Source organism: Malurus melanocephalus, unplaced genomic scaffold (genome assembly GCF_030028575.1).
Source record: "Malurus melanocephalus ecotype Western Australia unplaced genomic scaffold, MMel_1.1 scaffold_144, whole genome shotgun sequence".
Classification (NCBI taxonomy): Eukaryota; Metazoa; Chordata; class Aves; order Passeriformes; family Maluridae; genus Malurus; species Malurus melanocephalus.
Window position 1 is genome coordinate 625,008 of NW_026623376.1, and position 72,089 is coordinate 697,096.

Consider the following 72,089-nt stretch of genomic DNA (forward strand, 5'->3'; position numbering starts at 1 on the left):
CATCTACCTCCCATTGCTACCAGTGCAGTGTTATGATTCTTGTCAGATACTTCTTGACCCTTTCATCTCTTTCAGGACTTAATGTAGCTTTTAGTGAAGCACTGCCATCAAATCCTACACTGATCCTATCCCAATCCTATTTTTTACCATTAAGGCAAAAAATAAAACCATTTCAATTGGGAATTCAGTTCATCTGAGTGTTCCTTTYCCCTTCACATCTGTTCAGGTATATATAAAAATGACAAATCACTTTTTTTTTTTTTTTTAATTTACACATAATGACAATTATTTAGCACTCCTCCACATTACCCCAAAGTCAAGGCATGCAACGTAATAAACTGCTCATGACACCTCTGCAGTAGCAATGCGGTCTACATATAAAGTTTGCCAGGTGACAAAACTTTGCTGACCCAACACTCTTCCAGAAGTGCCCATAAGAGGCATTTCCAGTAGCACAGTTCCAGRTAAGTCTTAATCAAAGTCTAAAACTGCTGTTTAAATACAATTTAAACTCCACCTGCTGGCTGAGCTCCTTAATGGCATCATGTCTGCACATACAGATGGTAAAGGGGCTTAAGGATGCTCCCCTTCCCAGTGTAAGGGGCTTAAGAAAGATCTGTGATACATCCCATTAGGAAAATACCAGGAAAGACTTTCTAAAGTGATTAAGGATCTCTATAGCTCTGTTTAATAGAAACACGTCTAAAAGATCTGATTTGCAAAGTACTAATCACATTTGAACATGTTGGCAACACCAGCCCTAAAATACTGTGAAACAAAAATGGGTCCAAGCAGAAGCAATAAATATCCTCTTCGTTAAACAGGAGGGAATGTATTTCATGAAGAAGGCTTGAAATAGGGGTTTAAGTGACCAGATGTTGTTTTGTTTCCCATATCCAGTTTCCAGAGATACATTTCAGGTAACTGTAGAACAGTGGACGTCACTAATTGTGCATCCACACGCAGAACACRATGCACACTCGTGACAATGAGGGATTGATGCAGAGTTTACATTTACTTCCCTTGTGACTCAGACGTGCCCACATTTTACAACACCATACAGTGAAAGAAAATTAGGATTTTGTTTTCTTTTTCTGTTTTAGTACCTAAAAAGCAACTTCAGTGGAAAAACAATCTGTAGAGCAGTTTGAGAATATGAGGTGCATTCAAGAAAAATGTTGGACATTAGTAAATTTTTCCATGTGTGACAAGGGTAATTTAGCACAAAACTACCTATCTTCTATTTTCTTAAAACTAGCCAGACTGTAGAAAAATGTTATGATACCAATGAGACTGAAATCTCTGAGGATTCAGTGCATAGCATATATGGAAATAAAAAATTAAGACGCATATCCCCAAGATATGAGGGTTTTTGACAATAATCAGTACAATCAGAAACTCACCAAACACTGGCTATTTTCAGAATAATGCATAAAAAGATATTAATTTTGCTTCATATTCATATTTCACATTCATTTATCATCCAATAACAGTTTATGTGACTGTATTTATATTGCATGAATTGTTTGGAAAGTATTCACCACAACTATCACCCAGAGAATGCTTTACTTTCCGTAGCCCAGTTTGTGGGGCAGGTCAACTGACACTTGAGACTAATTCTRCTTGCCTGGTTAATCCCACAAGCTTCACTAAGTTCTCTAAGCACTTTCAAACAAATACCCTGGCCCATTTCTCACTGATATTCACCCCAGTGCTTTCCAYAAGCCATTTTTATGGACAAAAATGTCATCAGATGAACTAGCAAGAAACAAGTAGAAAATAATAACATATCCTGACATGAATTGTAGGGACACACACAAAGGAATATACATGCTACAGGCATCTGCTTATTCTTATTGTGCCTAGTGACAGAATCTGAACATGACAGAAGGATGGACCTGTTCAGTAGTGATACCCTGTTAGCTTCATGTTGCTTGCCCCTTCAAAAGCAGCACATGTGAGGACAATCATACTGCAAAGCCTATTAAGGGGGGAAAAAAGCAAAGCAAAACCCAGCAATAATCATGGGGTTTCTCATTAACATGTGTAAACTCTTTAAAAGMACAGATTCTGAGTAGCTGTCAAGAAACCAAGACTTTAGTTAGGAATAATTAGTTATGGTTCATACCCTCAGCATCTGCTCCCCATCAGCCCACCCAGCCTGTCTGGAATTACCAGGAGCAGCAGATGCTTGGCTGGACAGGTAAGGCAGCGCTGCTGGAGATTTCAGCTGCCCAGAGCCTGGGGCTGCAGTACAGGTGATTCCCGTAGAGGGAGATGTTGCTTTGTTTCTTCCTTATTTTAAAGTTTTTCTGTCCTTGCCATGGGAAAAACTTCATGCTCTCAATGACATGGCTCAAGTGTCACAGCACAGACACTTCCCAACACACAGACTTTTAAGCTGAGCAAAGCAATCACCAAAACTTGTCCTCCATGTCTCTTACTGAATTAGATTTTCCCATTGTCCTGCCATACGGCTTTTCTGAGCCACATTTCTGAATTTACAATTCCTGATTGTTTTCTTAACCWGCCCAAAGGAGCCCATGAGGATGCTCAGAGGGCTGGAACACCTCTACTAGGGAGAGAGGCTGAGAGAGCCGGGAGTGTTCAAAATGGAGAAGAGAAGGCTSCAGGGAGACCACATTGYGGACTCTCAGCACTTAAAGGGAGCATATAAAAAAAAATGATAGAAACTTATTACAGATATCCTACCCCTAGTGATACATCAAGGGAGAATKATTTTGAACTAATAGAGGGGAGAYTTAGATTGWATTTTAGAAGGAAATTCTTTCCTGTAAGGGTGGCAAGGCCCTGGCACATGTTGCTCAGAGAAGCTGGAATTGCCCCAACCATGGAAGAGTTCATCCAGCCTGGACAGGATTTTGGGCATCCTGGTCTAGTGGAAGGTGTCCCTGCTCATGGCAGAGAGTTGCAATCAGATGAGTCTTAAGATTTCCTCCCAACCCAAACCATTCTGTGATTTGGGGATTCCTAAAGAGGGATGGAGATGGAAATTGTTCTTACAAAGCAATCGAGCAGCTCCTCCATTCCCAGCACTCTTTAGATCCTTCATCAAAAGCCAGGCTGAGCACGTCACTCAGCACTTTTGACATGAACATACTTCTGTGCCAATCACAAATATCTGGCACCATCACTTCCTCATTCTGTACATCCACACAGAGAACACACTTCAAAATACACAGAAGGAATGATGGGCTGTCTCTGATATAATGAATTTATGAAGCTCAGGTTAAACTGAGGACATCACCCTCTGGCAAGCTTTTGTTTGCTCTAACAGCCAATGATCTTCACATCTGCAAGAGAAGKTTTTTTTTAAATTTAAGGAGTAGGTTTTGACTCACGAGATGGATGTGAAAATGCCTGATTTCATTGCTGCCTGGTATTACGGTGGATTCTAATTCTCTTGCCTTCTTCATGAACCATATTCTTTATGTCTGCTGTCCAGCACAGGAACTTTTTTAATTGATATTCCCCCGAGAGGTGATCTGATTTTGCTTTTGCAGGCAAAGAAATGGGTCTGCTTTAAAAATAACCTCCTATATGAAATGATGCATCATAGCAATCCCATGCAGAACAGCAGCTAGGAGAGTATTCCATAGCAACGGCCACATCTTAATAGAAGATCATCTCCTGGACATCTCCCTCTGCATTTCTGCAATTACCARCTATGTCTCCTACCATCTGCAATCATATAAAATCCCTCTGGCAACTACAGCTATTGCTTACATGGAAAATTAATGTASTGGAGCAACGGGATTTAATAACTAAATATAAGAAATGTGAGTTATTACTACATGACTACCTGCCAAGCTTTACACCAGCTACCAGGAATCATTGAGCTGATCATCACGGGAAGTAATTTTGAATTCTTTGACTTAATAATATAAATCATAGCTCTTGGATTTAATATTTCCTTTGCACAATAATCCAGACCTTTCCCCTGCCACTTGACATTAAAAATGCAGCAATGCAAGAGGCTGTTTTGAATGCCAGAAGGAATGAACTCATTTGCTTAAGGACAATCTGGGAGCCAGGTTATGTTGGGAGCAGCTGTGACCACAGAAGAGACAGACAAGTGCACTGTTCTCTGGGTGCTCCAGGGTGCTTCAGGCTTGTTTTGAAGCACACTTCTTCCAAATTGCGAGGAGAGAGGCATTTATGTTTCCTGATATCACAGTGTCACACTGCTGTTGGGCTATTGGTTTTATAAATCAAAAAAACATTTAGATTTTATTTAGAAGAAGCAGGTTTTGAGACGCATTACACTGCAGGTTAATATTATTCCAAATCTACAGATTAATACTGATTTTACAAACTTTGGCYTTTTTTTTTTTTTKTCCCAACAAYCATTTACCRTATGAATGACTTCACAACCWGGGTTAAAAAGATGYAKTTATCATAGTKGTTMTCATTTTCCAGTTAAGAATTAAAAAAGTTTGCCTTGTTTTTTTAAAAAAGTGACATTTTATTAAAAATATTTTCAAAGCAATTAAATTATTTTTGACAGGGGGTAWAAACATTTATAAAAATTTCCATAATTGACATTCTTCCAGAAGAAAGCAATGACAAATGGCATATATGTTTGAAAAAGTTGCACAAATATCATTTTGGAAAACCAATAAGAGGCCACCTGCCTAGARAGATTTGGATCAAAGTAAATTATCGGTACTAACTTATCTCTGTCTACAAGGAAAGAAATCCCGAACATCCATTTCAAGTGTTCTGGAAGTATTAATCTCACCGTAACATATTAGCACCAGTCAGCATTTCTGCTACAGAACAACATGCCTGGCAATTAATASAGAGTCACCAGTGCCTTGAGAATGTCAAGGCAGGAAGAGAATTTTGAAGAGGGAGGATATCCCAGTTGTCATGACTTRGATGTCAAAGCAAAGATTGACTGTTTGAAAATGGAATTAATCCTGTTCACCTGTGGCAGATAAAGAGCGAGTGAGTGTAAAACAGCAGCTCAGTTCAACAGTCAGCTGTCAGGTTTTGAACTGTGCTGAAACCAAACTGCAATTCTCTGGTGGTCTAGATAATGGAGATAAAAAGGGATCATTAAGATCAATGGCTCTGACCCTGCACAAAAGAGAYATCAAACATGCTGTGCTTCCAGCACCAGTTTGTGGGCAATCTCAGCTGCAGACCTTCCTGATCTTGATGGGCTGATTTTGAATAACAGGGAAGCYGTGCATCTTTAGAGTGGCTGGAAACCAGAGCAAAGTGAAAGCAAAGGCCTGGCCCACACACATTCAAGTCCTGTAGTGCGTCACTCCTCAGGATGGTAAGGACTCCAGTGGGTTACAGCAATCTGCTGGAAGGCCAGGGTCAGCCCTCTGGAAATCACAGCTAATACACTCCTAGGCAGTAGGTCCGTGGGTCACATTAGGTGCATGATGAGCACTGAGTAGATTGGGTACCGTGGTATGGTCACCGTGCCCATCTCATGGTGAATGCAATGCCACTAGCATGACACACAGTTCAGATAYATTATCTGTGTGACTGTAACCTGAAGTTAAGAAGCATGGATTAGTCATACTGTCTGCAAAGAGAGAGGAGGCTGAGCAGCTGAAGGAGGTTCAGGCAGCCCCTTCAGAGAAGTAGGCTGTGTCTGAGGAATCTGTACTTTATTTTGACCCTGTGAAAGTGGAAGGAAAACAGCAGTGATCTGCTGGCTGGGCACATGACATCCTGAAGGGATATTGCAGCAACCTGCAGTAACCTAGGACATGCATTCTCAAGAGCCAGTAAACACACAACAACAAATACCAGTGACAAATGAGGTGATGCGCTGAGAATGAGGATAGCTATTCCAAAGTGAAAATGCTTACCTAAGTATAAGAGGATTAACCCCAGCCACAGCCCACACTGCTCTGCCCTCTCACAGGTAATATTTCCTTCTCCACCACCTCTGCTGCATAAACAAATTAAGTGTTTATATTCTCAATCACTCAGAACCTTCTTCTGCAAATAGTCCCTTGAGGTTGCTAAAATTGATTATAGAATCCGAGTGTCAAAATGAAATGAGAGGAAAAAATGTAAGAATATGAACTGTTTACTTTAGAAATAAAGACAGTGGAACCCTGGAAAGGTGCTTTTTATCATTCTATATATAAATAAATACATCACAACTGGCAAAGAGAACAAAATCTAAGACAAAGTTTGTTTTAGTGAGGTAGTTCATGCAGTGTCGTTTCACAGGCTTTTGTAGCAACTTCTAGACAGTCATGACACATTGTGTGCTTTCAAAATGGGCACTCTTTGTAGACCCAGCAGATGTTCAATATGATAAATCTGTGCTCTGGTGGGAGGTGAGCCAATCAATGCTAACATTAAACATTATCAACAGCAGTCTTCATGGTAACATCCTATTCCATGGAAAAATTGTTCAGGCCCACTGCAACTCAGTTCCTACTTCAGAAATTCTCACCAATTGTGTTTTAAAGGCTTTCTTCGAAAGCACAAAATCCATAGACTCCCCTTCAAACCAGACAAAATGAACAATGATACTAGAAGAACATAGAAAGCAACCTACACTTGTTACCCAGATGGCTCCTTCTACTTGCCTTTGTAGAATYATAGAATAGTCTGGGTTGGAAGGGACCTTAAAGATCACCTAKTTCYAACCCATAGCTCCCTACCCCTTGCAACCTTCCATCAACCCCATTAGGCAATGTTGTGGGTTCTTTGAATTTCACATGGACTTTGCAGCTCAAATCAACAGAGATATTTGGGGGGTTGGTTTTTGTGGTTTGGGTTTGGGTTTTGTTTTGTTGGGTTTTCTCTATTTAAATAAAACTTRTGTGGGCAACAGGAAAACAAGAGTGGGAAGAGCCAAGCATTGGAGGACCAGCTCTGTTGGGAGCTCTGCATGGCATATGGAAAAGGTTACTGCGTGGGCAGCACTACCAGCAAGGAAAAAGGGAGTGGGGCAATGCGGAGGAGGAAGAGGAGGAGGAAGGGGAGGTGGGAAGGAGATGATGTGTATGGATAGGAACACAGAGAAAGCAGAGTGTGTCCTCAGCTGAGTAAGAAGAGCTATGGCAGATGGCTCTGTAAGGACTGTATCCATATCCTTGGGTTAAGGGCAATCAGGGACTACAGGGTACTTACCCAGCAGGGAGCCTTTGTCAGGCAAAACCGCCCCACTGCATGACATGAAGGGTGCAATTAGCACTCAGGGAGTGCATTTGACCATGTGGAGCACTGAGGAGTAATGAAAGATGCCTTGGGAGGCACTGAGTTTAGCTGTGTTAAAAACCAGACCAGGCCYGGCCATTTAGACTGATGAGAGCACCACAATCATAATGCCGGAAACACTTTTTGAAAGGATATTTCTCAGACCAGCTCCTCATATTTTACATAGGCTGTCCCCACTTCCCTGTTCGTTTTTTTTTTCCCCCTTTAAATCCCCATCTTCCTTTCTGCTTTGTATTTTGCACGACAAAGTCACTGTGATGTTATGCTRATACTCAGCAAAGTAAGGAGAGATAGAGCTCAGTGGTTGATGAGAAGAGCAGGAGAGAAACTCCTTCCCCTCTAGTAGTAATGGTATTATGCCACTTGTCACCTGTTGCAGTTCTACCCATGGAAGAACAGAAAAGGACACTGAGGAGGAGGCTACGGGCTGGTATTCTGCTTTGGGTACTGAAGAAAGAGAATGCTCCATTCAAATGGCAGTGGCACAAGARCCTGGGAGCATGAGCAAGCCAGGAATCTTCCAGGACATTCAAAACTCCAGCTGCCTCTAGTCCCATCATTGCATAGGCAGTGGCAGTCTGTTGTAACTTGCCTGTGCTGCAGCCAAGATCCTGTGGCAGCTCATGTTTTCCACTGGCAGCCGGTGGGTGAGGCAACTGGAGAAGGGAGGAGAGGAGACATGGCAGAGGGACTGAACCCTCGGTCAGTCCACAGGGTGTGTGGGCAGAGGGCAGTGGCAACCCAGYGCTCCCAAGCCGGCAAGGTGAGCTCAAGGACATCTTTGTGGCCCATGCACAAACACCTCCAAAGGCTCCATCTGGGGCCTGGGTAAAATGGCACCGAGCCATTTTTGTACAGCATAAGATTGCGTGTGCCTCACAGAACAATCCAGCTGCTCATTCTCCTTCCCTCCATGAACTAGAAACTTCATTTTTGGRAGGAACACAGCGCAAAGCCCCCGCTTTGACCTCCATGTCCTGATTATTTAGGAGCGAACACGTTTGTACACAATGGCTCGGGCGGGAGCAGCTGCGGAGGCCGCGGTGCCAAAGCCCAGCCCCACGCAGAGACCGGGCTTTTCAACAGCCGGGCCGGGCCAGCTGCCGCCTGCAGCCCGTACGGGCGGGAGGAGAGGCAGCTGGAGCCCATGAAACCTCCGGGATCGCGGCACCGGTGGCCCAGCCGTGACGAATCGTGAGGGGATCCGTGAGTGGATCGTGCTGGCTGTGAGTGGATCGTGGGGCGGCCGGGAGCACACCGCTGCGGACCGTGATGGATCGAGCGGGACCGTGATGGATCGAGCGGGACCGTGATGGATCGAGCGGCACCGTGATGGATCGAGCGGGACCGTGATGGATCGAGCGGCACGGTGAGGCGGCCCCGCCGCCAGGGGCGGGCGGTGGATGTGACGCGCGGGCGCGGGGCATTGTGGGAGCTCCGCCAGCCCGTCCAGCCGATCGCGGTGGCCCCGCGGGCGGAGCGGAGCAGCGGCAGCGGCAGCGGGAACGGCAGCGGGGACGGGGACGGGGACGGGAGCGGGGCCGCCGCCGCCTGAGCGGAGACATCTTGCCCGCGCCGTAAGTCACCGCCGGGGTCCGCCCGCCGTGCGGGAAGGAGCGGGCGCGGGGGGGCTCTGTGGCGGCGCGGTGACACCCGGCGGCGGTGGGGGGCCCGAACCGGCCGGGCGCGCCGTGGGAAGGAGGGGTGCCGGTCCCCTGCCCCGAGGGAAACCGGGGCTCGCTTCAGCTGCTGCTGGCTGTGCCTCGGGTGAAGCCGGGAGATCCACCCGCGCCCTGCGAAATGGTGGCAGCGGGGCTGTATTTCCATGGAATCCGCTATGGAATGACGGTGTGGGGCTGGAAGGAGCGCGGCGGGGGTGCAGGAGCGGCCGGGAGTGTGGAGCCGCCGTCCCCCGYTCCACGCACGGACGGGTTCCATCCTCGCCGTTCCCACCGAGGGTCACCGGGCAGGGGAAGATAATCAAGGGAGACTGCGAAAAGCACAAGGCAAAAGCCAGCAGGACATGTTTTCCGTGTGTTTCACTTAGGGATGAAGAACCCGTGCCATAAAAGTTACCTGCCTCGTGTGAACGACTTAATTAAAAAAAAGCCAAATGACGTATTTTAAACCTTAAGCAAAGGCTTTCCGAGAGTGGTAAAAATAAATGTTTGTCTAGAAACGGGGCTCCTTRTTCTTCCAGGACTGTCACTTCTAGTAGAGGCTGCAATATGTCTGCCTGCAGGATTTGAGCAACCCACAGGGACTGTGTGGGTGTGGGTGTTCCTCCAAGGGGACTGCGAGTACTGCAGGGCGCAGGTGAATGCAGGTTCCTGAGGCTCCGCACCGGCTCCAGCACGGCAGCGCTGCCATTGAGACTCCAGGCTGACGTGTTTGTGCCTGGAGGAGACAGTGAGGGCAGCAGACTCCTTCTGTGACCTCCATCTCCCTGTAATCCTTTTGTTTCTTCTGTAATCTTTAAAAGTGAGTTGTAGAGGGCCCGTGAAATTGTGTCTGAAGCCAGCAGTTAGAACCAGCTCCTGTGCAAGCAGGATGTGAATCTGWAGTTCCTTCATTTGTAGAGATGGAAAGAGACTTGTTGTTGAAATACRCTTGGATGAGACTTGTTATTTATCCCTTGACCATGAAAGTGAACAACCATTTTTTTTTTCCCCAGGACTGTGTGTGGCTGTCACTTAGCAACAGGTCTGTAGGGAACTTTGCAAATCCACTGCCTCCCCCATTCTGAAGAGTAAAAGAAATAAATGAGYGAAGGAGCAAGAGTGCAATTAATAAAAACAGTACCTGGGTTCTTAGATACAACCCAGAGCTGAAAGACTTACGGGGGAACAAGACAATTACAGTTGCTCTGAAAATTATATTTTATTGYAGTTGGGTATGAAAAACTTCATATCAAGTAGTCCCTAAAAAACTAGTTAGTGTGTTTGGGGCTTTTTTATTTTCTAAGTGTTGTGAAAGAAAGGAATTACATTGTTTACTTAGTAATGGTTGCAGGTTATTTTGCTGCATTATGTTTCATAACCTTTTACACTGAAATCTCCTAGGCCTTCTGGGTTTCTAAAGAGTAACTTTGCTTTGCTGTGTGTACTGTATACCCTTCTGATTGCCAGTAARGCCAAATATTGACAGTGTAGATTGAGCCATAACTGGTCTAAAAACTAGTGGTAAGACTAGAATTTGGCTTAATGACAGTAATGTAGGAAAAGTGCTTAAGCACTGCTTGTTTTCTAGATTAGCAGGAGCAAAAAGAGAAGTCCACCACTACAATCTTAGTCTTAAAAGAAACTGGTGTGTTTAATTTTTTTCTCAGGAGATGGCTGGTTCTGCTAATACATAGCAATGAGCTTTGATAAAAGATACTCTCTTGATAAGAGAGGTGATATAACCACACTTTGGAAGAATAGTTACGAACCTTTGCTCTCAGAGATACACAGAARTACTTTTGTGCAACTGTCGGCTAGGATCAAGGCCTGCTGTCTGTTCCACAGAAAAGGTAGTCCTRCCCCAGCAAGGTTACAAAGTAGGATTTCAGTAGTGGAACTGATGCCACAAGAGGAAAAAAGAGCCTCCAGGTAGATCCTCCGTAGAKCCTCCCTGTGGGCAGTGCGTGAGCATTAGGTTTTGCCATCTGARGAGGTAAAATTGGAAAAGAAAAATGCAATGCTTGTGGAAAGAGTGCAGGGCTGGCTTGTTTGCTCAATAAAGAAAGATGCTGTGAGCACATAAAGAAGCTATAGTTCCTTACCCAGATCCATTCTAAAGACAACATGGGCAGTATTCAGCTCGTGGTCCTTGTTCCACGAGTGATGCAAGAATCACACCATCATCTCCTCAATGGGTCAAGTTCTTGCAATCCCTTCCCTCAGCAGTATAACTATTTTAAATTTTGTTCTGTGTCTGAATTTTGCCTTGGAAGCATCCACATGAATTCTTTATTATGTGTTTRTTTTCCTCCAAAAATGTCAAGGGGCACAGTTGTTTAGAAAATGTATTTAAAACAGTTTCCCTGAACATTGAATTCACAAACAGTCCAGTGACTTAAGGCCCTGTGTCAATTTTTATGCTTTCTGTCTAGTGTGCAAAAACCTRTAATGTATAAATGGGCTTATTTTGGGCCAGTTCTCCCAGCAGTGGTCAATGAAGACAATTATATTTACATTTTCCTGACTATTGGTGGCGGGATGCCCAGCAGAAACTCTTGTCACACTCCCAGCACTGTTCTTAGTGGAGRTTTGCACATTAAGGGGTATTTGTTTTGGTGTTTCAGACCCACTGTGAGAAGGAGGGACTTCTGCCAGTTGAAGACAATTGTTCAACGGTATTTTGTTTAGCACACAGATTTTGTGAAAACATTATTCCTCTTTTTCCCATCCTTTMTGTTATTGCTATGGGAATTTTAGTTGTCCTAATCTTCAACAGAAAGTACACCTACTGTGCAGTCCTAGATGAGGAGTATTTTCTTGGTTTTCAAATGAAAATAAATGTATGTATGGTGCTCCTTTTTTTAGAGAAGTTAATGGAGTTTTGGAATAGCTGTTTTACAACTGGTCTCACTCCTCTGTCTGTTTCAGCTTTGATAAAGAACTGGAGSTAAAATATGAATTTATCATTTGATCAGATCAAATGATAAGTGAGTGATWAGCTCTTTTTAATACTGTTGTACCTAGAAACGACAGTCCCAGGCTGAGACACTGTTGAGCTAGGCAAGGATTATAAGAGACYATTCTATATCATTTTATAAATATGCCAGAGTAGCTTCTGATTAGGCGAGAGCAGAGCAAGTTCATTGTCACAGCAATTCAAATGCACCTCTTCAGCAAGAGTTCAACAAGCAGCTATTATTGTAGCACATAAATAGATTTAAGAGAGAATGGCAGCACTTACATTGTTAATCTTTTGAAACAATGGGAAAAAAATAGCATTGCAGTTAATCTCTTGTGATACAAAAATGAACTTTCCAGTTTAGTCTTTGTACTGAAAGAAGAGAAAAATAATTACTACATCTTAGTATTTTTCCTATTGTAGTAATGTTCTCCTGGATTCCACTACACTTACTGATATGATGATGTAGATCTAAATTGAATCATCTCTTTGCTGAGTGCAGTTAATACCCCAGTGTAAGCCCACGATCAGAACAGTCTCTGTCTGACAGCAGTAATAGTCATAGTAATTTGTTTAGTCATTAAGAACCAGTACCTGAAAACTATTAATAACAGAGTGGGTTTATTRCTGCTGTTTGATCCATGTGTCAGATCGACTGAGCTAATGAAGTACTGGTATTTGGAATTTGGGTACCACTTTACCAGAATGTTGAGGCTGTACTTTTAACAATTATGTGATGTTAAATCTTTCAGARAAAACAGATGCTTATGTGCATTTGAGGAAGATTGTATTTGAGAGCATGGTTTAGCAGACTGTCTTCTCACTGAAAAATATGGCCAACCAGAGTTACTCCAGCCAATTTCAAGGAGGAAGATGTTAATTATGCCGATTTCATCACTACACCTTAAGGTTGTTTCTTAGGAAATGTATTTCTGGCTTGCAAAGATGTGAGAGCAGAGGAGCCTTGTAGCTTGAATCTTTGCTGTGACCCAATTAATACACCATCAAATCTTGTTTGTRTATTTGGAGATCTCAGAAACCACTGTGAATATTGCCACAATCTTTAAGGGGTTTCAAAAGCCTGTGAATGTRGTGCTGAATTTGTACCTAGGGCAGTCTGTGTCCAAGCACAAGTGTTAAATTTGATTTGAAGTCAAAGGTGAACTTAGATACTTGACTCCTCAGTGATAGTCCTGATTAATAATCCCCTGATTATTACAGTGATCATTTTGTGAACTGTCACACTGAAGCAAAATCATTTAATTGTCAAATCTTTGGAGACTTTGCCACATATTTGGTAAAGTTCTCAATAATTCCATTGCAAAAGCAGTAGAGAAGAARGAAAGGAAAGTACCAGTCCACTGATCGTCGTTGACTGTGATTTATTATAAAATATATTTACTTACTTGTATTATACYACTCATATCTTGTCTGGACTATGGTGCATGTGATAAGGTTCCTTCCCTTTGGTTGCCTCTCTGATCTGCGGGCTCCCAGTGACTCAGCAAACAGCTCTGGTTCATTAGTGTTGGCAGCATTCCAGACTTACTGGTGTTACAAAGATAAACCGTTTCGGAACATGTAAGGCACACAGCTTTCTTTGGTTTTTGWTCTGTTGCCATGCTCTTTACATTTCACCTCAATGCATTTTCTTTTGGCTTCTGCAAGTGAAATCTTTTTCCCTTCATTTTTTCTGTGGAAGACTAGAAGTAGAGAAGAGACATTTGGGAGCTTGTTGGGCCATCATGCAGCTCAAAGGCAGGACAAACAGGTTCTGCAAAGGAATGATCCTGAATACACATTAAACTCTGAAAAAGGTTTTCCATGCAGGTTCTCACTTTCACCTTCCAAAYTACATGGTTGGTAACTGTAAAAATGGTACTTGAAACCTAACTGAAGTTTTCCTCCCTCCACCCCCAACATCTAAACAATGTGAACAAAGAGTGATTGACTACACATAGGAATGGGATCACAGAGATGGGAAGGTCTGGAAACTCATCTGTGTCACATTTCACCTTTAATACTAAAAGGTCCAGAAGTTCTTGGTTTTTTAATTATGCAACCCCATTTACCAGCGCCTTTCAGATTCAGGCAAAGTTTTCCTCACAAATAAACTTWCAGCTAAAAAGGTCTTTAATGTTCCATTTGAGGGTGTCAGGTTAACTGTCAAGATAGGTCCAGGGTATCCTAAATATTAATGTGTGTAATGTGACCAAGTACATAAAATAAAGAGAGAAATTGTCTGTAGAATTTGCAGAAGTAATAAAATAAGCTTATGAAAGCAAAGACACAAGTTTATATATGGGTTGGTGTTATTCTGTGTTACTACCTACTTTATTAATGCTTTGGTCCAAATGTTACAGCAGCTGATAGCTGACAATCTCCCAAAGAAAAAAAAAATTAGGAAGTAAGGATTTCCATATTCTCTTTCAGCTAGTCTAACTATCCCATAAACTTACTAAATAATTAATAATATTTTACTGCTTAATGCTTGCAGGCTCTCTCTAGAAAAATTGCRGTTTTCATCATTGACCTGTCAGTTACAAACCAAACAGGAGCAGAACAGWTATTTCTTATGCCCCTTTCCCTGGTGTATGATTCAATGAACTTCTAAGCATCTGTGAGATTAAACATCCCCTAGTACTGTTGATGAAAATGGATTATGAAATATGAAAATTATTTCTGGCAGAAGGTCCATAGCCAAGTCAAAGGCCCCACCCAGCCTTCCAGCTAACAAAGAGCTAACTAGATGAGAAAATGCAATTAAGTGGTTGTTTTCARAATCATTGGTGAGCTGCAGTTAGGCCATTTCTCAAGGCAAGAAAATTGGCTTTTGTCCTCTTCACAGAATAATGGTTGTTACGGAGCTGAGTCCACAGCAGATGAAAGGAGTCCTTTTGATGGCTTCCCCTTTCTGAAGATTCCTATCTTTCTTTTAACGGACATTTCCTAAATTTAGTGTGCATCTGAGCTTCGAGGATGGGATTATTTTGTTTGGCTTTAATAAACAATAAACCCATTGCATTTAATTTACTTAATGAATACGCTGTGCAGGTATAGGTTCTGATGAATGAAATGTGGAAGTGGAAAGGAAAAGAAACCTTTGATACTTGTGTTTCTTTTAGTTATCCTGAGTGGTCTTTGTTTGGCAGTTATGTAGCCTGAGTCTTGGTGACTCATTTAGATTTGAAGAACTGCAGGATGTGTCAGCACAGAACAGAAATTGCAAAATCTAGAAGTGGGGTTGAGGAACCTGTTTTCCTTGATTCTGAGCTCGCTCTGTTGTGGGTTCAGGCATGTGGCAAATACAGTTAGGTTCMTAAGGGCAAGGAGAGAATTCAGAATGAACAAGTGAAAAATAGAAAGGGAAGCAGAGAAATTTCGTGATSGGAAAGCAGGCTTAAAGGGGGTTTTATTGGGGAGTATATAAACACATCAGGGAATTTGCATGTGTAYTAGGTAGGATTTATGCAGCAAGGGAAGAAGTGGGATGCACAGAGGTGTGTATCACTGATGTATTCCATCGGTTTCCCTGGAGTTCAGACATAAGGGAGGGGAGAGATGGGGAGATGGGCACTGTCTCCTTTCCTCTGGGGTAATTTCAAAACCCAGTGAGTTGCATAAACCTTCAAAGACACCTTTGAGAGTCTGTGAACCCTCCACCCCTTTGGATTTGTCAGCTTCTRTTTACAGCCTGAGCAGAAATCAAAGAGAGAATAGAATATGTTTGACAGCTGTATCAGCAGTAGGTTCCCTCAGTGAGATAAACTGAGATACAGTTGTCAGATACGTGCTGGGTGTTCAGATCACTGTGCTGTTAGGGAAGGGTGGCAGATAGAAATCATCAGATTCCYGGAGAGAATGTTGAAACAACATGGTCTTCAATGTGGAGATGGCTGAGTTGATAGATTCAAATCCCAAGGGTCTAATTTCAGATCTTTCTAAAAATAGAACATTTACTGTACAGGAGGTGTATTTTGCCATCCATAGGCCTTTGTTCTGTCAATTCACACATCTTGAAAATTGAGTTTTTCGAAGAAGGTGAATACGCTTTATGAAAGCTTTAGTGGATACAGTTTCTCCTAGTTTGGAATGTAATTATTCAGAAACATAACTGCCCTACCACAGTTGTTCAAATGCCCTATCAAAAGGTTTTCATGGAGATCAGTGGGTTGTGTCAGTCTCCTTGCAGAAAGCATCCTRTGCTTCAATGCAGAAGCTGTATTTTAAATTCCGTGGTTACTACTCTTTGCTCCATTAGTGGTATTTGGTTTAATCTATTAGGAATTTCAGAGAAGTAGAGTTATAGGAAATAACTTGTCCTATATATTTTCTGTATAAAATTATGCCAAGTTACAATGGCAAGTAAACATTCTGTGAGAAATTATTTTACGTTCTTGCTCTAAAAAGGCAACTTGTTTATATGTTTCAGGCACTCTAATGTATTGCCGACCCCAAAATTCTGATTTGCCTTGGAATTCAAGGTCTTATMGCGTCAGTCCTTATTAATAACCCTTTATCTTTTGTTCCTTATTTTTTTTCTTCCTAATATATAGAGTGCTGTTTCAGACCTGATACAGACAAGATGTCCAGCAGGGGTGGAAAGAAGAAGTCAACCAAGACTTCCCGCTCYGCAAAGGCTGGGGTCATATTCCCTGTTGGAAGAATGCTCCGSTACATTAAGAAAGGCCACCCGAAGTACAGAATTGGTGTTGGTGCTCCTGTGTACATGGCTGCTGTACTGGAATATCTAACTGGTAGGTTTGGTTGAATGATGGAAAATAGTAGCAGTGAAAGTTAAAACACAAACTGAATTTGCACAGAAAAAAACAAACTAAAAAGATCCTCTGATTTGTAAGTGACTGAGAAAGTTACAGCYGAAGTGCATGTAATGCTGATCACACATCTAAGCCAAAATTGAAGTACCCTTACCACTGCTTTACAGCCTCGATGACTTTTGTTCAGTCCAGTATTGGATTTGCTCTCACCAGTTGGAAACACTCTCCTTCCACMTWGGCAGTCAGGGTTCCTACTGCCATCAGTGTGTGTGGACAGCGCCCACATTGTTGCAGTCCCTCTTCCTTTGATTTTGTGCCTGATGACTTTGGGTTATAATTGTCTGTTAAGCATATACATTAATTTTAGAGAGCTTGTCAGTGTTTACACAGGGCTAAGATTGCTTACAGCCTTATTTAAACATTTTTGTTCAATTTACAGATTTCTTTTCAGACTACACATGCTGTTTGCAATTTGTTTGATTGAGTCTGTGTATAAATGCACACTGTTCATCTGCCCTGGATCTGTGTAGCTTATTTGCTTMATTTGTAGTTCTCACTCTGTTCCTCTCATCACATTAGAATGAGAATACCTTAAATTATTATCTCATCCTCACAGTACCTTCTCGGAGGACAAAAGTATTGCTTTTCCTCCATTTAGAAAGAAGCTTCAAAGGAAGAAAATGCTTTGCCCAGTGACATAAACAACTAGACATACAAGTAAAGATCTTTATATAGCTGTTTTCTTCTCAAACACTTAAGACATTGCAAGTTTATMCCCCAAACACCATTACAAAAGCAGTCTTTTGACAGAAAACCCCAACTGTAACAGCATCAACATAGGGACTTTTGCAATCATGATTTGGCTAAAATAAAAAAAAAATAGACAAGAGGGTTCAGTCACCTTCATGTGGCCTAGCTGACTTCTAAGTATATACCTRTGGTGTAGGGATCTAGCAAAATGCCCAAGTGCCAGATGGATGAGTGTTTGGAGCCAGATTCTATTAGCCTGACAAGGAAAAGCTTGAATTGCATCTTATTTCTCAAAGCAGTGTTTYTTTTCCAGTGCATCTGCTTGTATCAGTATCGTGCTTGCTGCAGGTTCAAATGTTTCAAGGGACAGGAGACTTTAAGATGTAATGGTGTGCTGAGCCTCTAAGAGATACAGATTTTTCTTTGATTCAAGCACAAAGTTATAAAGCATTGAGTTTGACTTTGCTGGGAGTAATTAAAACTAAAGCAATCTGACCTTACCATGATTTTAGATACATTTTATAATGGCTATTGACATTGAAGAGCAGAAGATTACTTCCCATAAAGTTTCTTCTTCCTTCAATGATGAAGACTGGTAATACTACCAAATAATTAATACAGTGCTTGTCAGGGTATTCATATCATCAAATATATATATATTTTTCCCTTCACTTGTTGACATTCAGTTTTCTTTATTTGAGCCTTTTCTTTGAAAGAAGGCTTTTAAACTACATAGATGGCCTTAAAAAAAATTAACATTTCCTWTAGCTGGGTTCCTGCTTATAGCTATAACTATTCAAATAAAAGGCTCCTTAGGGTGAARTGTGCTTTGAATGCTGCTCTTTTAAAGAAACAGAGCAATACAGGTGAGCTTCAGGCTCTGCTAATGAGCAGCACATGTTACTGGTTAACTGTTTGATTTCAAGTATTTACTGAGGCAGTGATAGTTTAGGTGGTTAAGAGTAGGCTGGGGAAATAAAAGTGTTTCTTAACTGCTGTGCATCTTGGGAGACTGACTGAGAACATTRCCAACAACAAGAAAAWAACAAAGGTAAAGTAACACACATCRCTTTAGAAAAAATAAAAAAAGGAGGAAGAAAAGCTATCTAAAGGGAAAGGACCTTCCTTCTTTGTTCCTTTAAATATTTTTTAGCAGTTTTATTGTGGTTTTTCTGTCTCTTCTGGAGGCTAAGCAGATAATCCTTGTATCCTGTATCTTGGGCTTTTCTTTCACTCTTTTATTTTCTTTCCAGAGTTAATAGTAGTTTTATCATAGAATGGTTTGGTTGGAAGGGACCTTGAAGTTCATCTTGTTTCAACCCCSCTCCATGGACAGGRACACYTCCCACTAGACCAGGTTGCTCCAAGCCATGGCCAGTTTGGTGGCCCTGAGCACTTCCAGAGATGTGSCAGCCACRRCTTCTCTGGGCAACCTGTGCCAGTGCCCCACCACATTCACAGGGAAGAATTTCTTCCTGATATCTAATTTAAATCTGTCGTGTTTCAGTTTGAAGCCATTCCCCCTTGTAGTYCCATGACTMCAAGTCCTTCCCTCTCYAGCTTTCTTGTAGCCCCCTGACTGTTTCAGTCTGGTGTTTTTTTTTTTACTTCTGTAAGTTTTTCATGCACTGTATAGTGTAAGTTTTTAGCCTTTGGTGTTCAGTATGTTTTCTGAACTTGAGGTCATTCATCTTTTTCAGTGTAATTCAGAAACAGCCCCTTGAAATGAGATGCTTGGAAATTTTTGGTTTGTGTTCTTTTTACCTCTTGGCAGTTATTACTTCACAAAACCAGAGAAATCCTGACTTCTCTCCAGGAGAGTTTTTAAAGATCCTCATGTCAGCACATGTTCTGAGACCAAATCAAAGCATTTCAACCATTTCAAAGCAAAAGCAGGAACGTGACATAATAGGAAGGAGACCATGTGAAGTGGTATGCTAATAAATTGGCTAAATCAAAAAAGCAGTCCTGTGCATCCAGGAAGAAGTATAAAATATCAAAAGCAGTTGYAGGAAAGAGAAACTTCAGAAACAAAAATGGGAGGGGAAATGACAGAGRCACGACCTAACAGAAAGGTCTACACCTACTAAGGTTTAAAAACTGGATCATCGGTTTGCAGAATATAGAACCAACTTTAATCCTTTGGAAYGCGAGGTGCTAAATTTTGCTCCTTTTGCTGAGGTTTAACTTTGATGTAGATCTGGAATTAGCCCATAATGTGCTCAGATCTGAGATTTTTTTTTTCAATTTGAGATTTGAACTTCTGAAATGCTTCCAGCTGTTTGGACTTGGAGTTCTGTTCTGGATTCCTCTGGAGACATGATTTTATCCACTTATTACTTTGAAAGTAGCTTTTTTATCATGTATGTACAACTATTCAACAGAAAGTAAGAGTACATATTCTATGATTTCTCATGTCCTTGGTTTTCAATATACTTCATGTTTAAACAAGTCACATGGTGAGTATCCTCCTTKTCTTACTAAAGGATCTTGTTACTTAGAAGTAATATCACAAAATAATTCATCAGCGTAACAGTGTACCCTTTGAGTGTTACTGGTTTTGAAGCAGGTGTATGTACTTCCTTTCTTTACCCTGGAAGAATAGTGTGGGTGCCAAAGAACTGTAAATGCACAATTTTTGTTTCTTATCCTTCTCTGCAGCAGCAATTCATGGAGTGCTTTCTGTCTCGCAGGGAAGCCAGAATAGTTGATAAGTCCTGCAGCATAAGCAGAAATTAATTTTAATCATTATCAGCATTATCAACAGTTTTCAATTGGCACATACACCATTTCTAATTCCTTCTGTCGTATTTCCTTGTTGCACTTATTTTCCAATGGTTCCTTGCCTATTTATCTTCTCTAAGACTATCAGAAGACTGCAATCCCCTCCTTAATTTCTCTGCAAAGTAGTGCATCAGTATCAGTTTATGTCAAAAAAGAGCACTAGGTCAGTCAAAGAGAATGGCCGCAGACTTCATTTGGGGCATTGCAGCTACTCACATGAGCTCAGATGGTTTGTGTTTGTCAGAACTGGTCCAGCCATACATCTAATCAGCTATGRTCTTTTCAGATGTAGGGCTTGCACAAGTTACAGTGTAGTCCAACCTTTCTTACTAACTGAAAAACATACGCYTTTGCCCTTGAAAAACAGAAATCTCTTGAGCATATTTAAAGGCAGCAAGAGCCAGGCCTGCAAGTGATTTCTGTTCCCCCCTCCCCCATCATCTGTTCTACACTGTAAATAATTTTCAATTGCCAAAATGTCATAGCAAATGAGGAGAAGTAGAAGTTTATAAAACAGCGGGAGCACAGGAACACGGAAGAAATGAGACTCTGATTTATATTTATGTGCATGTGAAGGTAGGAGAAAATGTTAAATATCTGTTTTCTCCATTAGATTTTTTTCTCAGCTTTGTTTTTGGGTTGGTCTTTTTTTTTTTTTTTTTTTTTTTTTTTTTTTTTTTTTTTTTTTTTTTTTTTTTTTTTGCACAGGGGTACTGCTGATCATATATTTTGTTGAAATGTAAAATAAGCGCTTTTTGAACCCTGCTGTTAGAATTGCATCTCAGACATTCCTGTGTTTACCTGAGTTTCTGTTTTCAGGGTTTCTGGTCTCACCAGAATCAARTAATGGGGGTTCATGTGCTGGAGCTCAGTTCACTGTGTTTTCACCTTTATTAACTTTCAATGTGGGAAATTTTATTGAGCCAACTGCTGATTGGTTGCAAAAGGAAAGTCCTTCCTGAGAGCAGCAGGTTTAACTGCTCACTTCAGATGCTCACTTTGCAATATGCAAGCTGAGCAATGTGAATTGCTGTTCACCCATTGTGTTCTGCTCAGTGTCCAAAATCTTCACGAGGTAGCAGAGGAAAACAATGATTTGCCTTCTCTGTCAAAGCAAATGTTCCACTGAACTCCTGCTTGGAAGCACAGGGGAACTCAGGGGTCCMTGGTAAAAAAGCATTAGGTTAAAAGCAGATTCAAGTTCCGGACATTCTGTGACTCCTTTAAATAACCGTCCTTGGGGAGTAATGGAATTTAAGAAGATAATTAATTGCCAATATCTTTTTGATACCGWTGAAATGTGCATTCACTACCAGAACACATTTCTTTAATTTAAACAGGCAACTTTAGAAACTACTTCCTTTTACGGTGTTGTACCACAAAGTCTGTCCCAAAGAGGTTTAAAATAAATTAGGGGCTTGTAGGACCTGTGCCTTCCCTGAGCAGGCATGAAGCTACTTCTTCATATGTAGTGTGCTTTTAATAAGGATTAACACTGGACCTAAAATACAGCAGGGTTGTTTATAGCAATAACCTCACAAGCAGAGACCTTTTGACTATATCAGCATAGGAAAGCTCCTTTGGGACATTCCATGGACATAAGACTTGTGTCATGCTCTCAAGTGAAGTGTCATTATCAYGATTTAAAATTGCTCTACTTGTAAGAAGTGCCTCTTTAGATATAAAACTTTGCTGTGTTACCAACTGAATGACCAATGTTCTGCATTATAAATGCATGAACCAGTGTATTTCAAGTGTATATAAATGAAGAGTTCTCTTTCACTGATAAACCCTTCCTTGACCCCAGCCCTGTAAGCACTTATGGACGTGTCTAGTCTCATAAACTTCCATGTATCTCCTAGTTACAAAAGCTCACTCAATACAAAATTACTGACCTGATTACAGTCCTAATGTATTCTCTAAGCTGCGCAGGTCAGGTTTGATGAAAAACTGTCAGAGCCAGCAAGAGTGATTTCTTGTAATGAAAGCTTTAACACTATATGTACTGGTATGTCAGCATAGTTCATGGGTAAATATGGATCAAACTTCATATTGTGACGTGTCATATAGCAGTAATATATAAAATGCTGGATGGGGCTGCTTTAGTTTGTATGTTATGGTCAGTGAATATTTCCTCCTTTAAATATGTTGAATTTTTTGCTATACTTCAGTCATATTTTAATATCCTTAGATCTAGAATGAAATAGTAAGTAATTTCATCCATTTGGCTAAGTTGCAATAGGGTAATGACTTCTACTAAATATTGCTGCTCAGTTTAATACTGGTATCAGCCTTTGTTTTGAGGAATGCAGTGCAAGAGAACCATAAAACAAAAATGTGGCTGATTTGGCTACACAGTTTTTTTCCTACCCTTATCTTTGTCTTTACTTGAATTCCTTGTTGAGAAGAATAAAAGCACCTATAAAGCTCAAGTCTTTTCTTCTTTGACCCTTTACTCTTGTGAGTTGTGCTACGTCATTCTAGAAAGCAGGAGGACATCCTAACTCCACAGTGTATTTAGCAAGCAGTTTCTTTACTCAGACTTTCTCCGATTTTAAAAGGTCTCACATCAAGTATTGTAAGCATGAATTTTTTCCTCCTTTTTCCACGAGGATTGTTTAGAATGCCTGAGTTCAGATAATGTTCTGTCTGTGGTATTCASTCTCTTTTCCAAAGTATATTTTTCCCTGCATTACTTTTAGAAATGAAATTCCATGTGGATTCTTTGGTGCCGTCAGATGAAATGCTCTATCCTCAATATAAACTTCACTGGGGAAAAATAAATTTAGAGGATATGTAGTGAAATACAATATTTCTAAACCAAACATGAGGTACTTTTCTCCAAAATTGCAAAAATGTCTGTGGTGTAGCAAGCCTTGTTAGTGCAAGATGTTATGAATACTAAAAATGGTGCTAAACCTTTCTGAATGGATTCAGAAAATATTTAGACACATCCATAAATATAAAATTCATTGGGGAGCTAAAGAAAAATATGGTGTTTCTAACTTGAGCAGCCACTCCTCTGCACATGGCTGAAATCAGAGGGAATATTCTGGAATAACAGCATTTTAAATTTACATGTTCCTTTAATCCTCCAACCCACCTGCCCTTGGGCAATAGCTGAGGACAGGAGATCAAGCTGGATGTGGGCTTTGTTCCAAGGAAGTTACAGCAAGTCCTCTGGACTTCTTTAATGTTTGGAAATGCAGCATTAAAGACTAAGCTAGGACCAAGTCTCAGGATGTGAGTAGTCTCCTGTAGTCTTTAACAGCCAGACCAAAGCATACATGGAATCATTTAGGTTGGAAAAGTCCTGCAAGATCATCAAGTCCAACTGTTAACCTGGCKCTGCCAAGTCCACCACAATACTGTGTCCCCAAGTGCCACATGCTGCACTTGATCAAGTAACATCTGGCAGCAGTTACATTAATCACATTTGAGTGCATTTCTAAAACATATGTAAGCTGTTATGAGGAACRGCAAAGTGTACTGCCAGGTAGACAAAGCTCCACTGCAAAAGAATAAAGGCTGATGGGAGTTAGATCAGGATTCTCGTGGAGATGAACTAGACTATCTCTTTAAATTAGTACTCAGGGTGTGGCTGTTGTAATAATAACATCTGAGTTGAAATTCAGGTTTCCCTGAAAATTGAACTCTTGTATCTTTTACAGGTCAATAGTGAACAAGAAATTAAAAATTAGAAAAAAAAAAGGAAGTTAAGTAACACTGGATCTCTTACCAAGAAAAGAAAAAAAAAAGATGTTATTAAAGTGTAGAAAGAAGCTGAAAAGATGTGGAAGTCAGATCAGAAGGTTCTAAGTGGAAGTGGCTTTTGTGGCCTGAATTCGTGTTYTATGTAAACAGCAACCTGTCATCTGCCTCACAGAAATGCAAAATGTACAATAACTTGGCAWAGTTAACAGTTTTTCCTTTAAGAGGCCTAGTTTTGATACAGCTCAGATACTCGAGACTGAAAGGTTTGGGGTTTTTATCACATCCTAAGAGAGCAATTGCCCTRCTGAGAGTTAAGGTTTCATCAAGGCTTGTTCAAAGCAGTAAAATTTCTTGAATTGATTTTCACTGCATCAGATTTCCATGACTTTGAACCAAGGCTGAGAACTGTTTTATTGGAATGCATAAGAGGGAAAGAGTTGTTAAATGATTCTACCTTCACTCTTGCAACTGCAGATTCCAGGGGGATTGGGTGGAATACACAGAGAAAAGAATGCAGGAAACTCTTAACAGTGTTGGTTGATTGGGGTTGATTGGGTTAAAACCTCCGGAATAATGTAAAATGAATCTCAAGTCAATAAAATGCTGATGGGAAATATGATTAATTTAAAGTACAATAAGCAGACTCCTTGTCATGTATTTGGCATTGTAGCAAATACATATTTTTCTCAGTGGAATTGTATCAACATTCATTTTTCTTTGATTTGGATATTGTTTTCAATTTTCTTTTGAGGAGTGGCTTCACAGTTTTTTTAGAAATCCCTGACTTGTTCCTGTTGGAATTCGCATGTTCAGAAATTGGCCTTGTGTCAGCACATCACCTGTTAGTTGTTAAGAGTTTAATTTTCAAAACTATGATTTCATCTCCCTGAAGAGAAAGAAGGTGGACAAAGAGATTTGATACAACAGCAGTGATTTAGCTTGAGATGTAAAGCAAAAAAAAATAAAAAACAGAGAAAAAAAAAGCGTTTTGGGGATGAAGTCGGAGAGACCAATCAAATTGACTATTTGCATTGAGAAAGTATTACGGCCTGGAATGCCTGATAAGCTGAAGTCTTTGCCATTTAGTCTTGAGAGGATTTTTAGTCAGTAATGGACAGCAATATTTTGTTTGAAAATTAGATAAATGAACTAGAGTATTCCAAGAGTGGGAGGGGAATGCATTTGCTTTTGTTGCATTCGGGTCTGCAGTTCCTACTGTGCCTGCTTCGTTCTGGCCGTAATTAGTTTCATTTTAAGCTTGTGTTGTATTCTGTTTCCAGAATTTGCAAGTGTTTTGAAATATCAGTGTAACAGTACTGAGGGCAGAGAGCAGCCCCTGTGAAAAAGGGAAATGCAAGTAGTGAAATTCAGAACTTAGTAGGATGTCTAAGAGATGACCAGAGCCTCTGAAAGTAAAGGATGAGGAACTCACCCTGAAAATTTTATTCAGGATGAGGTTTCTGTGGAGACTTACCACAGTTTTTGGTTATGTTTTGAGTAGGAAATGTCTTGAGAACAGCTTTTCCTGTGGTCTTATCTCAAGCTTAAATATGAAGATACACAACCGGTTTGCTTTTCTCCTTTAAAAATACTTAACTGAACTTCTAAAAACCTCAGCTGAAGAAAAGTGGTTTTGGTTCAAGTGCTGAGAACAGGTTTAGACCAGTTTTCACTACCCATATCCTAGTTCTGACTAKAACAAAGGAGTTTTTCAAGTGTTCTAAATTAAAACTGCCTTGGAGATGAAATTTAAGAAAAAAATTCTTAACTTTTAGGGTTTCCTACTTTKCCCTTCTACTTTAATAATGACTGAAAAGAACAAAAATATTAATCATAACTATGCCTTTTAAATCAAGTTGATATGTTCATGCTATGGTCAGATTTCTGAGGCGTCCATGCCTTTTTTCCTACTTAACAGCTGTCCATACATGAATATGTCACATGCTGACATTGCACTCCTAATTTTTTTTCCAGACTATACAGTTCTCACACCTGTGTCAGTGGTTGTTTTATACTTGCACTTAAAGCAGTATATATGAGTTTACATTTTTGTTTCAARTTATTCAAAAGCACAGAAAAAGTTGTTTGTGCACATGGAGTTTCTTTTCATAGTAAGCTGATTTCAGTATGTAGTAGTTGAAGGAACATATACCTTCCAAACCATATAATATTGAAAAACTTGGGGKTTTTCTTAACTTTTTAAAAAATAGAGCTCTTCATGTTCTGTAATGCTGTAAAGTGAGTCTTGTAGTTGCCTGTTGCCTGAGTGGTGGTGATGTAATTATTCTCTAGGGGGGAAATGCCTTGAGTAAATATATGAAACGAATGGAATAGACATTATGCAACTTCCATTCTTTCTGTGAGGCCTTATTTTTGTAAAATGTTGTGTTGGTCTTCTGGCTGGATAAATACAAGCTGAGTGAATCCTGATGTCATGGAAGCTCTAAACAATTCTAAGCAAAGCTTTCTCTCTTTACCCTGCTCAGTTGCAGGGTCTGATTTTTGAATGTCTGTTTTTTTCCTACTGTGGGAAGATTACTTTTAATGAAACAAAACTCTTCAATGACTGAAACCTTTGAACCTGGTAGAGTGACTCATTCAAAGACGGGTCTGACCTAAGAGTTCAAGTCCAGTCTTAATTTTAAATACCTTTTCCCACCTACTCCTTTTTCCAGATAAATCCAGAGTTACTCTTCTGAAAATTTGGATCAGTTCCATTACGGAGAGATCTAGATTTTCATCTAATTTTAAATTGGTTTAAAAAACATGGGTAAAACACCATTTAAATCTTTAGAATTAAAGAAGCRTAAAACAGACGTGAAAGTAAAGCTGTCTGCAAGCAAAATCCAGGCAAGTGGTCTGAATCCTGTCTGCATCCAGAAAGTCTTCATTTCCAGCATTTCTAAGTGCTCTGATCTGTTAGGTTTGGATTGGGTTTGTCTCTTGTCAGTGCTAAATCAAAAATCTGTTGCCTATGTTGGCTTTGGCTCAAATACCTCCTAATCTCCTGTTTTTAAATAGGAGAGTCCCCCTCTGACCAGCCTTGTGTACATAGCTGAGTTTGGCTGTTCTCGGTGCTGTGGGTCTCTCTGCATGTACAAGCAATACTTGATTATTGTTGGAGARCTGAGGAGGAGGCCAGAAGAGAAATTCCACCCTCCATGCCCTCCTCCTCTCTCCCTCTCCCCAAGCTCCTCTTTTGTGGTCCTCAACACCAATGCAAAGCGTTCTGTTCCTGGAGAGGAAGTGGGGTACCTCAACTTCCCTAAAGGACCATTAGAAAACTGTAATTTCAAAATGAGTTTCCTGTCCAAGGAAGAGGGCTTAGCACTTACAAGAACAGTTCTCCACTGTACAAGGCAGACATTTTAGTTTTATGAGGAACAAATAAAACATTCCTCTGTGCTTTACAGGCATAACACTTTCTTAGAGTCTTTAGTTCCAAAATGACCTGTCTGCATAGTTGTGCTGATCAGTCGCAGAGAATAACAGGGCCTGACTGTTCAGCAGGGCCTGATGCAGGAAAGCAGCAGAGGTGGGAGAGCAGAGGCAAACCAAAAAGCAGCAAAGCTTTCCCTTGCTTTTCAGCTGGGATTAAGTCTGAGATGCAAACAGTTCCGTTCYTGATGTGGAGAGGTGGAGGTGGTGGCATTACTCGGTGACAGCCTCGCTGAGGTCAGTGAAGATGTTTCCAGGATTTCAGTGTGTCCACTGGGAGGTGGTGCCACCATAGGCTGCAGGCAGCTAAACTTCACGTGTCTGAGCTGAGCCTCGGGAGRAGTATGTGAAAAGGATTATGCCAGCTTAATTCAGTTCTTTGGAGGTGTGGAAAGCATCGGCAGGTTGACCTTACCCTGTTAATCCTGCTTTAAAAATAAATTAAGGCAGTTGTTGTCAGCATGAAATGTTGAGTTACTTTGGGGAGCTTAATATTCTGCCTCATGCTATAATAAAGTTACTTGTGTCCTTTGAAGAACGCAGAAATAGTGAAAACACACCAAAATCCTCTGTGAAGTTTAACTGTAGAACATCCAGAAGCAGCTGAAAGTTTTCCAGTAAACATCATAACTTACTTGTTATGGGACTTAKGATGAAAAATAATTGGAGAATCATGTTAAATTCAGTCTAATGAGAAGCCATAGTCTGCTGTGTAGTATTACTTAAGTTTTACTGTGTCCTATGGTAAAGGCATATGTCATGTGCAATTTGATTTTAGTCCTTTTCGTTTCCAGATTAATGCCTTCATTCAGTTCTATTTCCTCTCATGGTATAGTCAGTCTTTAAATGTGCAGTCAAGCTCATATATTATTGTACTGTAACATTTTAATATTAGTGTGTAATAGATAAAAAATTTCCTTTTTTTCACTCTGTTTCTCCAAATGTTACTAGATTTGTAAAAGGAAACTTACCAAATACAATGGTGAAACAGATTGTAGAGAGGGTGGTGAAAGGTTAGGTGTAATAGAGACAGCAATAGCACATAATTGCAAAGTCTGATAAACATGTCATTTTTATTTAATTGTTGCCCGGACATTCTTGTAATTAATTGCATCCTTGCCCAAGGCTTGTTGAGCAGCAGATAGATCAGTTAGCAGGTARTGCTCTAGCCCTTCACTTCATAGATCCTTGGAGGAGAAAAATTTAATCTTTCCTAAATCAGTGAAAGCAATTATATGCATAGCCATTGAACATTATTTTGCCAGCACTGGAAATATCTTCTAAGGAGATCATTTATGAGGAACAAACAAACATGATYCATCAATTATTTTTTCTGGTTAGAAACTTCTTCTCAGATAGAGAAAAAAATATGTAAGTGAGTGCAGAATTTTTGGTTTTAGTGTCCTAACTCAGATGTGTGCTTAGATGGTTCCACAATGCTAAAAATCAGTCATTGAGAACAGTGTCTTTTCCAGTAATAAAATAGTAGAAGTGATGCAAGCCAGAACTCATATTTGATGGGTTTGAGCAGACCTTTAGAATTTTTACATCTGCTGTACTCTGTCTGCTGATAGGAGAGGGAGCCTTGAGAAGAATGCTGAAAAGTGAAGAATCTAGGGGAACTGCCTCAAAAGGATAAAAAAAATAATTCTAGTTTAAAGCACAGGACTTAAGTGTGCATTTGTTTTTCAGTGATTAGACATATAAAACCAAAATGATCATTTTAGAGTTAGATGTCTATTGAGGTGGCTATAGGAGTTAGGAGTAACATGATGCAATTCCTGTATCTTTTTGCATGGATGCTAAATAACACATTGACTTTCCTTAATGATCACATTGTAATTAAAAGGAGCTTACTTTTTCCCCAGCGGAAATTCTGGAATTGGCTGGAAATGCAGCAAGGGACAACAAGAAGGGTCGAGTCACTCCTAGACACATCCTGTTGGCTGTAGCAAAYGATGAAGAATTAAATCAGGTAAGAAAAACCTCTGCCATGTGAAAGCCAGGATTTCCTTTAGGGYTTCTTAAATTGTCTTTCCATATAACTGACGTGTAACTCAAAACCTCTGCTTATTGAATAGCACACCAGGAAACACTCACTGGTGCTGGCTGTGTAACCAAGGACAGCACTCAGCTTAACTATGTATCTGTGTAACTGTGATGTCACTGTRTCCTCCTGAATAGGGAATTGGTCCCAGTTAGATGTATAAAAATGGTTTAAAGTACAGAATATGATATATTCCACCTCTGCTCTAAAAGGCTTGAATGAACTGCACACTTTTGAATATTGATCTTCAACTGCATGTTTTTTTGAAGAAAGTCTGACAGGTATAGAGATTTATRTAAATGTTGCCCTCCATTTTGAAGTTTCTTTTTCTAAGGGAAAAAAAAAAAAACTTTTTAAAAACAATCTCAGCAAAATTCAGCCCTTGGGACATATATTGGGTTCTCCACAGTGTTGCAGCTGTTGCAGTCTCACAGCTTGGACTTTGGGGTCCCATTGCTGTCTCACAGGCTGACCTGCAGGGCCATCAGGTATGTGGCTGGAGCTGTCTTGTGTTTTCCCTAGTTGGGTAACAGCCTTCATGGCATGGATTCAGAGAAACAGATCTTGGGTGAGCCATAGAGATGCTGACAGTGACAAACATCTGTGCAAGAAGAGCACATAATCCCTTTGTAGTTAAAATCTAGTATGTGGTCAGCTCCATTTCATGCATTTCACATCTCTCTTCTTCAAGGATAATGGTGAAGAAACTCAAGGCAGTGTAAAAAATTTTCAAAATTTTATTCTCTATTTATCAGTCAGTAAATGCTGGAATCTGTCATCTACAGATTTTTTTTTTTTTAATTTTTAATTAGCTATTGAAAGGAGTCACCATAGCCAGTGGTGGAGTGTTACCCAATATTCACCCAGAGCTGTTGGCAAAGAAGCGAGGATCAAAAGGAAAACTGGAAGCCATCATCACTCCACCCCCAGCMAAGAAGGCAAAGTCTCCATCACAGAAAAAAACCCCAACAAAGAAAACAGGCGGCAAGAAAGGAGCGAGGAAATCCAAGGTAGAGTAATGTGTTTATTTTAAACCCAAACAAGCTTGCCAGCAGTAGCTGCAGGGAGCTTCACACAGGATCAGCTCTGTTCTGTGTGTTGTTAACAATGGTGATTTCAGTCACAGTGTGAGCAGGGAAGGAGGAGCATTGCCCTCTCTCCCTGATGCAGCTGGAGTCTGAGCACCCTCAGAAAGTGGCCCAGGTCTGTAGCACAAGCAGATGGGCCATAAATACTCTGTTCTTTGTAGAAAACATTCTGAGGTGGGCAGAGGGTGGAGGTACCAGAGACAGAAGAGCAAAGTGTCTGGGGGCTGTACTGGTCATGCCTCACAGGTTTCAGTTTGTAGGAGTAGGGAATCTTTCTGATGGGTACATGTGTAGCCAAGGATGATTTTTCTTTTGCAAAACAACTACTGTTAAGCAAYAAGTTATGCAAGTAGGAAGAAAAGTACAGAAATTTCACATGAAATGGGCAAGGAATGTGAAAGTTGCCTCTGGGTCAAGCAAAGCTTCTTTATTTATCCTGTGTGTTACTGTTTACTTTGTCACATTTGTGATTGTTTCACTCTTGTTTCATTGTGCTTTTAAGTTTAGTTTTCTCCCTCAGAACACCTATTAGTTGACATTTTAAATGCAGTGCTTCCAATAACCATGCACTAATAATTTCCCTAAATCTGGATTTTTTTTTTGCCCTACTTGAYTACAAAAGCAGGAAGTCTGTTGTGGCGTTCTGTTTTTCTTCCACACAATGAACTGTATTGTCTGCTTACTATATTGGTATTTGGCTAACAGTAAACTCCTGGGGAATTGAAATAGGACCCATGAAAATCTAATTTTCAAGATGTTTGTTTAAAGTAAAGCATGGTTACAGCTTCTAAAAGTACAGTATAGCCTTGCATCAAAGTCATTTTAGTTGTTCAGCCTCAGACMTAGTTTACAGACTTTAGAAAGGGACAATAGGAAAAGGGTGGCTTGCTTAGTATTCCAGGTGTGCTTTTCTTGCTTCARCATAGATATTGCTGAGGCACTAAATATTTATATGAAATCATAAGTAGTAATTTTATTGAAAATATGAAATTATTTTTGGCACCACTTGAGTTTATAACCACAGCCTTCGTGAATTGACTTCCTTTTCAAAATGTTCCTAATTCTCWTTTTTGTTCAGTAAATCAGTTCATTCCTGAAACCTGTTATTTCACTGCAGTAATAGAGTTGAAAAAAGAAATGGTGGTTGAGGGGAACTCCTCTGTCCTTCAGCAGTTTTACTGKAGATGAAAGTAGGTGTTGATGTTAAATAAGACAGAAAATTCTTCAGCCCTTTCCCTGCAACCAGGCAGATAGAAAGTAGATGTATTCTTTTGACACTGCTTYTAAGGACAGCCACATTACAAAGGAACATTTCTAAAAATAAGTCTGTAAAATCTGGGAGCACCTCCCATCACAGATARAATTTATTCTCTGACAAGTCAGTTTTTAGCTTAGAATGAATGTCTGCCCACACATAGGGATATGTAATCTTTGTCTACACAAGTTGTTAAAAGTTAGGGGCTGTTTATATGTTTGCTGCAACATTTAAGCCARCTGTCATCTCAACTGTGCACTGGAGTGGGCAGGAGAAGGTGCCTGTAGACCTGCAGACAGACGTTAAGGTCGTTTTTCCTATTGATCCTTCAGCTGTTATCAGGCACTTAGGTTGGACTAAAGGATAAAAGCCAATGCCTCTGTTTGTACAGGCGCTTTATTGCCTGCTAAGCATTCAGTGCATGTCATGTGTCTTAGTGTCATTAAACTGGTTTTCTCAGAGCCTTGAGTTAACTAATTAACTRTATTTTTGGAAGAAGAAGCAGGGAGAAGTGAGCAAATCAGCCAGTGCTGACAGTACAACAGAGGGAACTCCTGCAGATGGTTTCACAGTCCTGTCCACCAAAAGCCTGTTTCTTGGCCAGAAGGTATGATCCTGCATTTTTATAAATGAATACCTGTTTYTCTGTGCTGCTTAGGGAATAGCCCCCTCCTACCACCCCCTTTCCACGAAACATCTAGGTACAATGGACATTTCCCCACTGAGCAATCAAGGTGTATGATATTAGTTTTTCTAATTTCAGAGAAATTCTCTGAAACAACTTGTAGAACATTTTAAAAATACATAAATAAGTCTTCATGTGGCTACATAATTAAATACTTAATTAGAAGGAAAGCCTGTGGGCTTGTAATCTGTCTCATTCATAAACAGCATAATTGTTACAGATAAGCATCTGCCAGAGAGATTATTCTAAGAATGAAATGCATTTTTCCAACAGTCAGCCCACTTCATTGCTGATGTAAATGATTTACAGGTTTTTATCAAAACCTAATTTAGACATTTGTTGATCATAATGGTTTTATGCTATGTTCTGCTTTGTGATTTACCRAAGTTAATGCTGTGTAATAATGAATGATGCTTTTATGAAAAGCTAGAGATCAACAGTTCTTTCTTTCCCTGTGAATATGCTTTGGGATGTGGGTTGGTTTAACACAAATACATATATGCTTAAAGAGGATCCATTTAAAGAGACAATTCATTAAATTAATTTGGTCTTTTATCCTGAAACCTGCCTTTAATTTGTGATGCAAAATTTTCTTAAGTAAAACTGCATCTTTCTGCAATCATTCAATAATCAGATCATTGTGTTGTAAGCCATAAAAGATGAGCCATTGTCCATTGTGGAATGTAACTCCTCTGACTCATTTTTATTTCATACTGAGGTTGTTCTCCATTTATCCTTCAGTTTGTTTGCTAAGTTTAACATGCATGAGAGTAACATTTTTTGCAAGACTTCTGATTTTCCGCATTTAATTTTACAGCTACAGCTAGATGGCTGGTTTAGTAGGATTGTTTTTATTTTATCCCTTGTAGGGGGGTGGTTTTTTAAAAACATTTTGATGACTAAATTAGAACCCAAAATTTATAGTCTACGTTACTGTTTCAAGAAAGYAAGTAACATCAGACTTCTGGAGCTGATTTTGAGCTCATTTTAGTTACCATAGGAAACCTGTAATAYGACCTAGTGTTGTGTTCCAGCACCACACTAGCTCTTACTACAGGCTGTTGACTGTAGTAAGTCTGACCTAGCAAATCAGTGGGAATTGCTGTAGGGCTCAGTGGAAGAAAATCATGAACTCCAGGAGTGCTTTAATCTGTGTTGGACAAAGCCAGTGTCTTGTAGAGCTTCCCAGTGAGTCCTAGTACTGGGGAATGGACTTTCTGGCTTTCCCATTCACTTGGAGTGCAGCCCCCTGAGAAAATTAGTGGTGTGACACATCCATCCCTGCACTGGGTCCTTGTCAGTTAGCCCTGCACGTGAGAGGGACCAGGTCTTAGCCTTTAGTTGTARCACATAATGAAAAGAGAAATTAAAAGAAAATTAAAACATGTTTGTCTCTTGTGAGGGAGCACTCCAAATCAAACAGATCATGTTCTGAGGGTTARAGAAGGCATTTGAAGAATTGCTGCTGAGATCAATCAGTCAGGATGTTTCAAAGCTCCTGTGACATTTTTGAATACSTTTCCTGCAAGTGTGTTTGGTTTGCAAAACCATTATCTGCCAGATCAGAACATCATATGCTAAATGCTGAGAAGGAAGAAAATAATCTTGGTTTTGATATCACATCATTCGTAAGTGTTTAATGGGAAAAATCTATTTCTTGGCTCCATGCTTGCAGAAGGAAAGGGAAGGGATTTATTTCCAGGAGCAGCTCTTCATCCTTCTAATAACCCCAGATTTAATTTGCTGCAAAAACACAAATGAGAATGTTGCAAACCTGAGTATTGTTCAGTTTTTAAAATTACTGTTATTGCATTAAATCTTTAGTTCAGCTGGAAATTGTTAGCAGTCATAAAATGGCAAAGCACTCTTCAGCTATACCTGTAGAAGTTTATTAGTGCTACATTAATTATTAAAATCTATTTAATATGTAAATGATTGCACATCCTACAAGTGACATCCCAGTGTAAATGTGGCATTGTACACATTAACTGGTTTGTTTTTCCTGAGAGGATTACAAAGTAGAGGCAGAACTGCAGCACCTCAAGCCTAAGCTTTAAGGTTTGGACTTTCCAAGACACCTCAGCTTGTGGTCTGCAATAGGCATCTTCAGTTTTCAGTATGAAACTCATACCAGAAAAAGCTTCAAGACTTTGGAGGTAATTTTGTCTGAAATAAGTAATGCCAGGCTTGGCTTTGAAAATACTCATGGATGTGCTAAGTGCCATATGCATTTTATCTAACTAACATTTGATTGGAAAGTTATGTCCATTCTTCGTTGCACCTGWACGTGCAAGTTGTGTCTATTTATTTTCTTAAAGTGTCCCTTTAGGGGATCACTTCTTCTGCCTAATATGTTTCATACTTCTGGGTAGTGAAATTGAGCAATTGCTCATTGGAGGATTTGATTCCACAGGAAAACTTCTGATTATTATTTTATTTATTTTTGGCAACTGGATAGCTAGCGGTGCATTGAGCAGTAAATGCAGAATTTAGTAAAATAATACTTAGCTGCCAACACATGCTATCAGTCATGGGCAGCTTTTARAGCATTTTCTTGTTGCTGTTAAATGGAAACTTTGCCAGCTGGTTGTTTTGTAAATCCCATATATGAGTAGGCTCAGGGATAGATTTAAGATCCAAAACARAAACAGTGTGCAGCTGATAGGTCTGGGGCAGAAACTAGTAGAGCACAGAATTAGTAATCAAAGAGATCACTTACAGAATGAGCAAAATATGCTTAGGAACGTACTAAAATCACCACAAAATAGTCTTGGTGTGTGCATGTGTTTTGCTGTTGGTTATTTTTTTATTTTAAAATTCATGAAGTTTTTTTAACATTTTGGTTTGATTTGATTTGACTTTTTTTTTAAACAGCAGTTGCTTGTAGTCAAACGCAAGACTCAAACTCCAGTATGAATAACTCRCCACGTGTGAAGTATTAAAGGATTCCAAGCTGTTTGGAAAGGAAGCTTTCTTAGATTTTATTACAAATTCCCGAACAGACTCGTACTTAAAACAGGGCTGAATTACAGTCATTTTTAGTCAAAATCACCCTATTTTGAGGCAGCATAGTTTACTCAAGMAACATATGTAAATGATATGAAATTGCAGGCTTTTAAAAAGAGAAAGAAGGTCAATTCATAGAATCACATGAATGAAATGGAAATATTTTTTCATAAAATTTAAGTATAGGGATGGTGGCCTCCATAAATGTCCCATTCACTTGTATGGGTTTCATGGACTGGCTCATATTCCCTGTTGATAAGTTAACATACACAAAGAAATTATTTGCAGAGTTAAGTTTACAGAACATGGACTACAAACGAGATAAAATTCAGTTATTGATGAGATAAAGTACCATGCCTGAAGGTTTATGTTATGCTTCATAGGCTGAGGACTTTGGATTAAAAGGAAAGCCTGGCTTAACTGCAGCTGGTTTCAGGACTTGCATAAATGAATGAGAGCTTTCTCTTTCATGGTTACTTTCCATATCACCTAAACAGCTACAGAAAAAATAATTGTAAATATGTATTGTAGACACAGGTGTAGGCCATGCTGTAGCTAATGTATTTCCCCAAGTGAAAGAGTCTGGAAAATCTTTTGCACTTTTGTACTATTTAAAGTTTTGACAGTAGTAAACTTCGTGCCTGTGAAATCAGAATTCTCACAGAAGCTACAAGGCAGCATCACAACCTGCTCAAACCCTGGTTATAAACTTCTTCCCATACCTGCAGTTTTGACCTTTACCAAGCTGAGCATCCATCAGGTTGCCTCAAATYGTAGAGTTGGTTTTGTTATGTGGGTCACATCCTAGAAGGAGACACCCAAACTGTCTTTTAAGAACACGTAGTGCAGATGGGAGGTCAGTCTCTAGATCTCTGTGCTACCTTCCTGAGTTTCTTGCTTGCCCAGGAGAAATCCTCCTGAGTTACAACARGAAAGCAAGGCCTGCTTGAAATATATGGGTGTACTTAGAGGAATAAATGGGCATTAATGGATGGGGTTAAAAGTCTCTGCTTTCATAAGGGACGAAAGGAAGTAAAGCAAATCAAATAAAAACTAAACGCCATAAGCACGTAATATCATGTGCCTGCTTACAGTATCTCACCAGACATTCCCAAAGGCTACAGAACTGTAATGAGAACTCAAATGCTGTAATACAGAATGTGGTGACCACTGATAAAGAGAGAAAAAAAAACACCTCCCCTTGTTGGGATGGAGGAATTGCTGGAGACAAGTGTGCTTTCTCAGAGATAGGCTTGTGTTTGCTGGCTTAAAGGAGGAGCAGCAGCTTTGATCCCGTTTCAATGTGGAACAGTCCCAGTACATTCCTGTAATTGATGCGTAAGGAATGCTTAGGGTGTCCTTCATCTACACTTGGGGAAGAAACAAATACCCTCTCTTAATGGCAAAATAAGAATCAGAGAATGGTTTGGAAGGGGCCTTAAAGCTCATCTCCTTTCAATCCCTTGCCATGGCCAGGGGGACCTTCCACAATTCCAGTTGCTCCAAGCCCCATCCAACCTGGCCTAGAACACTTTCAGGGATGGGGCAGCCACAGCTTCTCTGGGCAGCCTGTGCCAGGGCCCCACCACCCTCACAGGAAGAAGTTCTTCCTAATATCTAATTATAATCTAACCCTCCTACAGTTTAAGGACATTYCCCTTTGTCCTGTCACTCCATGTCCTCGTGAAAAGGCCCTATCCAGACTTCTTGTAAATCCCCTTTAGGTACTGGATAATAATAATCCTAAACAGTGATCAGCAGAAAACTAAAATAGAGCTTACTAGCTCTATCTTACTAGCAGGTACATTCATGTCCTCCCAGTGTGAACAATGTTTGAGTCTTGTGTTTGAATTTTTTTGGATAATAACSCTTTATGACCTGCCTTTTATTTTGCATATTTGTTTGCAGTGATGCTATCTCCATCTGTGTTGCAAAGCTCACTTTTCTGCAGCTTCTCTGTGATTTCCCAGCTGTCCTGTTATTTCCCACCTCATGCTTTTCTTTTCAGCTGAACCTTATTCACAGTGAAATCAGTAATTTAGCCGGCTTCGAGGTGGAGGCCATTATCAATCCCACCAATGCTGACATTGACCTTAAAGATGACCTAGGTAAATGGGGCATGGGTTGACACAACTAACGGTCACATGGAAATTATGGAACTCAGAATTTACTCTCTAGGGCTTCATACCTTTAATCAGAGCAGAAATTCAAATCTTGCAGGTCCTGCTTTGTTGATGAACTATATTCAAAATACTTTTTGACCAATTTTGAATACTTGCAACTATTGCTAGTCTTCAAGCTGATTTCAGTTCAAAAATTTTAAATTCTTTTCCATAATGATCATATGTGACTGTTAGCTATTTTGGGGGGTTTCTTATTTGGTACTTTGAGGACTAAAATACTTTTTTGTCAGGTTGTTCTCAAAATAAGCAGTTTCTCCATTCTACCTGCAGCTTTAGGGGTTTTATTTTAATACTTAGAGTAGACTTTAAAATYTTTGGAAGGTATCATTAAATAATTAGCTATCCCCAAATCTTCCCTTCCTTGTTTTGAAGTTTAATTCAGTCAATAATTTGTTTCCATTGTGTTTCAATTCTTCCCTGTCACTTTTACATTTAGCTGAAAACAAATACTGATATTTGTAATACTAAGAATGAACTATCCTAAGTGGAGAATTGCTTTTAAAGCTTCTCTCTGGTTTCAGATTGATAAGAAAAATCAAAAATCCTTCTTGAACAGAATTTTGTTCTTCAGCAGAACAAAAAATGYCTTCCATGCAGGATGACTGCCTTCCCTTCTTATTTGATTACAGCTGCTGCTGTCTTTTTTTAAAACTTCCTTAATGGAATACAACCCATAATTCTACTACTGTTGCATTTGCTATGGGAWTGTACAGAAGTAACTTAACAAGAAAAAAGGTTTAAGAAGGCTAATTTTTGAATCAGCCTGTCAAAGAAATACATGTATTTCTGAGTGTCTTAGCCATTCCATCACATAATTAAATATACGGCTTACTTTTAAACTATAAGAACAATTACTTGTGGTTTTAAAGCGAATTCTGTACAACCTTGACTGCAAATACATGGTATCTTCCATATGAAGGAGACTGGCATTTTTAGAAACAAAACAATGAATGGCTTTATGTATTAAGATCAGTGCCTGTCAGCTTATTGGTGCTGACAAAATGGAGAAACTAATTATTTTGTTTGGCTTGATGATCCTGAATTTCTCTTTTTTAAACAGATTCCATATTTTATTGTCATGCTCTGTGGGGAACTGGTGTTCTAGGTTTCTGCAAAGTGAAATGGGGCATTAGCTGATTTTAAAACTTTGAAAATGATCTCATGTTATTGCTCTGACTTGTCATTTTAACATTTATTTGATCATGTCATACTCRATATTCCTTCTCCTGCTCCCTACACCCCTTTCTCTACACACACCTGCACACACTACTCAGCATACTCCTTTGGCGCAAGGTTTGGAGATGTAAAGGTAGGAAAATATGGACGTTGGTACATGTGTAAATGTAGAGCCTGTGCTGGGTCTCTGTCCAACGTGGTTGATATACATCTGTTTACCTGTTGTAGTTGCAAGTTGTACAGGCTGACATTGCCACGATCGACAGTGATGCTGTCGTTCACCCGACAAACTCTGACTTCTACACCGGTGGTGAAGTAGGTAATGGCAAGTTCAGTGCTGCGGAGTTCGTATGTGTGTGCATGGTCGATCAGCAGCCACCAGCTTGTTGTAGCTATGCAGATTTGCATTCATTTCTCACTTGCAGCAGTCCTGACTGATCATAAAAGGAAGTGAACAATTGCAGACCTAGTGCACATTTTTGGTTTTATCATCAAATCGAGCTTTTTGAAGTAACCATGGAGTGCACCACCAAAATTGAAATGCAGCAACAGTGCRTTAAATGCAGGCACGTGACCAAGGAGCATGAATTATTACGTTGTTGGTTTGACATGTTAAGTGCATGGCTTGGATGTGGTTTAAGTCTTTAGATTTCTAACCAGTTCCAGTGCACCCTCTCCATGCCAAGGTTCAGATGTTCACATCTGGATTCACGTGCTGGATCAGGCCTGTCTGTGTTTTCCAGACTCTTCAGGTCATCCTTATGGACCGATGACCTTCCTAGCCCTGCTCCACAGTCCTCACACCCACAAGCCCAGGCTAGTGCTGCACACACATCAATCATCTGAGCTACATGGATGAGAGAAGGCATGACAGGAAACAGGACAGACTTCTTAATTCAGCCATTTTACTGTCCCTTGAGTAACTCTTCTCCTAGCCTGTCTCTTACCCCTCTCTGCATACTGAATTTTGAAAGATTTGATAAAAGGATAGGAGTACTTTGACTGAACTGCCTTGGTAATTTGAGAAGGCAAATCAGAATATGGGCTGAATRCAGAATTTGCTGGCAACACTTAAAAATGAGTCAGCTGATCCCAGCCTCTGTTTTGTCTCACTTTGACCTCACCATCTCTATGAGAATGGGCTCCCCTGATGTCTGAGGCCTTGTTTCAGTACTGACTTGGAGGGACACGTGTCCTGCACCGCCTGTTTTTTCTGAAAGGGCTGCTTTCTGAGTAACACACAGAGAAATGTGGCTCTCATCAGCCAGTTGGGCAGAAGCACTGTGTCTTGCCTGGCTAAATAATATGCAGTGTCATAGTAGCCTGTACCTGAAGAATATGCTTCCATAGTCTGTCCGACYCATTTAGCCAATGTGCCTGTCTCCTACCCTGTGACAAATAAATGCTTTGATACCCTACAAAGAAAATTGYCTCTCTAAGCTGGACTGCTCATTCCTTAGCATAGGTTCCTGTTGCTCTGACTGCTGTAAGAAAGAATAGAAGTGCACAAATGCTTAGCTTCCAATAATTAACTTTTACCCATCTAAATTTTTTTTTTTTAAATTTTTGTTGTTTTTTTCCCTAACAATTTAAATGTACTGGGGGCTTATCCTGAGAATTTTAGAGCCTAAATTTCTGCTAACGCTGTTTTCAACACTGATACCAATGCCTGCTTGGAAAGCATGAGATAATGATCTTATTCTCATGGGAGTGACACATATTTATGCCTGTGAGCAAATAAGCTACTAACCTTGAAGCTGTGAAGCAAGACTTCCATCAAGAAACTTGCTAATGTAGTGGAAAATGGTTAGTCTTCCTTTGCCAGATTAAGCTAATTTACTACATAGATGTCAAGTATGATTTCAGTATAAATCCTCACTATTAATCAGAAGAAGAGCTTAATTGAGGAGTAAATGCAGAGTATTTCACTCATTCATACCAAATACTACTTTTTTTCTTCTTTGTATCAGATCTGCAAGAGAGCTCAGTGAAATAAACYGACATGGTTGTTCATTGCTTTTAATTATAAATTAATTCCCAGTAGAAGGGAAAAAGCTGATCTTTCTGGATTGAATTAAAACAAACTAGGCTAAATTCCATTAAATGTACAACAGCTTTGCAATGGCAAAGAAATGACCTACTTAATAGAACTTTGCTGTTCCTAGGTTCTGCACAAGGCTTAATTATGTTTCCCCTTGAAACAAGAGAAATTAAGGATTATGAATGTCATGGGTTTTAGGAYTGATCAGAGTTCATGGACTCATGGGGAATATAACTGGCATATATATAAATATAAATAGGAWTGATATGGAAATATATACAAGAATAAAACTAGAATGGAAAGCTGTTTCATTCCTTCCCCGTCCTTTCTCTGTCAGGGTGATTTTATAAGACCCTGGAGCCAGCCAGATCTGCTGGATGGGCTCAGCAAAGAGCACAGGATGTTGTGCTTTCTGGTAATTCASTGCCTTTGAAGGGCAGAGTGCTTCTGAGCATCTCAGTGCTGCTCTGGATCTCCTTTCCCAGCACTCTCCTAAGACACCTTGCTGCTGCAAATAAAGCCATTACTGTCTTTTCTGAGAGATTTGTAAGGTGATCCTCCCATTCAGTTTTTAAGTTYCAKAAAATTCTCAGGAGTTTGGCTGAARTWTTTATATTTAARAGCTTAAATGTGCACAAAGAGCAAATTACACTTTGACCTACACAGTCTGACCTTGCAATCCAGTTTTTGGCAAACACTCCTGTGAATTGGTTATGAAAAAGCCAAAGAAAAGGCATATATTTTGTAATTATCCTCAGCTTTTGTACCCCAAAAGCAATAAACTTCCACTAACAAAATAGACTCAGGGTCACAGAGTCAGTTTTTAAATGGAAAACAAATGCATTGTTTTCAGCTTTTCAGTTTGGAAGAAATTTAGTAAAACAAAAGCATCTTGCAGTCTTCTTAGTTCCTAGAGYTTTAACCTGATTTAGTAACCAGAATCTTGGAGGAGGGACTCTGCTTCCTGGAGCATATAGTATGTGCACTTCCATCAGAAATTGCATTTTTTTCTTTCTTCATCAGTGAAAGTAAGGGGTGTCACCAAATAAATGTCTAGATCTTTAGAGATCCTAGTTCTGAATTTTTGGAAATCTGTTTTCAAAGCAATATCTCAAATCAGAGCCTTTATGTTATCACTGCTTTTTACTTATCTACCTTTATGATTAATATGTACAATGCAAAATTATGTGGGATGCTTATGTAGTTAGGAAAATGCTTTCTTGGGCTGTTTTTTTCCTATATTAATATTTAAAACTAGAGCTGCAAAATAAGATCTAAACCATTTAGTGATGGACTGCCTTTGTAAACAGCATACCTTTTGGTTGCCTTGACACACTGCACAGCTCTTCTCCTTCCAGAATGACTTTGTCCAGCTCCTTAGTTGTAGTTAGAGAAGTTCATTGGAGGAATATGTTCCTTAGAGATTCTCCTTATTTCTGAGGCTCTTCCTCTTGGTTAAAGGTGGCTCAACAAGCTGGGCAGTTACCAAGTAAAGCAGCCCGCTGCACTCACGAGACTGTTTCATTCCTGGGGCCACCTGTTGGGGTCAGGGACCAAGATCAGGTGAGTTTCAAATTCTTATTGTGGCAAATGGCTCTTTAAAACAATTTRTAAGAGAAGAGGGGAAGTGAATCCTAGGGGAAGGAATTATGAACCTTCAACCACCGTTGAGCTAGCACATTCTTCTGGAACATTTCACACTAAGAGATGCTCATGAGAAGGAAGGAGGTAGGGATGTCATGTCAAATRTTTTTTGACAGTAAATTCAAGTCTGAGAACGTCAGCAGGGGATACCAGTGTGAGGTTTTTGGGTTGTTAGGATTGTCTATWTGGTATTTTCTTTCTGTTGTTGTTGTTGTTGTTTTTAATGACTAGCTAATTCTCAAGTCCCAAAAGGTTTAGATCTTACTTTGCAGTCCCCAAAAAATATTTGGGCAGAAAACTCTAGAGTGATGTAACAAAAGTGAATGATGAGTCACATGTCTGCTGAGATCAGAGGAGTAAACTAACAATTCTCTGTTCAGGGAGCACTTTGGAAAAGAAGGGCGGCAAGGAGTTTGTGGAAGCTGTCATTGAGCTCCGCAAAAAGAACGGCCCGTTGGACATAGCCGGAGGTGAGGCTGCGCTTCGGGTCCCACCCAAACCTCCATGGGTGGTGTTTGGGCTTGGCTTACACAGCCCCATGCTCCTGCCACAGTGCTGGGGCTCTGCTGYCTGCAGGCAGCTCCCACGGGTTCATTCGTATTCCCCACAGTTAAAGTACACACATTCATCTTAGGTAACCTTTACCAAAGCACCTGGGAAATGGGCAGTGCTGTAGTGTTACAGTCAAACCAGGCTGTTCACAGGTAYGTGCATACACAGGCAATGTTGATCRTTAAGGGCATGGTTCAGAAAAGCAATTAATGAGATGCTTATTTTTGAGTCCTACTCTGTTAAACATCTGCTTTGTTGAAATGCTGCTGACTTTCACTCAACTTAAGCATGTGCTTAAAGTTCAGCATCTGCTTGGGTACTTAGTTTAATCAGTGCCAAAATCATCACTATAAAAGCTTACGACTTTTTGATGCCTAGTTATCAAAATTTATGTAATATCGGAGAAAAATCTACTATATGAGTAATAAAGTTTGATAATGGCAATATATAATTTTACACCATCTGTGAAATTGCTGATCCATGTTGTTCATATAGAAGGCTGATTCTGCCATCTGTGTTTATGCTATAAAAATAAATACAGTGTGCACAGTTTTGTAAACGAATCCTAACTACAGCCGAAGGGGAGATGTGAGAATTCAGCTCTGACAGGAAAAATTACAACTGTTTACTTCTGGAACTTAATACTTTGGGGATTTCTCCCTTGCTTTTTAAAAATTTTAATAAGTTTCTCTTGGAATTTTTGTTCTGCAAAAATAGGCAGAATCAATTATTCACATTTTTCTTTTTACTAACTTCTGTACAGTATTGCTTACCRGCCCAGACCAGACTGCTCCAAATAAGTGACGAGTTGAAAAGTTTCTTTTTCTCTGCTGTCAGTGCATCCCTCAGATTGGGGGATTGCTTGTCAGTCGTACCCCAGAGCAGCTCTGCATTGCACTGGAAGGAACTGGCTATTAGGGATTTGTTTGAGCATTCTGGAGCAGAACTTATACATCCATTTTTCAATCCTACACACACCCAGTTTTGAGATTCGCAGTTCTATGGGCATCCCTTTAATCTACCCAAAACCAGGATCCTTACCTGAATGTGACTAGCACAGAATAAGTCCATAGTTGGCTTTCTGTTTCTTACTTCTCATTTTCAGTGCATGTTCATTTGCATTTGAAGTAAGGGACAGCTGCTCTTGGTAATAAACAGTTGTCCTTATCAGAATCCTAATGAGTTAATTAATGACTACCCTAGAAAACACTCCCTGAGAAATACTAAAGTCGGCGATGTGAATCAATACAATATTTTATTCTTTCAGGGTGAAGATGATATCCACATTTCACATCTGACTAGAGATATGTCAGCTGCTTTTAATAGATTTTTCTTCGATTTATGATGTATTCTGAATCTGCCAACATTTTAGTTGCACATTATGACAAATTAACATTGCCTAATACTGAGGCTATTCAACATATTGGGACTCTGCAAACCCATAAGAACATAAATGCTTGTGCTTCCATTGTCCTTGAAAAAGTTCTGGTTAACCCCCTGGTCAGGATGCCATATGACAAAGTCTATTTTCTCTTTCCTGAAGCAGCCACAGAATAGTATCCATATGTGATGATCATGTGCCAAGAGTTATTTCTACGATACTTAAATAGCAAAATGCCTCATAAACATTCCAKAATGGAATAGAGGATTTCAGACCTCTAAGCACCTTTGGAGACCTGATTTTTTAATTTTTTAAAAGAACTCACTGGTATTTTATTACTGTTTTGTGAAGGCTCACTGTATGCTCTTGTGAGATTTCAGATAGATGTTTTTCTTCCCTCAGCTTACAATKAGGGTGGTTTGTTTCCTCACCACCTTTTAACAAACCAAAGTTTCAACTTTTTGTTCGCAACCACAGCCCAGTGAGTTCAGAAATGGCAGCGATCCTCTTACCCTGGTTTCTGGCAGGCAGAGCACARTGTTGTTGCTCTGTGATGAGAAGTGGTGAACCCAGAATGTATTCTCCTGCAGAGAAGGAGGCCTCTCATCTGGAGAAAAACTGCCTGTCAGTAGTTTGTAGGCAGGGTCTGCTGCATCTTTAGTCCCCACATGTCCATGATAATATTGTGGTGATAAGATATGATTAGCATGGTAAAAATTCTTCATTTCTTTGTATATACAAGGCCTGGCCTGTTGTTACACAAACAGTGTGAATCAAACATTGCAAATCTGTAAGTGCATCCTCCTCCACCCATCTGTCAAGAATGTGATGAAAGAGAGAAACTAAGCCCAGCATTGTTCAAGTGATCTTGGATGACCCATACACAGAAAAGCTCAAATAAGGCCAGTCCCAAAGTCTTGAAATCACACAAAATGTCTTCATTATAGTTACTCAGAGACAAAGCTGGAAGTAAAGCCAAAATCTTAATTCACCTCTTTTCCATCCTTCCTTGGGGGTTTGCAGAGCACCAGTAGCTCTGAATTGCTCCAGTTTGGGCTATGCTATGATCAGAAGCTAGCTAAATAATCTGTGCTTTAGCAGGAGTAGCTGAAGGTCACTGAAGTCGTAACTCCTTGTACCTGTCCAGCATCCAGGTATTCACTGTAGCTCTGCAGTAAACTCAGCCAAAGCAAGATCATCCCTTGTCTGGGTTTGGCTTCTAACAGATACTGCCCCTTCTCCTTACCCAGGCCTTAGTATAAATTTGCTTCCTTTGATGTCAGCCATGAGTTCTTGCTCTCTCTCAAATAAGATCGACCCTAGCTATGATTTATAAATTATCACAGCAAAATGCAGCTGGAAATTGAAAATACAAAGTCTCTGTAATCATGTTGTATTTAAGGCTGTGTGATTTGTAATCTAAAACATTTACAGGGGCTAAAAGAATGTCTGTTGATTGTTTGCTATTTTAATTACATGTACCCTCCTTTAAGCCTAAAGAGAGGAAAATAATTATATTTAATTTTCAATTCTTCCTAGCTGTTGTCAGTGCTGGCCATGGACTGCCTGCRAAATTTGTGATCCACTGTAACAGCCCAGGTTGGGGCTCAGACAAATGTGAGGAGCTGCTGGAAAAGACGGTGAAGAACTGCTTGGCTCTGGCTGATGAAAAGAAGCTGAAGTCAATCGCGTTTCCTTCCATTGGCAGTGGCAGGTAAGGCTGTCAGGCAAACCTGATACCAGATAGGTCACATTCTCTAAATGCCCTCTGATGTTCCAGTCTTTTTCCATGTACAAAACACATTGCTATAATGCTGGCCTTTTTCTACTTTGTTTTCATCAGTTCCCTTAAAAAATGTTTCTTTTAGATTTGTTCAGGCAGTGCATAGAGCCTGCAGTGTTTTCCTGACTACTAGTTCAGTTTGGGCAGATCCATAGTGAGCCCTGCAGAATCTTGAAGCAAATAGGATAAAGAGAACAAAATRAACTCTCAAGAGAATATTAAAAGACTTCATTCAGACTATCCGTTCATATAAATTAGGAATGCAGGAGAGAACTTGAAGAGAATATGAAGAGAAGGAGTCTCTTTTGCCTGGTTTTAGTGCATAATGAAACTTATCTATGTCTTAGGATGGCYAGAAGACATGGCTCAGTGTTTGTTTAAGCAGCAAAGTGCCTTGATTCTAAGGATTTGCAGAGTCACTTCAAGCTTTCATCCAAAATCCATAAGCTGAATTCCATGCAGTTTACATCATGGGACTATTTCATTAAAAAAAAAAAAACAACAAACCTTAAAAATCCTTGCCAAGGTCTTTGAAAGCCTAAGTCTAAAGTTCAGGTTCTCTGGCTCTGTACACTGTATTCAGTGCCTTTGAAAGTTGGACTGTGTTCTTAAGAGTCTCAGTCCAGRCTGACTTCACCTTTAGTCTGAGGCTCCTGGGTTTGGGGTGCAGAGGGAGGCTGGGAACACCTGGCCCTCAGGGATGGCTCARTATGAAGGCCAAGGGCTGAATTACACAGTTTTGTCTCTAGCCCTGAACAACTGGCCCTCTTGAGTTTGCCATGAAAGAGTTTGGCTGGTGTACAGCAAGAATACTCTTCCCATTGTGCTGTGTTGCAACACTAGATTAATTCCTGCATGTTCTGTGGGCTAGGGCAGAAAACAGTRTTTGAGAGTTTGGGTGAATGACAAGAAATAAAAGTTTCATTAGGATGATAAATTTATGCAASTCACATCATACAAATCTCCAGGTAAGGATAATTTGTATGGGTGTCATTTTAAGGAGATAACTTGAACAAACTTTGCAGAACAGTAGAGAAATAGAGCAGAGAGTTCATAATAACCTGTTGAGTTAGCTGTCAGGGTCACAGGCTGGTCAGTACAAAGAGAAGCTCTGAATTGCTCGCTGGGAGAAACTCTATTCCTCCACAGAATAATGTGGAGAGTGCAGAGTGACTGTTGAATTGTTTATGTAAAAGTGAGACCRTGTAAAGTATTTTCCACACAGCCCTGTCTTTTCTGGATAGCTCCCAGCAAAGAACCCTACCCAGCCCTTTTTGCAGTATAAATCATTGGTATTGGAAGATGATGAAACTGTGACCAGTTACCAGGATCCACATTCTCTTCTGAAATCTGGTTACTGACAGGCAGGGGCTGGGGTGAGTTCTGCACTTGGCATATACACGTCATTCTCACTCCAGCCAGCTGAAGTGGTGCTTTTAAAAGATAGAGAGGAATCAAAAGGCCTTGAGTAATAAATGAGGTTATGTGTTTTCCCTTTTTTTCTCCTTAATTAGCAATACTCAATCATAAGTTAATTTTGTAGAGAACATAATATATTCTGACAATACTCTCTACTTGTTTTTATGAAGTCAAAAGCATTAAAAAAGAAAAAAGCAAAGCTTTAAGATAGMAAATGCCAAAGACACCACATGTATGCAGCTGTTCTGGTACAGGCATCTGTCAAGCAGACATCACCCAATAAACCCACATAAACAGTTTCATTCTCTTTTATAGTTGAGGAATGGGATTACATGAGGGCARTTCAAATAAATCACAAGGGGAAATAAAATAGCATACTTGTAGCATTCATTGGGCCAGATGCTCAGCTACAGCCAACTTATGGAAAGCACAACTTGGGTGCTGTTCAGAGGTAGCCYGGAGTTCAGTCTGGTAGGGCCAGCAGGAGAAAAGGGAGAGTTAGGGATTGAACATGAAATCATCCTCAGAGAAGGGATTTCATTCTGAGASTCTGACTTTGATCTAAATTGACACTGGTTTGGCTGGAATCCCAAACTGCCTTTTCACAAGAATTTAACTCAGACCCATAGATCAATGCATAAGGCTTCTGTTTCTTGCAGCCCACACATGGCCATCAGGCCAGCACCTTTCTGCTGATTTTTTGATCCCTATTGTCTCTTTTGGGAGAGGTGTCTGGAGCAATGGGTTGTTATCAGCTTCCCTGGCCCTGTACTTTCTGACCAGGCCACTCTCCTTTCTTGTGCCCAGTGTAACCAACCTGCCAGAACATTCAGAAGTTTTGTGACTTCAGAGGCCCCTGAGAACAATTCAGAAAGAGTGTATATCCCCATTTTGATGCTGCCCTGCATGACAGTTCAGGAGCAAAACTCCTGAAAGATCTCTTAAGTATATACCAGGATGCAGCATTCATAAGTAACCTTGAAGTGCTCAGGTGTGGAGGCTGCTGAGTGTTTCTTTTTCTCACAGTAAGCTGACTCCTGTGCAGCTCCTATGTCAAAACTGCTCTCAGTTGATTAACTTGTGACACAGCTGATTACCCCTGACCAGCTCATTTGGCTTTACAAGAGTGCAAGCATTTCTCACAGTGCTTCTTCCTTCTTTTTTTCTTCTTCAATAGAAGAAAAAACTGGGCATTTTCAGAAAAGAAAAAAACAGTGTCAGCTATTGCATGCCATCATTTTTTAAATACCACAATATTACCTTCAAGACAGTATGTATAATATCACATTACAGGCAGGACTGGCACAGAATTGCTCTTCTGAGAATGATTTTTGGTAAGGCAGTGTGCAGTGGGTGGGCCACAACACAGGCAGTTACCCTTCACATTTCGTGTGTTCAACACAGAATAAGAGGGAGATTACAACAGCATTTTACTACTGGTATGGTTCTTCAGTGAGCAAGTGCTGAGAAATATTCTCCTGTTAGAGTCAGAGATGAGTATAGCCTAGTTTCTTTGAACTGCTTAGGAAATGCTGAGAAACTCATCCATCTCTGTAGACTATAAATTATTTGCAGTATGAATAGTACACACTTTATAATGGGGAGTATTAACTATCAGATATCTGTAAGTGCATGGCAAGGAACCAAGTGATGTTCACCAGGCTTTTTCAAATTCTTTTTGGGTGCTACTCCTAACACAGTGGCCATGTCCTGTCACCTTCAGGCTGACTACTGAGTGCACATCACTGAGGCTGGGGGAGGGCCCAGAGTTTGGCAGGGCAAAACCATGGTCTGGGTGAGTAGCAGTACTTCAGGAGTAACACAGCAGCAAAGTTTAGGCATTCCAGCATTACCAGGTGTAATTCCAGCAGTTTGCCATSACCTATAAAATTCACAGTTCAAGTCAAAGCTTTGTTCAGACCATTCTACTTGTGCTTGGCCTGTTTTAAGATTAGATGAATCTTACAGACAGAGAGTCCTAGATAAAAATGTGAAGAAGTTTGTAAGATTCTCAGGTTAGGTCCTGTGAAACCCTGTGCTTAATCACCATTAGTAATGGTAAGACCATTTTGTACTTTGGGTCTTCTCATGTTTCATATTCTATGTAAAGTTCTCTGACCCTTTTGACTTTTCTTTTAACAGTTGCTTTGCTTTCAGGACAGGTTTAACTTTGCAGCTCCAACACACACACTGCTTTCCTGAGCATATCAGGCTCTTGGCTTACTTACCTGTTAAATGAGAATAATTTATCCATCAGGTRTCATAAGGTTCAACCCATTAATTAATGTGTGTAGGCTCTGTATGCGTAYTTTGGGAATGCTTTTCTTCTGTTTGAGCATTGAAAGTCTTGCCTAAATCAACAAGTTTGTGCTTCTAATTCAAACTGTAAACACTGGCTTTGCAGCTTTATTTGCCATCAGGTGTCAGAGAAAAGCTGGAGCCTTCCCTGGGAGGTTTAAACCATCAGAAGTTGGTTGAGCAGGTCTTGATTTTCTTTCATTTTTTTTCTCTCTCCTAGAAACGGCTTCCCAAAGCAAACAGCTGCTCAGCTGATCCTGAAAGCCATCTCCAGCTATTTTGTGTCAACGATGTCCTCTTCAATTAAGACGGTGTACTTCGTGCTCTTYGACAGTGAGAGTATAGGGATATACGTGCAGGAAATGGCCAAACTAGATGCCAACTAAGCCTAGAAGGCTGCAGCCCGCTCTTCCACCCATCGGCATCCCCAAATCCTTAACTCATTGTGAGGCAGAGCATCCCTTCTTTTAAATTTTGCTCATCTAGGGGAATAAAGGTGGGGTTTTTGTTGTTTTGTTTTGGAATTTTTTGTTTGTTTTGTTATTCCTCTCTAAACTGTTTTATGTTGGCACTGATAGTTGGCATTACTGCTGTTAATGCACTGTAATACCAGGCATTGTCTGAAGTTAGTGTAATCTAGAAGATTTTATAGTTTTATTTTAATGAAGTATGGATTGAAGCAGGAAGCTGTTAGGAGTATGTAGTCTTTTACTTGTGAAAGAAACAGGCCAACCCTATTTTGTAACTGTGTTGTGGTGCTTTATCAATACATCGAGTGGCGTTCCTTTCATTTTTTAAAAGAACAGATGCTATAAACCTAATTTGTGTTTGTTTATTGTCTTAATGATTCTGGAAGAAAAAAAATGCAGAAACCCTGTTGTCCTTAATTATATTTACAATTTTGAAACTGTGTGAATTGATTTAGTAAAATGTTTGAACTGTTTCGCTTGGTGTACTTGGATTGATTTTTCCCTTAAGCCTTTATTTTCAGAGTTCTGAGAAGTTAGCTCTGAGCTGAGAGGGATGAGAGCAGATCAGAATCAATGTCCTGGAAGCTCATTTGGAYGTGCTGAGCATCTTCCCTGTGCTGGCTGAATGTGAGTGTGCTCAGTGACACAGCTGGGATTTTTCCAGAGAGTGTTCACAACTCCCAGTTGTTGGTTCAGATCCTCCTGTTCAGAATCTGCCCTAATTTCCTATTCAGTTTGGGAGGTTGAAGCCTTTTAGATCAAGCAAGGCCTARGATTTTTTTAACTATTTCCAGTCATGTAATATTGGCCTGTTTGAAGCTACTTTGTATTTTTTTTCAAATATTTATGAGCCCTGTTTGTAGTGGTCGCCTATCCTTTGCACAGCTGAAATCCATACCAACACAAACCTTTATGGAAGCCACTTGGGTTTGTACTTTGAGAAAAAAGAGRTTACACTTCCAAGAGCTGTACCATGTGGATGCTGCTCTGAGGAAGGCAGCTCTTCCTTTGAAGTTTTTAGCTGATTTCTAGATAGGAGGCATACAGTTCACATTGCTGTTGTAAACTTCATTTGCTGGTGCAAGAATATTTCACATCCCCTCTTGGTTGATCCAGAGCAATGGGCAGACCAAATCTAACTTTTTGGCTCAGGTATACCAAATATTGAAAATTTATAGCTTGAACCCCTGCAATAGTTTGGGTGTTCTGTGTAGAAATCGAGATACTTGGAGCCTTCAAGTGTAGAGGAGCAACACCACCACCAACAGATGTCAAGATTTAAAATGTGAAATAAAAATGCTATTCTAAATATATGTCCAAAGTTAAAAGGAGCAAAAAGTAAACTAATTTAGTGCCTCAAATGCATGAAGTGTATGACCAGCATATGGGCTCAAACTTTAAATTTTTTAATGGCCAAAATTAATTTGGTGCATTCCTCCAAGACAGCAGCTTTAGGGACAATAAATGAAGTAAGGCACAGTAACTCAGCGTTTGACTGTGAAGCATCTGCTACTGCAGCTGGATTGAACCTGCACTTTCCCCAAATTTCACTAGATGTCACTGGAAGGATTGGAAAATATCAAAAAACTCTGAGCCGCTAACTTGGAGTGAAATGGGCCTTGATTTTTTCAGAGCAGGAGGGAATTTTTAGCACAGGAGAGTGCACATCACACAGTGTTCAGATTACAGATTCCTGATCTCTTTGCAGTGTTAGAATTTGCTATACTGTATTAAATAACTTTTTTTTTTTTTCCAAAAATTTCAAAAATACATTATATTTTCTTAAAATTTAAATATCCACAGGTATTTTCTAGGTAGCTGAAAGTACAACCTCTAATGGCATTAAATAGATCTCTCTTACTCCTACACCAGACTGGGAGGGCCGACTTTTGTCATTCAACTAGAAAATCCTAAAGCAAAGTTTGCTTTAATTCAAATTGCATGGACTTGCTTCTTCTGGCCTCACATCTCATCTGTTTATTTAGCTGTGGGCTCCATAAACAGCCCAGCTGATTTCATTGAGATCACCTGTGATGTGCCATTTTATTGWTGGGATTATGGTCCTTCTGAAAGAAAAAAAACCCGCTAAAATAGTTTGCGGTGTTGGAGCTGGTCTAATAAGTGGCATCACCATCTTCTCCTTCCATACAAACACCAGAGCCTCTTCTTCCTCGTCCAACAGCCCAGAGCCATCCATGCTCACCCACATCAGCCCAAGGAATGCTGCTCCAAAGTCCAAAATCCAGCAGGCTCTGTCGGGAGAGCCAGAGATCCCAGAACAAGCTTGACCTTGGGCAGCCCGAGTAGATTATGGCATTTACTCAAGAACCTAAAAAAGTAACAGATCAGGTTACATTCATAACAAGGGAAACAAGAGGAGAAATTCCTGCTAACATGTGCACTGGGACCAGGACAACATTAATTCTCTGTGGGATTTTGCTTTTTGGAGCTAAACATGCAAGCTCCACTTGCAAAAAAAAAAAAAAAAACCAAAAAACACCCTTTGGGAAGACCACACATGGAAAAATCTCAGTGAGGTGCCTTTATRGCTTCTTCTCTTACTGGTAAGTCCATTCTGGATTTCACCAGAACACAGCAGTTAAAATAGACATTCACTAACTTTTTCAATACTTGCAAAGCTTAAAAGCATTTTCTGGCCAGTAGCATTTTCAAATCACTTCAGTAGAAGTCAGGAGGGTGAGAAGGATGACCCTGACAGGAGATACAGACATATGGCAGGGACTTTGCCTGTCCTGATCCCTTTTGCAGCCTGGAGACCACACTGCTCYCTATTTTCAGACAATTCAGCAAAGAATAGATGGCACTGCACTGCTTCCATGTGCTTGACTCAGAGGTTACAGGTCAGAAACTACATTTTACTATCACCATTTAAACTTACAGCATGGTTKAGAACAAATAATTGTTCTAATTCTTTCATGAATTGATTTATTTTAAAAGTAATTTTAGGTTTTTAGACTCTCTTAACCATAATAATGCAGAAACACAGTGGACAGCAGGGTAACAAACACACCAATGGGACACCGTCAGGGCATCTCCAGAGATTTGTCACCAAAAATACTTCCAAGTACAAGGTTTTATCACAATTGAGAAATGCAATTCAAGGGTCCATTGGGAGCAGTGTCAATATAATAAGGATAATACAAAAAAATAAAAAGGTGTTAACAGCTAGGAGAGCATGTAATCCTTCAGCCACCAAGTATACTAAGGAAGAGTCACTGAAATGGCTGTGGTTTTGTAAAAATGTGAAGAAGACTGGAACTGGAGTCATTAAGTGTGAGTAAAGCACTTTTAGAAATGCGTTTTTCAGTAAGAAGGGGAATCAGGAACCTTTCTATTTGTTTAAACTMAAAAAAAATCAGAGTAAAATCAGAGTCCTAGAATGGTTTGGGTCAGAGGGAGCTTAAAGTTCATCTCATTCCAACTCCCTGGAGATACACCTGGCACTAGACCAGGCTGCTCAGAACCCAGCCCAGCCTGGCCTTAAATACCTCCAGAGAATTCACAAAGAGCACCCCAAAAGGGAAAASAACCAGCCAAAGAAGCAAAAGTTTACAGAAAAACAAGACTCCAATTTTCCAGCATTCATTAGCACCAAGTTTTTGTGAGCTCCCTTCCCCTTGATCCTAGCTAAAATTGGRGTTTCTAGCCTGAGAAACAGCACTGACAGGAGCTGCAGGTGCTGGCTACTCGAAGATGAGGACTGTAGCCTGTGATAACCAGTCACATACTCTGCTCTGTGCTGCTTTTGCAGAGGACAGTAATACCTMAAGTTGTAACAGCAACTCGGAGGGAGCAGCATAATTGATAGGCCTGAAGAGTGCAGGTAAGTAGGAGGATTGTGTTTATATCCCTGGCATGAAACCCAGAGGGAGCCAGGCTATTGCACACTGGCTAAAGTGCTTGAAAATTGCCACCGATTCCTTTTTGTGTCGAGTTCTTCAGAGATTTAGTTCACTCCTCCATAGAATCCCACTTAATGCCTCCACAACTCATGTTTAACCATTATCACTAGCAACCTGCTCATAAATGCTTCTTCCTTGTTAGATTCCACGACCAGGAATCAAGGGGAGATGATACTGCTGTTTCCTAATACAAAGGAAGGAGCAACAGCGTTTCAGAGCGCAGCCCATAAAATCCCAACTCTTCCCCACTTTTTCACCAGCCTGGTTAACGGAAGAAATTTGATATTTTTGTACCTTGAAATGACTAGCCTTCTTAGGCTTAGGAGAATAAATTAAAGTTGAGCCAAAGTATGCCTCAGCTGCAGCAATGGGCAGATTGATTTGCTTTCCATCTGGGAGATTAAATTCCACTGCCAAAAAAATGGCACCAGCATAATTAGCTGTCAGTCAAGTTGCAAAGAGACAGACTATGTGGGATAATTGAAAGCCCTGCAGCTTCTCATTACATACTACAGTAGCCCTATTTGCAAATTTCCACCTTGAGGAGGTTCTCCCAATATGGTCAGGATTGKACTCCTTCCTCCTGGCACATTCTTCTGAAGTGAAACAGGAGTATTGTGCAGGGATGGATTAATTTTAAGTAACTCGCTTAACCTAAGTTGGTTATAATATATTTGTCAACAGCCCCTTGACAGCTCCACTAGACTTTAATTGCAAACAAATCCAAACAGCTAGAAGGAAATGGTACATCTTCCACTCTGGTTATGCCCAGGAGACACCTTTACAGGCATAAAATCACCTCCCTCCCTTTGCCTTTCTCTTTTCTCCATGCACTGTCCCTCCCACTGGAATCCTCCTATTCAGCAAATTGTCATTCATAATGAACCCATCAGTATGCGACATTACAAACATGTACCTTTCATAAAATAATGAACTCTCTTTTTTCTTCCCGTTTCCTGAGGCTTGAGCATGCTTCAGCGATTGCTGAGTCTACAGGAAAGTTCAGAATCATAGAAGAGAATCACAGAATGGTTTGGATTGGAAAGGACCTGAAAGCTCACCTGGTGCCAGCTCTCTGCCATGGGCAGGGACACCTTCCACTATCCCAGGCTGCTCTGAGCCCCATCCTTTCTGATGAGGAGTCCAAGCCTTGCTGATGGGTGTGGGATAGTCTTTGTGATGAGGCAGGAGGCAAAAAGGGTCCTAAAAAATAGTTACAGCTTTCATCCTAAAACCATAGTGAATAGGTAAACCAGTTTTTTCCTCTGGAGTATAACGGGCGTAAGCACTGCCTGCAGCCTTCGCTTAGGGTGAGATGTAATTTCTGCCACTCTTCCCCAAAGAACTGAGGAGAATTGGGTCCATCACACGCACCAATCCCCCAGTTTTAAACAAGGCACAGGTAGCACCAGCTCTGGCTGCATGCCCTGGACATCCTGCCCTCTCCAGGAGAGGAAGCAACAGTGCCCCAGTCTCACAGCTGGGCATTGGCTGATCTCATCTACCACAATGTGGTTTATACCAGTGTCCTGAGGTGGGAGGATAGGGGAGGTTTTGTGGGCTTCATCTGCTTTTGGCAGCTTCCAAGTTCTCCAGCCCAGAAAAGTTACTGGTTCCCACAGAAGAGGGAGCCAGTGTCACACCTCCCACAGGGCTCTGAAACCTCCGAGCTAATAAAGCCCGGACTAATACACTAATAACTCTTCTTAAACCAGAGCTTTCATTATAAATGTAATTTATGTTCACCTTTAAGAGCACCACAAACCTGAGCCCTCTCACAGGCACAGATTTGCCTCTTGCCTCCCTGCAGCACTTCCTCAACCCTGGGAGTGTTTCCAGACCTGCTGGGACTCACTGGTGTGAACTGGGAGCCAAACTGGGAACAGAGCAGGTGGTTCATAAAATGAGTAAAGCCAAAGTAATGAGTTTGCTGCTGTGATGTGGGAGAAGACTGGGTTGGCACGACAGAGCAAGACAGAAACTGCAGAAAATGGTGTGAAACTATTCCTGATTATTCAGGCTCCATCAGAAATATAAACACGCCAATCTACTCCTGTGTCTAGAGGGAGCAAGTCAGGATTTAGTGCACAGACAGGTCTCACGCTGGCTTATCCTCATGTATGTCAGGAATGGGAAAATTGCCCCTCTTGTCTGTGCACAATGCCCCTTTATGATTTATTAGACAGTCCTCTTTTTTTGCCTCAATTACTCACTTCAAAAGAGGGTGGAAATGGGACATTCCTAGSCCTAATACTAAATGCATGTAGTCAATAAAAAAGAAAAAACACTGAAAAATGTTTAAAGGGAGGGTGCTTAAGTTATTGCAGCCCTTGGGAGCATTAATGTATGTGCCAACAAGTTACTGTATGTGGCTTTAACATGCTTATTTATTCTGCTGYGCAATAAAACTCTCTCTTAAATAGTGCCAAAACCTGTTTGCCATGGCAACCCCTCATCACACATGTGTTCCAGTAGTACTTACAAGCACCTTCTTAAAGAGAAATACACAGCAGGATGAATGTCTTGTGACCTTCAGGGCATTTTACAAAGTTTTAAGCACCCAAGTAAATATTACTTTGGACTGAAATATTTATTCCAGGTATTTTTTTTTTTTCTTTTTGAGCAACATTAAGCTGTGAAGCAAAGCTTGTTCCKTGCTCACTTGTCTCCAAGTGGAGCTGTAATGACCTGGACAAAACACAGAGCCTGGTTTTTACCTGGCAGGGCTCAGGTGTTGCCTGTTGTCTGGGTAGGGATCAGCTGGTCTTCTATAGTTTCAAGTGCATTGCRGCTGTTCCTGGTGTAATTAGCCATCCTTTGTACTGGCACAAGAAAATAGATGTTTTYCCTCCTCCCAMCYACAYTAAATGTTTGCTCAGKGTAGCCACTGGCCCTGGATCCAAGYGCACACATGWCCACAATAAAGCCACCAACACTGGTGTTACACCTCCAATCCTGCAAGTGCCCAGGAAAGGGCTCAATCCTGCATTCTTTTACCACTGCTAAATTTGCTGCTATGCCTTAACAAAACTGGCAATTGCAGCTCATTTCTTACATCACCAGAAGATATATCCATGACCCACTGCAGGAAACTGCATGGAGTAGGTGTGGGTTATCCTGCTAACCCATCCTCCACTGCAGCACTGGGCTGTGGGAGTCCCTGTAGCAATCCAGGTTCCTTGGAGTGCTGTCCTGTTCACTGTCCAACCATCACATCTCAGCTGCAGACAGCACTCAGCACAGGAGCTTCCCCAGCCTTTCCAGATACAAATTCCCAGCAACTCAACGAGCAAAACCTGATTGATAATGSCCTTTTTTTATTATCATTGGCTGCTTGTCCTGTTGTGCACAAGCAGGACCAGTGGAAGGAGCAGCCAGGCAGGTTGTGCCCAGGGCGTGGGGCTGCCCCAAGGAGGGATTAATTGACAGGAGTTATCCTRTCAGCCCTTCCCTCCTGCCTTCCTTCTCACCTGCTTCCCTCTGTAGGAAGCACCTTTCCTTCCCTTTTCATTTCAAAGCACATTATTTTATATTTTCCAAATTCACCCAGGTCTGTACAGGATGATGAAGCACCTTTACTCCCCAGCTCTGGGGAGGGCAGGGCTGGCTCTGCAGGCTCAGGTGGCCCAGTCCATCAAGAATGGCTAGTGGAGCCTCCTGAAAGGCCACTCACCAACAGCTACAGGGACCCTGCATAACAGCACATCCCGAAATGCCCCCATGGGCCCCAGAAGGATTCCCAGTGCCCTCCATCCTGGAGGCACTGCCCAGGTGTGAGTTCATGCTTGAGACATCCCTGAGGGCATGTCCATTTCAATTAATTCTGCTAATAAGGGGGAGAAATGAGAGCTGTTTTAATCCTCTGGATCATATAGAACCACACAACATTTTAGGTTTGAAAAAAAAAATAAAAAATGATCTAGTTCAACCATTAACACTGCCAAGCCCWCCACTAAATGTCATGAGCTTTGCCTAATGAAGTTCAGCTTAATCTGCACAGAAAGAAATCTGTGAACATTATCAGCCTCTCCTGGGCCATGCACTTTCCTCAGAGCTGACAAACCTTGCCCACTCCACTGCCCACCTAAATCCCCATCCCAGCCCCACTGCAGACTGGTGGGAAAGGGCTGGTGGAGTGTGGCACAGGGAACATTACCAGACACRGCTGCAGAGACATTCCTTCCTGGAGCCAGCTCCAGGGAAATGCTCCCTCCAACACCCAGCAAAGAAATCCTAGAGAGCACCAGAAAACAGTTGTTTTAAAAATAAATAGATGTATATAAAGCAAGAAAAGAAAACAGTGTATTCTTAATGCTCCATTATTAACGGTGCTCAGGAAGGGATTTTCTGCTTTGCTGGAGCATGTAACAGGCTTAAATAGGAATCCCTATCAGAATATAACTTTGTAATTATGCAGATAACATATTGATCTTGCAATGACAACACAAACACTCCCAAGCTGCATTGCTTACACGTTTCTGTAAATAGCAGAGATGTCTCTCAGGTTGCACTTCCATAAAGACCACAAGCATGTCACCTCKACAAACCACAAATCATTTAAGACTCCAGGCATTCAGTAGTGTTGTCCTGTTGGTTTTAGTGAGGCTTTCAGCTCCTGGCAGGATTCCTGAAGCAGTTGTGCTGGGCAGAAAGCTGATTTCCCAGCCCTGTGTTATTAATTAACCATTTCAGCACCAATTCAGGTGCATCCTTTGATGCTCAGTGAAGCCTGTGGAGAGTCAGCCMTCCTGAGGGCTGTTTTAAAACACCTCAGTTTTACTCTTTTTCTCCCAAAACAACAATACCATGCCTGAAAGACAGAATCCTAGAATGGTTTGGCTTAGAAGGGACCTTAAAACTCATCCAGTTCCAGCCCCCTGCCATGGGAAGGGACACCTTCCACTATCCCAAATTGCTCAGAGCCCCATCCAACCCAGCCTCGAACACTTCCAGRGATGGGGCAGCCACAGCTTCTCTGGGCATCCTGTGCCAGGCCCCACCAYCCTCATGCTGAGGAAATACCCCCTTTTTTCCTTCGTTATTTCCTCAGTGACTAACACAGAATATAAGCACAACACATGCATGCTTGCAGCTGTGACAGGACATAATTCAAAAATTCCAAATGCAAGAAATGAAGTCTAACAGCTCAGTACAGTAAGTGATTCCTTCTGGTAAACTGTGACCCAGTTCTCTGCTATCACAGCAAATATGTGTTTTACTGCTCTGGCAGTGGGATCGATCCCTTCCACAGTAAGTGTTTAAACAGATAGATGCATGCTTTGCTGGAGAACTGGTTTTGGATCAACTCCATGAGAACCCAAATTTGTGCTGAAATGTCTAATTATGAACACTTCTGTCATGTCTTACAGCTTCCTAAATCCCAAMTGGAAAATATCTTTATTTTATACTGGTGTCATCAGTTTAGACAAACATATAAAGTTCCATTTATTGAGCTGCAATTTTGCAGTGCWTTTGCAAAATTCAGAAAATATGTTAATGTGTGATAAAGCAGGCACTGAAAACACACACTGATCTACTTGTGCATGTGTTTATAATTATTTCTGTACATTACTGTGTCCAAATAGCTGTTAGAAAAAAAYTCCAGGCTAGTGTGGATATGTTTAGTTTTACCCCAATGTCCATAAATGCATAAGAAATCTCTGCTGCCTAGAGACTTCTGAAAGGCTCGTTCTAGCTGGAATCAAATACCAGGAGTGATACCTATTACTGCATCCCCTTCCCCTATCCCATTATAACTTGGAGGCATCACAATATTTTGTGTCATTACATAGTGCTGGAGGCATGAAAATTCTCCAGGCTGATTAGCATCTTAGAATTTCTCACACTCAAGCACCTAATCCATCGGAAAGGACTGTTGGGTCTCAGCTGATCATTCATTTGTCTCATTGAAACACTATGACTCCAGTTTAAGAGCTTTTTTATAGACTCGTATAAAGGAGAAAGTGAACTTTTTAACATGTTTGCACTTCACTAAGTCAATACACATAAAAAGAAGTACAACTGGGGTTCCTACGTGGATATACAGCCCAGAAGTGCTAAGCTGGTAAAGAGATACAGCTACTAGCTAGGCAAGAGATTAACATTATTTATTTCCTTTTCTTCACTTTGCCAACTTCTTCCTAGAGATGCAAGGGACATCCAGAAATGTGACAGTAGGATGAGTCAGATCCCAGACTCCCCAGACAGATGTTTCACCCAGTACATTCAGATGTGAAATTTTTTTCCCCCCTAAATTATTTTCTTGGAATAGTTTGTGTTACTCTGAGTTGTTTTGTTGTTGCTTTTCTGTCCTTTGAATACCTAATCCAAAAGCAGAGCAGGATTCCCAGAGCACCATCATTCCTGYCTCAATAGAACCTCACATGCAGTTTGACACACGAATCCTCCATCCCAACACGTTTTTTCTGACAGCACTTTGCTGAGTTACCTGACAGGAAGGTCACAGAGCAGGGCTGAGGATTAAGGGTCTGTTCTCCTGCATGAAGGTCTGGTGCTCTTGTCCATCCTGCTGGCTCAATCTCTAACAATGGTTTGTAAAACATGGTGGGGTGTTCAACCCCCCCAATTTACTGAGAGGGTCTCCTCCTCCCCAGCATCCCTGGCTGTTGTCCAGATCATTCCCACACCAAGATCTGAATCATTCAAGAAGAGAAGAAAATTAAGTTCTCTGCAATGGTAGTGCTGGAGGCACTTGCCCCCCTCTCTAATGCCTGTAATGTGGCAAGAGAAAGAGGAAACAAGATAAAGAATCTGAGCAGCTGGAAGATGCAGCAAACAAAAAGGACATGTTTTTTAAATAGAAACCATCAGTACCAATACAGTTGTCTACTGCATTTTGCCCAAGTGAATTTTTATTAAGCTCTGTAAAAGCTTCCAAATCTGAAACTTTAAAAACATTTTTYTTCTGCTTAAAATGAAATTTAAAGCGGCAAGTTTTATTGAAAACTAATGTTAAAACAAGAGCGTCGCCAAGAGAATCACTGAGCTGAATGATGTTATCAATTATCATTTTAACATCTACATCTTCAACAGTCATCCAAAAGCTGTCAGAAGGCAGACAATCAGGATSTCCCAGCCAGATGGYTKATGAAACAGCACCAGSCAGCCTTTCCCCAGTGCCTCCTTCRTAGTCCAGCTTCCGAGAWGTTCAYATCTCTGACAAAGTTTAAAGAAAAGTGTTCAATCCAAAATTAATGACACTGGTGTAGTACTATTGATTGCTCAGTTTGCAAGAACCTGAGTGGCACTTGGGAAAACACCAGAGGAAAGTATGAAAAAAAAAGAAGAAAAGAAACTAAGCAGAGATTCAGAAAGTCCAGTTATGCAGAGAAAAGAAGAACCTTTATATCAGCAACACAATCAAAGGAAAAGTTGCAAGTTGTCTTGGATGGTGTTTCAGTTAAAGCCTTCCCAGGTTGARTTTTTTKKATTTTTCTTTTTGTTTTCTTGAAAAGTACACACATTAGCCCAAACCCTCTGAAGCGTAGTGAAAGCCACGGAATTCCCAACCATTGCCAGGCATCATCTTTTCCTAAAAATTTTGTTCTAGGCTGTTGTTTGACCAAAAAGTTGAGAACATTCAAACCAGAGTGAACCACAGGCTACAGACAATGCTTATTAGAAAAAGCCTCAAATTATATGTGTAGTTTATACTGTGAACTTAAAGTTATATAACAATAATTCTTCTTGGAAGACAATCTTCCTGGAAATGAGGGCAGAAATTTATGCTGCTTTCYCCTTTCTGATACGACATTGAGAAATACCCTGGAAATTCATGGTTTATTACCATGAAATGAAAGTTTAAGGGAGATGATCTATCAGGGCAAGCAGACCTGTAGCTGATCAAGATAAACACATATACAGAKAAAAATTGTTCATTACTAATTCTAAAATCTGAGGAAACCCCAGTGCTTTGCCCTGCTCCACAGGTTTAATGCAAGGAACTTATTGTAACAGCCATAACTGCATCAGGAGCATAACTGCTGCTTAAAATAACCCCGAGAACTGGGCCTTCATACCTTGATAAATCTGGGGCTTCGTGATGGCAGCATTTCCATTTATAAACCAGGGATGTAACCCAACTGAGACCCACCAAAGCTGCTGCTGTGCTCTGCCAACAACAGACAAGATTTCCGGTGGCAGGTCAATTTGCTGTGGAGGATTAGGGATGAGCAGGGCTGGGCCCAGGAGCTGGATGACAGACATAGTGAGAGCAACACTAACACAGCCCCCAGTGCCCCCAGAACGTGTTCAAACACACCAACATCAGCTGTCAGGTGTAAAAGAGGCTTGACAGCACTGGCATGCAGAGTATTTTCTCCAAGTCTACACCAGGCTAAAGTCTTGCAGGAAATTATTGATTTATGCCTCTATATAGTCCATAATCAACCTCATATCTCTGCAATTAAGGGAATGTTGAAATAATTCCAARCTTCTTATATAACTAAGGAATTTGCTTTTCATTCCCCCCTCCAACAAAAAAAAAAAAAAAAGACTCTTCTGCTTCTAAATGACCCACAGACTCTTCCCAACAACAGGCTAATTAGCTTTTGATCCCCAAAGGATGTGAAGAACAAAAGGACCTCAAGGTCTTTGGGTGCATGAATGCAGGACAGCAAGCCATAGGCAAGCAGTGTTTGAGTTTTTCTACTGTTCCTCTGACTCCCAAAATTCTCTGAAAGACTCATGTTATGATGGGCAACTTGACAACAATCTGAAATATGTCCTATCCAAAATACAGTCTGTGACACAAGTGGTCTGGGCAGCAAATACAATGTTTGCCCATGTGCTGTGATTCTATGAACRTGTGGAACAGCACAAAATGAGATTTTGAAATGCTTTAGAGTTTAACTTCATTACCTCACTCAGTGCCTTGTTAACTAGGTCTAATTTTAATCAGCCAACAGTCCTAATTGAGCAGAGTTGTSTTCCAGGGGATGGTGGGAACGACATCCCCACCACATCACATTTATTCAAGGAGCAGCATTCCTGGAGTGCTTGTCATTCTAAAAGGCTTTGTTTCAGAAAGCAGGGGCAGTATAATTTCATCCAGCCCTGGTGAGTATGGGGGTCCATTTCATCATTCTGCTCACAACAGGATTGCTGGAGATCCACGTTTCTAAGCAAGATCACCACGYCTGCTCCCATCTCACAAAAAGATGGGAAGAGAAATACCATCYCAAAGACATCTTCTGGGAAAAAGTGCTCAGTCCTTTCAGTATTGGGACTGTTGATTGAAAGATCTTTAATTTCCATTACCGCTAAGAAGCAAATTTTTCAAGCAGCTCCTCTTTTTTTTCACTCCTTTATTAAGACAACCTATTTCCTTTTAATTAAGAAGCCAGTGCCGTTCTGAGAGATAAACAAAAGGGAGGGAAATCAACAGCCAAGTGAACAGGATCCACTCTCTGATATGCAGTTTGTGCATGGTTAATGGATGTTGGGCATTAATATTTCTTACCCTTTTGTCTGTGTTCACTGTAATAGAAACCCCTGTCTAGACTGAGTGGCTACTACAAGTAATCCCAGTAATATCCAATAAAATCACTCTGAAATGTGATAGCTATAGTTATCAAGGAGCACCAGGATTAACTTGATTGATTGAACAATGGACTTCTGGTTTTTAACATGATCTATATGTGTCCCAAAAAAAAATTCAAAAATATACATAAGGTTGTAAAACCTTCAATGCTGGGCAACTTATCATAGTCTGTAAGTGTACTGACACACCCTGAAAGGAGGGGGATTAGTGCTGCTCCAAAATTAAAGGATAAATGGCAAYGGTCATAAAGAAATACTTTCACTTAACCAACTTCTGCAAGGACAAGACACATCACCCTGTCACTGACAGCCAGCAAACAGAAACACAGATACTCAAACCAATCTTTCCTAAAAAGTGCTCTGCTGAAAATAGCTCACAGATGAAAACTTTTGCAGTAAGTCAAACCATGAGAGCCACCTGCTTTTCCTAGAGCGGCCTCTGAAGTGTCTCAATAAATACAATTTCATTGAACAAGGAGAATTAAGTTCTTCCAAGAGATATAAGATCAGATGGAATGAATTTGCTGAATTTAAATAAGAAGCAAAGTGTCCAGGCCCAGGTGTAGAGCACCACCCACTCCTATCAGGAGCCCACAATGGTTCTCCTGCTGACCTAGGTCTGTACCCAGTCCCTTTGCTTTCAGCTCAGTCTGTGGTGGGGATATCTGATCTTCCTGAAGACTGAATCACATCAGTGGATAATTAATTAGAGGTACCCAGAACCAAAACTCCTGCACTCATTTCCAKCTCTCTCATAGCCCTCTTTTTGAATTWGTTCAAAACAYTGAGTTCTTTGCATGGGCTGGTATGAATCTGGAAATGAGAAAAATGCTCCCATCTAGTGCAAAAAGAACATTCAGTAGCTAAATGCATGCTTAAGTTGACGATTAATTACTTCTCAAACTAGAAAAGTATCAACCTTTAAGGAAGCTACTCAATAAATCAGTTTAATCTTAGGAACAACCACCTAAAGAACCACATTTTATTTCCCAAACTTCTAACCCATTCCCAGTAAATTGAAAGGGAGCTATCTTGAGTTTGCAGCATTACCCTGCTACAGAAAAGCAACAGTGAGGATACCAGGAGTTTTAGTAGAGGCACAGTTTCTTTAGTGAATAGAACTAGCAGTAAGATGGGTTTTTTTGCTTATCTTGGTATACCAATAAACAAGATGTCTTCAAAGGAATGGAAAACTACTAACCTTAACAAATTCTTCGGGTGTTCAGGTTATTTCTGCCCCAGTCGTGCAATGGCACAAGACATTCAGGCACCGTCTCACACGCCAGCAAAAAGGCACCTCTGCCTTCCCCTTCATAATGCACCTGTGGATCACATTTCCCTTGGTTCCTGCATTAAAATGGCAGAACAGGTGGTTCAGGTTTGTTAGAAAAAACAATTAGAGGAGCTCTCCCTACACTGCCAACTGTTAAGAAACTCAGCCTTACACTCACCTGGGACTGGTCTGCTTGTTCCCTTTGTTCCTGCAAGTAATCCTATTTGAGCAGGGAAGGAAAGGGAGTTCCAACCAAAAGTCCTTCATTCACTATTTATTTTTTGTTTTTCTGGTGGAAACATTCTTGATGCTGCGAGTTGGGGCTGTACCCACTGCCCASCTTGCCTCAAATGCCAACCAAATCCAACATTTAAAACAAGCAAGAGGTGAATACTTTCATTCACTTCCCATCCAGCAGCCCTGTGGAGCTGTGACAGTTTCCTAGAGGAGGATATGGTCCATGTCTAGCAAAACATGGTTARAGAGCTCCCTTTGCTGACCTGACATTGAACCTTTGCCTGAGCTGTTCTCAGTGCAGGAAAATATTTATTTTATTACAGCCCTGCAGAACTCATCCCAGTCCAAGCACTCAGATTAAGACCAAATGTGTTGAGCTTGCATTAGGTGAAGTTATGAGATCTGTATTTGGGATTTTATCGAACTTTTTTGTAGATKCTGGTGCTGCTGAAAGGGCACAGAATAAAAGAACTGCAATAATAACAGTGCTCATGGCAAYGTGCTGGTTCTGTTGGGGACTTCATAAAGGGGATAGCCCTATCCTGTGCCAAATATTGTTTTCAGAGGATTATGTAACACAAGTCTCCCTGAACCCTAAGAAATGCCTTTTACAAGGAAATTCATCAGGCTCTCCTGGCTGGCTGAGCAACGTCAACCCTTGGAGTCTCGGTTTATGTGAGCTCYCTGCACATCACAGACATCTCCAGACCCAGCTTAGCAACACCACCAAGCACCCCAGCACCGGGAGGGAGATGGAGGAAGGAACCTCTCCCCAGCCAAAGTGGAAAGGTGTCAAGGTGGGGCGAGATCATAGCACACAATCTCTAGGCATAACCCAAATCTGATCCTGGGAATCCTGCCATATGAGAGAAGGGACCATCTGACCTGCACTGAGACCTAACTCAGAGGTGTGGTGCATGCAGACACCAATGAACCACACTCATTTATTTCTATTTTTCACCGCGTTAATAGCTATTTCAATAGCAGTGAGAGAACTGAACTCTCYGGGGGTTAGACATTGATGAAAACATTAAGGAGTTTTCTCACYGAAATTTCTAAGTAATCCGTGTTCTCATAATAACAGTAAAATCYCTGTTTAAAATATAGTTGCAAATATCCTGTTTCTTTTTATTGCTGAGTTGATATATCAGACCTGGGATATGAGATATATGATATTTCCATTACAACCATAATGTCTCCTTGGGCCCTATATGGTGTCACTGTGTATTACCAGACTTCAAGAGTGATCCTGAATACAAGGGTTTTATTTACTAAAATAYCACATGTACCAGTTCCTGATCCATCTATTGTAATACAAAGAAAATGAAAACTAATGAGAAATAAATGCTAATTCCAACATTTTAAAGCCCAAGTGTAAATTTCCGACTTTAGAAAACATGGTAGGGAAAAAAGAGAAGGGGGAAAAAAGTGTGAAATCATAAGTTGTTTTATCTGATCACAAGAGAAATGCCAAACGGATAGCATGAGGGTTTATTGGWGTCTCTGGGCTTGTTCCTGAGTCTGTGTGAAAGGAGCCTTTATAAAGGAGCCTTTATTCGACGACGCCCCCCAGTTCTCACACAGTTTTCCAGAAGTGTAACAATAGATCACTAATACAGAAACTGAGATCTGCCACAGAATTATCTGCCCATCTATTTGAAAGCAGCTCAAGAGGCGAGGAAGGGTGGCGAGGTGCAGATGTTATCAATTAGCCAAAGAAGTTAACAAAACAACTCCAAACCGCAACAGTTGTTCCAGCTGAGGAGGCTGAGGTTTGAAGTGAGTATTGAGCTGTTGCTGTGTGCTCACTCCTTTTGTATGTGTTGATAGGAAACCAGTCAGACCACAGCTGTGAAATCCCAGCTTTGGGAACCAGATCCTCACTTTCAAATCCGAGGGGCAGCAGACAAGGCTTGTGTTGCAAAGGACGCGCAGACCTGAGGTAAAAAAACACAGCTGAAAAACAACAGGGCTTGTAAAATGGTTATTGATCAACAAAGTGAGAGATAAAGTAAACCCACTTCTGTTGTGACAAAACCAGCAGTGACATGCAGGTGAATTGCTATTAAAAAGAATTCCTTTAAATCTTGACTCATAGGCAAATGTGTGGGAAAGGATGACTAAGCCTAGGAATAAAGAGGAAATGTGCTTGTTCTATGAAATGCCCTGAAATGGCAMCACCTGAGAGAGGTGCACTTGCACAAGAGTACACAGGCTTTTGCAACCACTTTTCATCTTTAGACTAGGCTGAACCATCAGCACCATCCACTGATCACCTGCTAGAACAGCCCAGCTCTGGCAGAAGGAAAAACAGGGATTAGTATTTCTTTCTAACTTTCTAACTTGAAAATAGACATCCAAAGCATGGGTAGAACCTGAAAACGTTCCTTCCCTAGTGCAGGACTCCCACCCATGTCTGTCTATGGCTTATTTGGTGCAGCTGGTGGCCATCCCAGCAAGCCCATTACCTCCAAGCACACTGAAAYCCAGCCTGCAGATGCTCCCAGATGCACAGGAGTGACCACACCAGCAGCAACCAAAGGCACTGCAGGTTCCAGAGCAGCCTGAGGATGCTGCAGGGTAGAAGGGCAGTATTTAAAGCCTGTTGGTACAGGCAGTGGTGCTTTCTGTGGCTTCTCCTCCTTGGGCCCAGCAGAAGCTGCTCTTCACCTCTGTAAATTCACCCAGACTCCATTTCTGACCTGCTTCTGCCAAGGCCAGAGCACAGTTAGCTGTGCTTAACAAACAAGTTAGTTCAAGATAAATACAGCTTGCCTGCAAAGTCATGATGTCTTGATTGTGACCAGCCTCCTGGTGATGTCCTTGGCCCAAAATCTTGGGTGGGAAACAAACACATGGCAGTGCTCAGCCAGTGAGGCTCTGTGGTGACAAAACCGCAATGCAGAGCAAACAGGGAGAGAGAATGGGTTACATGGTTGGAAGCAATAGGAGCCCAGAGCAACCAAGGGCAGCTGAGTAATTGATCTTATAACAGTTAATTAAAAAATCAGTGTGATTCAGAAGAGTGCAGCCAGAGGTTTATAAGCCAGCGTGCTGCGGAGGGCGTGTGTTGGCATGGTTTAAAAGAAATAACAGCRAGGAATACAACATTCTCTGATCCTGAAGTGACAAGAGAGAAACAATAAAAACTTGCTGTACCTGCAGTTTGTCAGCGAGCTCTACAAATGGGAGTGAAAGATTTTGTTCCATTGGCTGGGAGCACAGAGCCATCCCTTTGTTTGCACGAGTCCTGCATGCCGTGGCCACCAGCCCAGAGCTGCAGCCATCCCTGGGGTGTCCCCGGGGCTGGAGCTGCCTCGTCTGAGTCCAACACTGCCTTCCTTGAGTCTTGGCAAGCAGGGCACCAGCAGACAGGCAAGCTGAGCGAGGTCTGGGTCACACAGCCATAGTATCTGGTGCAAAAAGGGCTGAGAGAGGCCTCCTGGGTCACCCAGCCTTGTCTCCTGCTATCACAGGCACCATGCTGAATAATCCCCTTCATAAACAGCAGCAGCTGTGGGAGAAGAGYCTGGAATGGCTGAGGATGCTGAAAGTGATGTGTTACAGGGTCCTGAGTCAGGGGGATTGGGAGTATGCAAGGAATGCAGCTTTGTGCAGTTTAGAAGCTGGAAATTAATATTTTATTAATGAAGCTGGAAAGTCAGATATCCAGGGAAACACCCAAGACCTTAATTATGCCAGAGAGGCATCAGGGTAATGCAGTACTTACTTTCTACTCYTGGCCTTGAGTTCAGAGAATTATTTTCTTCGGTTTCAACATTTGGTTGAGCACAACATGCCAGCAGGAGAGAAAAAAAAAAAAAAACCCAAACTGGTTTCCATTCCTGCGAGTRCTGTGTCTGGTTTAAATCATGAGAGAAGGAGACTTCTAATGAGGCTGATTCATATAATGATGTATTTTACAAGCTATTCTTAGCAGATTCACTGCAATATGTCATTCTTTATGTACCATGAGAGATATATGAGCACACAAGCTCACGAAGGGTGGGGAACTCTCTGAATAACTGGCCAGTTTTGCACCTCATGTGCTGGAGAAGGGGAAGTTCACACAGACTTTTGCTTCCAAACCCTCCAGACCTCAGGTCAGCTGTGAACTCCACTCCAATAAATCCCAACATTACAAGACTCGTGTCTTAAAACTTATTTCCAAGGAAGTGTCTCATTTTATTGCAACACGAATAAGAGACTCTAAGGTAATATTTACTTTGGTTTACATTTCATAAAAAAAAAGAAGACTGTAATTTCATGGAGGCTCTAACAGAAATTCCTCTTTCCATCCAAGCGGAAGAAATCATGTTCAGGACCTTTCCCYGAGGGCTCAAGGAAAGCACATTAACATGGCAACTCCCACTTTGCTTTATTTGTGAGTTACCCTTGCAGGAGGATGAGGCTGGAATTGAGACAAGCTATAAGTGGAGYAACAGGCCAAAGCCTGTGACATTAAGGGGTAGGCAAAGGTGCTGGGAGGATAATCCCAAAGATGCAGCTCTCCAGCTGATGAAATTTAGAAGAGGCAGATAATGACTGAGAGAGATTCTCACCAGCCWGAAGGTGATTGCAGGGGCTGTAAGCACAAGGGTGCAGTGGTTGCTCCAGCTCTGCCTGTCACCCCTGCCACCRCTGCCTCTCCCAGCACTGTGTCTCAAGGTGCTGCAGGAGGGGCTCAGGCTCTTTGAGTGAACTGAAAGGATGAGCAGGAGGCCTGTCCAGACCAGCAGTGGAAAGAGAGAAGATGTGCACAGGAGAAGCAGAGCTGCAGCCTGTTCTGGACACAGGAGCCATCGGAGCACAGGTGAGTCCAGGAACTCTCGGCACCGACCAACAGAGCTCTGGCCAGTTGGGAGAGCATCACTGCCATGGCCACACCAGTGTCCAGCTCTGCCCCTGCCCCATGGCACCCAAGGACCCTCGGGCAGGTGAGTGCTCCTCCCTGGGCTCCCAGAGTTCAGTGTCTCCAGCCCCCAAGGACCCTCGGGCAGGTGAGTGCTCCTCCCTGGCTCCCAGTGTTCGGTGTCTCTGGCAGCCCCGTGGCTGCTGCTCCAAGGGGACCCTGCTCCAGCACTGATGGAACAACCTGAGTTCTGGCAGGGAGAGCTGGCTGCATCCCCTGGCTGGGCTGCCAATGGACCTCCTCCTTCTGGCCCCAGGGGCCACCAGAGAGTGATGCAGGCTGCTGCCAGCTCCGTCTGCCTGGGAGCAAGGGACCCGGCGTGGAGCCCAAGCCCAGACCAGAGCTGTTCTCTGCTGCAGAACAGCCCTCCTGGATTTCTTAAGGGCAGGCTGCCCTCACTTACTAATTTTCTTAATTTTTTGTGGCCTCATCGATGACTTAGTCATAACACCAGAGTCAGCCACCAGCTGCTGCCTATTCCCACGGTATAACCTGCCCCTTCCCTGTCTTTCCTTAAACGTAATACGTGGTRCATTTGTGTCTGGTACTTTCTCTTGTTTCTGCAATTGAAATTTTATCCGTTCACGGACTGCCCGAAATTCTGCAGAGACACTTGGCCTGAATACTCATTTCATTGCTGAAAGCCAATACTGCTTTAACAGATGCAGTAAAATTGTGAGAATCTGAAGTTCACTTTTCTGCTTTAACTGCCCCAGATGAAAGAAGTCCACTCCATACAGCTGAATGCCTCTCTTGCGTGCTGGCACATGAGCTTTAAAGGTGTTCTGGTAGTTTTCAGTCCTCTGTGTTGCTTAAGYACTTTTGTCCAGATCCTCAGCTGGAGGAGATGGATGTATCTATGCTGCAGCCAGCAGAGTTATGCTGATTTATACCTCCAGGCATACTTTTTTATATGTAGATATCCTTAGAAAGTAATCACCAGGCTCCCTCAAGCTGATTCCTCATGACTTGCAACTGCAGTTTCAAAGCAGTGCTGTTCCTGAGGCCTGGGTACCCCTCCCACACTGTGTAGGAATCTGTCCAAGGCATGAAGGAATCCGGACCCACACCAGTGGCAAATTCCCAGCCTCTACTCAAAGTATCCTTCATCCTTAGACATGYTGACTGTATAATTATTGTATTGCCTTGCACAATTTCAAACAACATTTCACGCCACAAAAACCTCCAGACCAAGMTGTCAAATTATTTGCATTGCCATAATTTAAAAAAATACAAAATCTGTCATTTCTTCACCTCAGGGAAATGAAACCAGAACGAGCCAAGCCTTTAGCACTGCACACCCGTCTGTACCCCACATCTTTGGATTCTCTTTCAATATCATTTCTGCCATGTGAGTTAGACCAGTGCAGAGCAGTTCCCTTCTGCATTTGCAGCAGTCAAACGCCCTGTGGAGACTTCAGGCTCTGTTTAGTGTACAGAGCTCACAGCCCAGAGTTACAGAGCTATCTCCATCCAGCAGAACAGCCCCTCTGTTCTCTGCCGACCTTGCAGGTTTGTCACCATTTGAAAACAATTATTTTCCCCTGACTAGGCATTTTTGGCTCCTGCCCAACTCCTTGCGGGCACTTCGGGATTTATAGTTAGAGCTCCTCAAAGGAACAGTTATCTTGAAAGTTGAAACTATATCCAAAAGGCTAAAACATATCTTTCAGCTGAGTGTGGTTTTTCCCTGCCAGAATTGCTCAATATGGATCTAGCCAATTCATTTTCCTGCAGTGAGGAGCTTGCAGGAATACCTCAGGCAGAGGAAAGATTGGGCTGATTGTCTCTTACCWCCAGGGACTTGAAAATAGAGGTACAATTTACTGCCCTTCTGAGATGCTTTA

The 72,089-nt window shown here is 41.1% G+C and overlaps 1 protein-coding gene across 8 annotated transcripts; it reads left to right on the top strand.

The window, feature by feature from the left end:
• Window positions 1-8,741: 8,741 nt before the first annotated feature.
• On the top strand, window positions 8,742-50,809 carry LOC130576558 (core histone macro-H2A.1). Of its 8 annotated transcripts, none has more exons than XM_057371308.1 (9): window positions 8,742-8,801; window positions 16,401-16,601; window positions 29,177-29,283; window positions 30,168-30,365; window positions 32,195-32,305; window positions 37,398-37,497; window positions 42,814-42,903; window positions 45,906-46,080; window positions 50,087-50,809. In XM_057371308.1, the coding sequence occupies exons 2-9, from the start codon at window positions 16,430-16,432 to the stop codon at window positions 50,250-50,252; spliced, it is 1,119 nt and encodes a 372-aa protein (XP_057227291.1). In that variant the 5' UTR covers window positions 8,742-8,801; window positions 16,401-16,429; the 3' UTR covers window positions 50,253-50,809. The 8 variants fall into 8 exon arrangements, with proteins under 8 accessions (XP_057227291.1, XP_057227293.1, XP_057227292.1 ...); XM_057371310.1 differs by lacking the exon at window positions 37,398-37,497 and adding an exon at window positions 38,977-39,067; XM_057371309.1 differs by having other exon boundaries at window positions 32,198-32,305.
• Window positions 50,810-72,089: the final 21,280 nt, after the last annotated feature.